The sequence below is a fragment of the Nicotiana tabacum genome, chromosome 8 (genome assembly GCF_000715075.1).
Source record: "Nicotiana tabacum cultivar K326 chromosome 8, ASM71507v2, whole genome shotgun sequence".
Taxonomy (NCBI): Eukaryota; Viridiplantae; Streptophyta; class Magnoliopsida; order Solanales; family Solanaceae; genus Nicotiana; species Nicotiana tabacum.
The window spans coordinates 52,624,563-52,696,651 of NC_134087.1; the positions used below are offsets into that span (position 1 = coordinate 52,624,563).

At 38.5% G+C, this 72,089-nt stretch overlaps 3 protein-coding genes and 3 pseudogenes across 7 annotated transcripts; 3 read left to right on the forward strand and 3 right to left on the reverse strand.

Moving 5' to 3' along the window:
- Window positions 1–10,791: 10,791 nt before the first annotated feature.
- On the forward strand, window positions 10,792–15,564 carry LOC107805509 (uncharacterized). 5 transcript variants are annotated; one of them, XM_075219261.1, is made up of 9 exons: window positions 10,792–10,977; window positions 11,072–11,111; window positions 12,768–12,880; window positions 13,183–13,221; window positions 13,364–13,450; window positions 13,559–13,619; window positions 14,139–14,263; window positions 15,190–15,281; window positions 15,398–15,564. In XM_075219261.1, exons 2-9 carry the CDS (start codon window positions 11,075–11,077, stop codon window positions 15,510–15,512), a joined length of 669 nt encoding a protein of 222 aa, XP_075075362.1. In that variant the 5' UTR covers window positions 10,792–10,977; window positions 11,072–11,074; the 3' UTR covers window positions 15,513–15,564. The 5 variants fall into 5 exon arrangements, with proteins under 5 accessions (XP_075075362.1, XP_016485052.2, XP_075075360.1 ...); XM_016629566.2 differs by having other exon boundaries at window positions 10,793–10,977; window positions 12,702–12,880; XM_075219259.1 differs by lacking the exon at window positions 11,072–11,111 and having other exon boundaries at window positions 10,794–10,977; window positions 12,702–12,880.
- Window positions 15,565–21,476: 5,912 nt separating this feature from the next.
- On the forward strand, window positions 21,477–23,171 carry LOC107788824 (3-isopropylmalate dehydratase small subunit 1-like; annotated as a pseudogene).
- A 363-nt stretch (window positions 23,172–23,534) lies between these two features.
- On the reverse strand, window positions 23,535–23,669 carry LOC142163690 (U6atac minor spliceosomal RNA; annotated as a pseudogene).
- Window positions 23,670–24,933: 1,264 nt separating this feature from the next.
- On the reverse strand, window positions 24,934–26,567 carry LOC107788823 (non-functional pseudokinase ZED1-like; annotated as a pseudogene).
- A 6,285-nt stretch (window positions 26,568–32,852) lies between these two features.
- On the reverse strand, window positions 32,853–34,281 carry LOC107788826 (serine/threonine-protein kinase ZRK4-like). The gene has a single exon (XM_016610554.2). It carries the CDS (start codon window positions 34,206–34,208, stop codon window positions 33,132–33,134), a length of 1,077 nt encoding a protein of 358 aa, XP_016466040.1. The 5' UTR covers window positions 34,209–34,281; the 3' UTR covers window positions 32,853–33,131.
- An 839-nt stretch (window positions 34,282–35,120) lies between these two features.
- On the forward strand, window positions 35,121–35,609 carry LOC142163094 (uncharacterized). The gene has a single exon (XM_075220348.1). The coding sequence runs from the start codon at window positions 35,121–35,123 to the stop codon at window positions 35,607–35,609; it is 489 nt and encodes a 162-aa protein (XP_075076449.1).
- The last annotated feature ends 36,480 nt before the right edge of the window (window positions 35,610–72,089 follow it).

Genomic DNA, 72,089 nt, shown 5'->3' on the forward strand with positions numbered 1-72,089 from the left:
TTCAATAGCATCGGGTCTATTAGTAGCCCCAATTACTAGGACATAACCAGGTCCATTACGAGATCCTTCTGATTTTGCTTCACTATTTCTTTTACCAATACGTACAATAGTTCCTTTTGCATCATCAAAATTTTCAAGTTCTGAATTTTTGAGCAGATGTCTCAATTACATATAGTAATTTCTTTCTTCTTACCTTGTTTTTGTTTCTTTTGAGTTCAAAGATTAAAAGTTAAGGACATGAGTCTTTAAGTTTGACATGCAGGTTTAAAAGTTAAGGACACGCAGTCCTTAAATTTGATATGCAGGTTCAAAAGATAAGGACAGACAATCCTTAACTTATAGTTTCAAGTTCAAAACTTAAGGACAATCAGTATTTAAGTTATTGTTTCAAGTTCAACACTTAAGGACTTGTTGTCCTTAACTTTGAGTTTCAGGTTCAAAAGTTAAGGACAAACAGTCCTTAACTTATAGTTTCAAGTTCAAAACTTAAGGACAGGCAGTCCTTAAGTTATTATTTCAAGTTCAAAACTTAAGGACTGTATGTCCTTAACTTTGAGTTTAAAGTTCAAAAGTTAAGGACAGACAGTCCTTAACTTACATTTACACGTTCAAAAGTTAAGGACAAGCAGTACTTAACTTATAGTTACAAGTTCAAAAGTTAAGGACAATAGGTCCTTAACTTTGACTTACAAGTTCAAAAGTTAAGGACGCTTGGTCTTGAAGTTTGAGTTCCAAGTTCAAAAGTTAAGGACATGTAACCTTGAAGTCCTGAACTTAGAGTTCCAAGTTCAAAAGTTAAGGACATGTAGTCCTGAAGTCCTGAACTTAGAGTTTGAAGTTCAAAAGTTAAGGACATGTAGTCCTGAAGTCCTTAAGTTAAGAACATGAGCAGAAGGGTAATTTCGTCCGAGCAGTTAAAGTTTGTTAAACCAGTGGCTAAAGACTAAAGACATTTAAAACGCTGGCTTTAAAATAAAGACATGAGCGGTTAGTGGCTATCTGTGCAGATCGCCCTGTCAAAATGGCGTGTAGTAGCCACTAATTAAGGGTGTCTCTAATTTTTATCCACTAATTATAATGCTCAGCAAAAATAGCCACTACTAATAGAAAAAAGATAATTTTACCCTTTCTTCCTCTCTTTCGCGTTGCATTTTCATTTGGAATACCCAAGGTGATTTCACGGTCGGCCTCCTCCATGCTTGGTCAATAGCATCGGGTCTATTAGTAGCCCCAATTACTAGGACATAACCAGGTCCATCACGAGATCCTTCTGATTTTGCTTCACTATTTCTTTTACCAATACGTACAGTAGTTCCTTTTGCATCATCAAAATTTTCATGTTCTGAATTTTTGAGCAGATGTCTCAATTACGTACAGTAATTTCTTTCTTCTTACCTTGTTTTTGTTTCTTTTGAGTTCAAAGATTAAAATTTAGGACATGAGACTTTAAGTTTGACATGCAGGTTTAAAAGTTAAGGACATGCAGTCCTTAAATTTGACATGCATGTTCAAAAGATAAGGACAGACAGTCCTTAACTTATAGTTTCAAGTTCAAAACTTAAGGACAGTCAGTATTTAAGTTATTGTTTCAAGTTCAAAACTTAAGGACTTGTTGTCCTTAACTTTGAGTTTCAGGTTCAAAAGTTAAGGACAGACAATCCTTAACTTATAGTTTTAAGTTCAAAACTTAAGGACAGACAGTCCTTAAGTTATTGTTTCAAGTTCAAAACTTAAGGACTGTCTGTCCTTAACTTTGAGTTTAAAGTTCAAAAGTTAAGGACAAACAGTCCTTAACTTACAGTTACACGTTCAAAAGTTAAGGACAATCAGTACTTAACTTACAGTTACAAGTTCAAAAGTTAAGGACAATAGGTCCTTAACTTTGACTTACAAGTTCAAAAGTTAAGGACGTTTGGCCTTGAAGTTTGAATTCCAAGTTCAAAAGTTAAGGACATGTAACCTTGAAGTCCTGAACTTAGAGTTCCAAGTTCAAAAGTTAAGGACATGTAGTCCTGAAGTCCTGAACTTAGAGTTTGAAGTTCAAAAGTTAAGGACATGTAGTCCTGAAGTCCTTAAGTTAAGGACATGAGCAGAAGGGTATTTTCGTCCGAGTAGTTAAAGTTTATTAAACCAGTGGCTAAAGACTAAAGACATTTAAAATGCTGGCTTTAAAATAAAGACATGAGCGATTAGTGGTTATCTGTGCAGATCGCCCTAAGAAATATATCACGATTGTGGTGTAAACCGCAAAAAATCTTATATCAAAATTAAAAATTCAATCACATTATTTTCACATTTTATTCCCACTTTATTTTCGATTAACGACCCCTTATTATTTTGCATTTGCAGTAAGCCAGAAATATGAATAGCACATAAATGAAAAGTTTACATTAATCGATTCAATAGAAAGTCGAAACAAATGTAGAGCGCAAACGAGGGGAAATTTGTTTTGCGGATGATCTGAAACTCCAAAATTCGAATTGTTCTCTGTAATGGTGTCTTAAAATCCTTTTTGTTAAGTCTTTGTTATATGTTCAATATCAATGGCGGCTCTGCGTATTTTAGTCGCTTATTACGCTCTAATTTACTGCATTTTAATTGAGTTTGAGCTTTAATCGCTAGTGTTTTGCACTAAATATATGTTTTATGTCTTGTAGGAGTGGTTCCGATGTATGTAGGTGTTATGGAATGAATTCAAGTGATTTGGAGCTTTGAAGTCTGAGTAAAAGCCCAAGACATTAAGTCGGGATCGTGTTCAGAGGTCGTGTACCAAATCCGGATGTTAAAAGAGGACGAAATATGTTCACCCTGAGAAAATTACACTGCCGCGCTGCATAGGCCGCCCCAAGGCGCGACGCAGCAGTGTAAAATGCTGCCTGATGCGAAAAGTTGAGGCTGCTGATAATTTCCATTAGCGCGGCGCATGGTGCGGCGCGACTGTACAAAATTTATAGAGCCAGAGTCCTATTTCGCGCAGGAGAAGATGTTTTCGTCTGGACCCGACCCTACTTGGTATATATACATGGAAAAACGTTACTTTGAAGATATCTAACAGACTTTTGACACATCTTAGACCTAAGGACACACTTTAGACGTGGAGGAAGACAAACCACACTTGGAGGAGACTTCTAACTAGTTTTTCTTCTCTTTTCTTCTTTTAGTTTCATAGCTTATTAGTTCTAGAGTTTTGGGTGCTACATGAACGTTGTAGTTTGAAGCTTAGATTGTTCTTATTATTTTATCATATTGGTTTATTTATTCAATCTTGTGCTTAATTATTTAATTGCTTGATCACCAATTGAATACTATCTACGAGTCTAGGATTGAACTCGGGAGAGGGAATTCTAGATTGCATATAAGATTGGGTAGAGCAAGATCTTAACTCTTAGGGAGGGCAGATTTACGGTTAGGATAGGAATATACCTAATCGCGTTGCTTGGTTACTATACAGGAATTATTAATGTGTTCTTGTTAATTCTAATTCTATAGGAATATAGGCGTTAGGTTAGCTTGAATAGGCGAGTTGTACTTCGGGAGAAGGCTACGAGCAATATTAACACTGTCAACCAATAAACTAGATAAATTAATTAGACGATTTAAGTGGAAAACTCAACGGGATTTTTAGCTAACCCATAGCTCTAGAATATTCACTCACATTGAATTCGCCGTTAAGCTTGTCGTTGTTTTCTTTGATCTCTTAATTTGTTACTTTATATTAATTTTAGTAAAATATTCATACTTTAGGATTCGCTTGAATAGATTAATTGTTTGGTTTAATTTAGTTGATAGTTAATCACAAGTCCTTGTGGGTACGATATCTGGACTTACAATCCTATATTACTTGTCGACCATGTATACTTGCGTGTGCGTTTGGGAGCTACAGGCTCCATTCTTTTCAACGCCTATTCAACCTTTCGTTTATCAGGTATTCTGTGTATGTGTAGTTCGGCTTTTCCTTAATCAGAGTAGTATTGGGTTTTGTTTTTTTTTTGCTGACCAACTTCAGTTACTAACGAGTATATTTACCGAGTATCCGTGCAATAAAGGTATTAAATCTTTTCTATCTGGTTTCTGAATCTTACCTGGGAAGTGAATTTGTTACCTCGTGTTCCGTAGTCTTTACTTCAATTTTAGATAGCTAGTTGCAAATTTATTGATGGTAATTTCTGTGAGATCAGAATTTACTGGGACATAAAGTAAAAAGGGCTTTGGCAGAGAGGGTAACAAAGATGTTGTAAAAAGGAAAAACGAAACTGTAATTTTCTGCTTGTGTATTTGATGAATGAAGAAAAACTTGTTCTTCTCAAATGTACAATGCTAAACATATATACAGAAGAAAAGCTTTAGGGTAACCTCCTGCATTGGCAAGTGGCCAAGTTGTACATTAAAGGAATACAAAGATGGAACAAATAATTAAATAAAATAAGTATGGGAAAACTACCTAAAATATAGTGTAGCATGTGTTGTACACTAGATTGTGTATTCTGAACAAGGCAGTGGCACAAGTGAGCCGGTTGAGCAGGCCTAATTGTGTAGACCACAATTAGGCCCAAAAATATTAAACTATCCAAATGCCAATTAGGCCCAATGCCCCTCAACCCGTCCAAAATCCTCAAATCCGTCCAACATACCAAACACCACTCAAATCAAAACTTTCTGCCTCAAACTCTCAAACCCTTCGAGAACTTTCGATTCCAACACCCCCTTCAAGCTGGAGGGGGTAGACGACACACCCAGCTTGCCCAAATGATCACGATGAAGAGGTCCGGCGAGTGGTTTGGTGAAGAGATCTGCTAACTGGGCAGAAGATCTAACAAATGTTAACGAAATCAGCCCAGCTAGGTATTGGTCGCGTACAAAATGACAATCAATTTCAACGTGCTTCATCCGTTCGTGAAACACAAGATTTTTTGCTATGTGAATTGCTGCTTGGCTATCGGAGTAAAGAGGGACTGGAAGAGAGATAGGAATTGACAAATCCTCAAAAAGACGGACCAACCAAGTGAGCTCTGCAACTACTCGCCGCATAGATCTGTATTCTGCTTCGGCGGAACTGAGCGAGATGGAAGTTTGCTTCTTTGACTTCCAAGAGATCGGAGAGGTACCAAGAGAAATATAAAAACCACTGACCGACTTCCTCGAATCCGGGCAAGTGGCCCAATCGGAGTCACAAAAAGCTAGGAGCTTGAAGGAGGAGGAAGCAGACATAAAAAGCCCTAGCCCAGGATCTTTGAGCAGATACCGAAGAACACGGAGTGCTGCATCTAGGTGGGGTTGTCGAGGGTCCTGCATGTACTGACTGAGGTGCTGGACAGTGAAGGATAAGTCTGGGCGGGTGTGAGTGAGGTAGTTAAGTTTACCAAGGAGATGACGATACAAGGTGGGATCTTTCACTTGTTCCCCTATGTGAATAGACAAACGAGTAGACGAATCGAGTGGAGAAGAAACAGGGGACAAGTGCAGAGAGTCAAATTCTCGGAGAAGATCTAAAGTGAATTTGCGCTGAGAAAGGAGAAGTCCATCTGTTTCTCGGACAATTTCCATGCCTAGAAAGAAATGTAAGTCCCCGAGATCTTTAATTTTGAACTCTTGATTGAGAAAGTTTTTCAAAGCATGTAGTTCTTTGGTGTCATTACCTGTCAAGAGTATATCATCCACATAGACAGCCACTATAGAAACGGAAGAATCTGGCCTTTTAAAGAACAAAGAATAGTCGTTGAATGAGTGAGTGAATCCCTTAAAGTTCAAAGCAGTTGTAAGTTTAGCATACCACTGACGAGATGCCTGTCGTAGCCCATAAATTGATTTCTTTAGCTTGCATGCATGAGTAGGTGAAGTAGGTATAACTCCAGGTGGGAATTTCATGTACACTTCTTCATTTAGATCTCCATGTAGGAAAGCGTTATTCACATCTAGTTGATATAGACCCCATCCTTTCTTTACGACAGTGGCTAGTATGCATCTGATTGTGGTCATCTTAACCACCGGTGAAAAGGTTTCATTGAAGTCTATTCCCTCTTTTTGTATGTCTCCTCTAATGACCAATCTTGCCTTTAGTCTTTCCACACTCCCATCTGAATGGTGTTTAACCTTATAGACCCATTTGCATGGTAAAGCTTTCCTCCCTGGTGGTAATTCAACCACTTCCCAAGTCATATTAAGTTCAAGTGCCTCAATCTCTTTATTCATTGCTTCTTGCCACCCTGGGTGATGTGTTGCCTGTAAATAGTCAGTAGGTTCTTGTATATTGGACAATGTGTTTAGCATATGTTGATTGGTAGAAGATAGTCCACTGAAAGATATATATGTAGGTTTAACTGGTGCGAGAAAGCAGGAGTTGCTAACATCTGTGAGTTGGAGTGCATTACAGATAAAATCTTTGAGATAAGATGGAGTTGTGTGTGGTCTGGTAGACTTCCTAATAAGAACATCCATCGTAGAATCAGAATCCAAAGCAGGAAAAACTGGTGTAGATGTATGTGGTTGATTAGATGTAACTGGAGAATTTGGAGAGAAACTAGAAACAGAGATAGAGGGAATAGGTGAACTAGGATGGCTTGAATAAATGGGGGAAGAACAGGAGTCACTTGATGCAGTAGCCTCTTTGGAGAGTTGAGAATCTGTTTTAGTGTGGGGTCTGATAGGAAAGGATAGAGGTTCAGGAATCTGATGATTTGCAGAAAATGGAGCAGTGGGTAAAGAAATTTCAGAAAAAGAATTAGACTTAACAGAAGCAAAAGGAAAGAATTCTTCATGAAATATAACATCTCTAGAAACGAAAGGCTTCAAATTCTTAAGGTTCAACACCTTGTAACCCTTCTTTCCATGAGGATAACCTAAGAACACACAAGGTATAGCTCTAGGTTCAAACTTAGTTCTTTGATTTGAGACAGTAGAAGCAAAACACAAACACCCAAAGCATCTAAGGTTAGAGTAATTTGGCTTGCTTGAAGAAAAGACTTCATAAGGAGTCTTAAGCTTTAAGACACTTGAAGGAAATCTGTTGATCAAATAGGTTGCTGTAAGAAGGCAGTCACCCCAGTATGATGTAGGCAGGTGTGATTGGCATAACAAGGCTCTAGATGTCTCTAAAAGATGCCTGTGCTTTCTCTCCACCACTCCATTTTGTTGTGGTGTGGATACACAAGTGGTTTGATGAATAATACCTAGTGACTCAAAAAATTCTGATTGAATTTTACCACTTCCCAATTCAAAAACATTATCCGACCTTATGATTTTCACCTTGCTATTAAACTGTCTTTCTACCATAGCTATAAAACCTCGTAGAATAGTGAATGCATTGGATTTGTTGGTTAGTAGGTAGGTCCATGTGCCTCTACTGAAATCATCAATAATTGTAAGGAAGTATTTAAAAACATCATATGTAGCACTATTGTATGGTCCCCAGGTATCCACATGAATTAATTCAAACACTTTCTTAGTGAAAATAGAACTAGAGGGAAATGGAAGTTTGGACTGTCTTGCCATAGGACAAATAAGACATGGACTAGAGAATTTGGAACACTTGGATATAGAAATTGATGAAACATTTTTCATATTGCTAAGGGGCATATGGCCTAATCTGTAGTGCCATAGCTTGTCTTTTACAGTTGAATCAGAAAAGCTAAAACATGAATGCAAACTAAGATTGGAAATAGAATTCCTTCTTGGAATAAAAACACTTCTAAATTTGAGTCCACTCTTAGACACTGGTGTTGTATGTCTGGATCTGAAAATGTAGAGGCCCCCTTCCTCTTTACCAATTTTCAGTGGGCTCTTCACTGAAGGGCCCTGTAGAAGAAAACATGAAAAAGGTGTGAATAAAACATATTGGTTGAGTTGTCTGCACAACTTGTGCACAGACAACAGATTATATTTGAAGGATGGAACGTAAAGAACATTTCGAAGAATTAGATTAGGCAAAAGAGAAATGGTTCCTGAATGAGTGACCTGAACTCTGTAAGAGTTTGGGAGTTTTACCATGAGAGGTTTAGCCAAAGTTTTGAATTCTGTAAAAAAATCTTTGTTGAAAGACATATGTTCTATTGCTCCACTATCCAATATCCAAGACTCATCATTGATTTGAATTAAACAGGCCAATTTTTCACATAAATTTGTCATACCAGCATGGCTCACATTTGCTGCAACATCAGGGGTTTCTGCACTGGAATGTCCCACTCTCACTTGCTGAAGAAGCTGCAGCAGCTCAGCCACATTTTCTTTGGTGAGATTCTGAACTCCTGATGCACTTCCCTCTTCATTTTCTTGATTTGAGAAGGAAGCTTTATTTGCCTGGGCACTTCCTTAAAATCTTCTCCCTTGTGAACTTGAAATCAGCTGGAAACCCATGAATTCTATAGCATTTCTGGATGCTATGTCCAGGTCTTTTGCAATAGGAACAAATTCCCAAATACTTCTTAGATTCAAAACTTGTTTTCTGCATCCTGTTCTCATTAAATCTTCTGAAACTTCCTTGTTGGTTGGTAGCAATGAATGAGGCAGATTCCCCTGAGTATGCAGGGGTAGCATGTATCTCCCTTTGCTTCTCGTCTTGAATCACAAGAGAGTATGCCTGTCCAATGGAGGGTAAAGGTGATGACAATAGAATGTTACTCCTTACCCCAATAAAAATATCATTTAGTCCCATTAGGAACTGCAAAAGTCTTTCATCTTGGTGTGCTTTCAAGCTTTTGACTTTTGCACCACACTCACACTCACATACACAAACATAAAATGTATTGAGTGTATCTAGTTCATCCCATAGGCTTTTGATTTTGGTGAAGTAAGTTGATACACTTGAATTACCTTGCACTACTGAACTTAATTCCTTTTGTAATTGGAATAACTTTGCTCCATTTGCCTGTCCAAATCTGTCTTCCAGGTCCCTCCACAAATCTTTTGCACTTTGTGAATAGAGCACATTTTCAACTATCTCTTTGGACAAAGAGTTGAGAAGCCATGAAAGTACCATGTTATTACATCTACCCCATGTCTGCTGGACAGCAGAATTTGTCTTAGGGATGATAAGAGTACCATCGATGAATCCCAGCTTGTTCTTTGCAGACAAGGCAATGATAACTGCCCTTCTCCAACCTCCATATCCTTTGCCATCAAAAACTGAGGATACAAGGTTCATCTCTGGGTAGTCAGAAGGATGAAGGTAATAAGGGTGAGTGGAGTCAATTACTCCTGAAGCAAAGGTCACTGCAGGTGCAGGAACATTAGTGGTGACAGCAGAAGCAGAAGCTAGAGTGTCGGATGATTCTGGTGAAGTACCCATATAAGATAGTGACAAGATGAAGATGAAAGAAGAAAAAAAAGGAGCTGGTTTAGTGACTGAGAAAGCAGAAAAATACCAGAATTAAACCTGCTCTGATACCATGTAAAAAGGAAAAACGAAACTGTAATTTTCTGCTTGTGTATTTGATGAATGAAGAAAAACTTGTTCTTCTCAAATGTACAATGCTAAACATATATACAAAAGAAAAGCTTTAGGGTAACCTCCTGCATTGGCAAGTGGCCAAGTTGTACATTAAAGGAATACAAAGATGGAACAAATAATTAAATAAAATAAGTATGGGAAAACTACCTAAAATATAGTGTAGCATGTGCTGTACACTAGATTGTGTATTCTGAACAAGGCAATGGCACAAGTGGGCCGGTTGAGCAGGCCTAATTGTGTAGACCACAATTAGGCCCAAAAATATTAAACTGTCCAAATGCCAATTAGGCCCAATGCCCCTCAACCCGTCCAAAATCCTCAAATCCGTCCAACATACCAAACACCACTCAAATCAAAACTTTCTGCCTCAAACTCTCAAACCCTTCGAGAACTTTCGATTCCAACAGATGTAAAGGTGCTAGTTTAGCATGTTTTTGCGCGGACCCAGGATTTGAGCATGACGGGGCACCATTGCCTTGAGGATATTTACCCAAATAGTCGGTCATATTTATTATTTACCTTTTTAGCCATATATATAAATTATACACATATAATACATAATTTATCATATATAATACGTCTACCAGCTATTTCTAGTTTAAAAGGTTAGGTGAGCAGCTATTTGGGTTAATTCTTCAAAATTACTCAAATAAAATTAAAATTTACTCAAATAAACTTATTGTTTCGGTTGAAGAAGAGTCTCAAAGTCAGTAGTCGTCGACGATTGGGATGTCAAAGTCGAGCTCGAGCAAACGCAGAATAAGATTAAAACAATCGCTTGAAAAAGTATTTTTGTTTTTGAGAAGAAGGGATGATGGGAGGGTTTTACCTTTGTTTGAAAAAGAGAGGTGAGAGGCAGAAGGGTTACTTTTGTTTTTGACTTTGAAAAAGGTTAAAACTTTAGGTTGACTATTGTGTAAGAGTATTGAGAATTCAAAATAAATAAAATAAAAAATCAGTAGACAACTAAGGCCAAAGGAGATTTAAAAACAAAACTAAAAGAAAATAAAATAGAAGTGCAGGAGCTGCGTTTCGAACCAGGGTGCATCAATCAACTGAAGCACTCAAGCAGGCTACAAAAACCACTTCTTCTGTCCTGCATTTGTTGTTGAGGGGGCCAGGAAAATTATTTAAAGGGTCTTCAGTGTATATACCAATATATATAAAATATATTTACAATATTTTTCCGAGGATAACGGGTTCCGGTGACCCCCTACCCAAGGTAGGCCCGCCTCTGTAATCTTGCCCATGTAATTAAATTCAAGTTATGAACTATATATTAAAAAAACATTTAAGTGCATCTAACATGTAGGTGCATCTGCTACAGAGGGGATTGGTAGGAAATAGAAAAACAAAAAGAAAAATGATAATGTTGACTGCTGTTGGATAAATCCTAACAATTTAACATTTGACTACCATTCTTTGTCTGTATATGGCTAGTATCATGACATTTGTCTCATATCTATGCTCTGTAGAGTCCACAAGATGCTGTGACACCTTTCCAGATTCCGGGTAATGAAGCCCAGATTGTTCAGGTACTCATTTACCTATTTTGGTTTCGCTGTAAATGACAAGTTTATATGATTGATTTCTTTATTGTTGTACACCTTTTCTTCATCTATGTTTCAGATTATGTTGAAGCCGCAAGAAAAGATTATTGCTAAGCATGGTAATTTGCTCATTGTGTTATTTGTAGAAGACATCTCCTGCATGGTATAACAACCATTTAGGGAAGCATTTGCTCATAAGAAGTTTCAGTTGTTACCATTAGTTAATGGCATGCCTAACACATTAAAATCTCTTCGTTGTCCATGGTGTTTGATTCAGATATTGGAGAATGAGCCAGTTCTGACAGGCTTTTATAAAATCTACAAACTTGAAAATCTAATTGACTGGATATTTCCTCAAGGATGAATTAGAATATGTTGAACGCATTAGAAGTTGTTCTCGCAGCATACTAGCTTATTACTTTTTGGGGATAGAAGCACATTGCCTTATGAAAATAGGAGGTTTTCTTACCTGTCGGCCACATGATATGCAAGAAAGACAAGCAATGAAATCATGATAAACAATAATGATCAAATGGTGATGTCCCAGTAGGTATTGGTTTTCCTTGTAGAAGGTTGAGCAGCCGAAGCATCGAAATGCTCCCCACCTAAAAAATAAGGAAAAATAATGTAGATCTATGTATTAAAGCTTATAGTTGGTTTATCACTATTCTAATTTGGTGGGATTTAGAATGGAATCGAATAGCGAATTCGTGTGCGGTTAAGACAACTCCTGCATCTCCTACCTAATGCAATTGAGGGACCTACCATTTCTTTCCTTCAATAATGCCTTCGCTTCAATTCAAGACGCTATTTACCAAAGAAACGCTACCTTTTTCTTTTAACGGAAGAAGCCAAAGGGCTGAATGAACATTGCAGTAACGAGCTGTAAGAAAGATGAACAGGGGGAGCGTGGTGAGATAGATAGACGTCCAATCCTGCAGCAGCTAGTTGCTCGGCCTTAGTCTTAGACTGATCTCAGACTTCAATCAACACTACCATTAGTTGTCGTACTTGTGTCATCTCAATATATTATTCTTTTCTATTGACAAACAACCACTCTAAGATTTGGTTGCATCAATGAATTGTTCTCAATGCTTGCAGTTTTCTGAATCTCATTTGACATCCTTGAAGGAATAACGTGCTCTTATTTGATTCCTGTAAATATCTTTTTTACACTACTTAGAAGTAAAATCAGTAGCTCTGACGTGTGTCAAAGAAAAGCAAATAATTTTTTTTTTTTTTTTTTTGCATTTCTATCCTCTCCTCAAAGGTTTTTGTTGTTGGGGATTGGGGGGGAGGGGACAGGGTCTTTGCTGTCAAAGAAGGGAGGTTCATTTTCTCAATTATATATAGTCAGTTGCCACTGTTTATATGGATAGTATCTTGTTTACACTAACAGATATTTCATTTCACCCTGCCCGACATCGTCACGAGTAAGCCCCCCCCCCCCCCCTTCCTTTTTTTTTTTTTTTTTTTAATGTTTTTCAATCGCCTTTGTTCATTGTGAATCCGTTCGACATATATGCCTTCACTGTGGTTCAACTCCACAGCGTGGTTAGAGAAGCACAACAAGCCAATCAACCAACAAATAGATACACTTCACAGAAGGAAGAGATAGAATCCAGCTTTTATGTCTTAATCCAATTATCATAAAATTACAAAAAGAATTCATCATTTTTATTACACTCTTAAGTGACAATACTTTGCAGGGTCCATGTGCTACACGTCTTCTTCGACTCACTTGGAAAATGTCTTCGCCACTGAAAATGATACAGGTGTCTGGCAGTGGCTTTTTGGAAAGAGTATTTCGAGTGTGGTTCTCCAGAATACAGGTTCAACTGATGGATTTGTTGGAATTTCTGCGCCTTCTTTGGCAAGAATCCTACCGGTTTGTTCTCATCTCAACTACGTTCCTTGTTTGGTACTTTGGTTGGTTATATTATGTTAGATGGACAATTTTTTTGCCTTTGCGTACCTATCTTGAACGGGTATGACACGGACATGGTACATCATATGGTCCTTCATGGCGTGTTGTATTTGCACCTGTACCTAATACTTGTATCTGATTCCATCATTCCATGTAATGTAGGGTCTTATAATTCTTATTTCCTTATAGATCTAATTTAATTTCTAGTATTACTAGATCAATTGTTTTTTTCTTTTTTTATCTGATGCACCGACACTGTACAGATTGATCTAGCAATGTTTGGCGGTGAAATCTTATGCCAGGTAAAGATTTCTCATTCTCTCTTTTGTTCCATCCTTGTGCTAAGGATATTATTCTAGCTTCTTCTTACAATCATCCCTGTTTTCTTTGTGGTTTATTTAAGTTTTCTAACTGGATCATCTCTTTTATTGATATATTTTGTAGCCAGATGCATTTCTATGCTCTATCAATGATGTCAAAGTCAGTAATAGCTTTGACCAAAGGGCACGTAACATGATTGCCAGTGCAGAGGTGAGATGACAGAATTATTTTGTGGTTATGTGTTGCATGATTATCTGCCTTTGTAATTTTATCACAGACAGATCAAACCTTTGTTTGATATGCTAGTAATATTTCCAGGGATCTTTGAGGCATAAGATATCTGGACAAGGGCTTGCTTTTATAGTCGGAGGCGGTTCTGGTATGAAGCTGAATCTCAGTTACTGTGAAAAAACCTTTTTCACTTTTTAGGCATGGCTATAATTTAAGTGTTTGATTCATGTTGTATGTTTAAACCGGCAAAAGAGAGAAAATGTGGGTCGTCCTAGAAACTTTAAAACTATCTTAGATACAGGCAATGAGATGCTATCGTCATGTTTTTCTGATTTCCGACAAACGTTATTTTAATTTTGGACACCGATTATTGTAATATATTCTTAATCTTAATGTGAAGATCTACAGTGTACTTAGATGTTGGTTATAGTCAGAAAGATGATCCTTCTCAGTGAATACAAAGCATTATGTGTTCATTGGGATGCTATTGGTGTTTCTCATGAGAATTGGATGGTTAAGATTTCTAACGTATTTGTTGCCAAATACGAAATACTTGGCCCATTAAATTTTTTCTGTTTTATGATATTAAGGAATCTTAAGTGTATTGAACATCACAAGTTTTATCATCTGATCCCTTTATTCCTGCCCAATGTTTTTCATCATTCAGTTGTACAGAAAAATCTTGAAGTGGGAGAGGTACTTGTTGTAGATGTGGCAAGCATAGTTGCATTATCAGGAACTATCAATTTTCAAGCCAAATACAATGGACAGATGAGAAGGGCGGTATTTGGGGTATTTGACTTGTCAGCTTCTTTTGGCTTCTGCCTTTTTCACTATTCTTAATATATATATATATATATATATATATATATATATATATATATATATATATATATATATTGTTCCTTTGCAGTATTATTTTAGATTCTCTCTCATGTTTGCCCTCCTGGCGAAAATTCCTCATGTTAAAAATTTAAAAGTAGCTTAGGACGGAAATTAAGATTAACAGCTAACAACAGGAACGCATGAAGTTAACAAGGTATATACTTTAGCCTGATCCTTCTCTTACACATGACTGATCTCTCCCTCACTGCTCCCTACCTGGTGCTTACATGCAAGATGTTCCAGGGGTATTTATGTGAATTATCATTAGAAACTTGCAGTCAAACTTGGGAAATTAAGAGAGGTGAATGAAATTGAGGTGCTTCTGGAAATGTTTGTTTGGTGGTGGAGTTAGTTTGTAATATATGTTATCATGAAACTTGTATATGCCATCCTTGCTTTTCTTTGATATTCCCTTTTTGTGATACATGTACTGATTTCGTGGAATGATAGTAGCGACATAAGCAAAGTGCGACTGATCCAACATAAGGGAACAGTTTTCTAAAGAAAAAACTGAAAGTCAGATATACTGGTCATGATCTTTTGGAACTTCAGTTATACTGCAGGTTTCTGGTGCTTTCTTCCATTAGAATGTCTCAGATCCAAGTTGCATTCAATAACCAATGTATATAGTGTCTACATTGCTGCTAATAGCATAATTACTTTGGCACTCTACTAATGATTGAAACATTATCCAATAGGAAATGTGATTTATTATCTACGATCCTCTGGCTTTGAGTTCTTCTTTTAAGCAAGTAATCCAACTTGAGTCCTTTGTCATCTCTATAATTTGGTTTCCGAGGCATGTTGTTCTGACCATGTTTATGCAATTACAGAATGATAATATGATAACGGCTGTTCTAACGGGGCCAGGTATTGTCTTCATCCAAAGCATGCCTTTTCATAGGCTTTCTCAATGCATTGCTAGGTAAATCTCCGAGCAGCACCAGCAAGTGGAACTAGTTGAATTATTGGACAGTCTTCCCGTCAGTTAAACTCTAGCTTTGGAGAAAATTGATCAGTTGTTTTGTTTCTCTGTTGCAGGGCGGTAACATCTCCAAACATGAGGGACAATCCAAAATTCTTCCTTCAGATAGCAATTTTTTTCTTTATAGCATATGTTGTCATTGTATCATCTTTAATCTTAACTTATGTTTGAGCCTTCTTATTTCCTTTTTGTTTATGTTAATATTCTATATCATTCTTTGTCACCTTTATTTTCTTTTGGGTTGACCAGCATTTAAATCTTAGTTGCAAATATAGAGTAAATATAAGTAGGGATTTTAGCGTGGCAATGATGGAGTCATGTATGACGTTGGAATTGTAAATCAATTGACCTTGCTAACTTCTACAGTATCTGCATCAAAATTTCACATCATAGCAGTGGCTTTTCTTGTCTTAGAACTGCATGATTTGTTCCTGTATTAAATTCAGTATGATATGGATCATTGAATAAGGTTCAATACTTGATGTCTTTTGCTAGTTGCTACAAGTGAAACGCCGAGAAAAGAAGAATCTATTATTTTTTCTAAAAATTTAAAAACTTCACATGAAAAACAAAAATGGAGTTTATAATCACTAAAATTCAACAATTTCAAACTTTTAGTAGCTTAAGCAGTTAAGTGAGAAGTTGAGGGGGACCGGACATATTACATGTTTGTTCCTGCACAATAAATACAGTTTTAATCAGACAAAGAAAGAAATATACTGCATATACAGCTTCAACACTATTGCCAGCCGATGGACCAAAAGCATTTAGTGCCTCCCAATGTCTACACTAGTGTTTGGTTATGCTAGCATTGCTAGGGTGTTTATTTGGTTTTAGAAAAATGTACCTAACAATGCTATTTAAACAAGATTTTGAAATATTTGGCTACCTATATTGATTTATTGAAACATGAGTTCTTGTGATTAAATACTCTTATGTCCTACTACTTGACACATTCTCAAAAAAGAGAGGAGAAAATGAAATAAATATAGGGTTAGAGAGAGTAGGGTTAGGTGGACTCTAAAAATGGCGTCACTGGTCCATTAAACTGGCGGCTCGCCTGCTTTTCTAATCCATAATAATAAGGAGTACGGAACCCAATTGTGGTTTTTTTGGACTCAAAATACATAAATAGGTGAGAAAAAAAAGGTGATATTTTTATGTATAGCGCCACAATACTTGGCGCTATACAGTAACGTTAACTGTATCGTTACTGTATAGCGCCAAGTATTGTGGCGTTATACTGAAAAAGGTGACACGCCCATGTATAGCGCCACAATACCTCACGCTATACATAAGTTTTATAATTCGAACCGTCTTCTTCATCTCCTCTGGTTCTCCTCTTCCTCAATTTTTTACTCCCTTGGTCCCCCATACCCGCTGCCCCCAATTTTTTTAATTTTTTTTTTGGGTCCCCCCGTTACATAATAGTTGAAGAACGTAGGTCCCACATTCGAGTAGAGCTTCATATTATTGTTGATTCACACTTCCGGAGTCAAAATTTCATTCTATTTGCTTTCCGAAAATTCTAAATCGAGGTATTTCAGTTTATTTTAAGTTGAAACTTTGATAATAATGCATATTATTTGATTTGTATGTGTTCTATTTCGGTTTGTGTTTTTTTTTCGAAACTAGCATGTTAAATTTATCCGGATTTAATATTAGTGTTTTATAAAAAAAAATATAAATTTGTGTGTTAATATCCTGATTTATATATATGTGTTTTCATGCATTTTTGTGTTTTATTTGTAATTAAATTTATTTGTTGTTTATGTTTAGTTTAGATTATTTTTTAGCGTAGTAAAATCTAGACCTTTTTAGCGTAGTAAAATGTAGACCCTTTTACAACAACAACAACAACAACAACATCCCAGTATAATCCCACAGTAAAACGTAGACCCTTTTAGCGTAGTAAAATTTAGAGCCTTGTATCGTAGTGATGTGTAGTATTTCCCGGGCCTCAAAATATCGAGCCCGGAACCCATAGGTATATATATATATATATATATATATATATATATTTTAGTGTAGTAAAATTTAGAGCCTTGTAGCGTAGTAATGTGTAGTATTTTAGCTTAGAATTACTTTTGTTTAAGTATCTTATACTGGTTGTTGAAAATGCAAACTTTGTACAATTAAGTTAATAATTGTATCAACACACATAATTAGTAATTTGTACAATTAAATTATTAAAAAATATGAATTTAAATTATAAAAAAACACATAATTATTAATGATAGTTTGGTATAACTAAGTTAATAATTGTATCAACACACATAATTAGTAATTTGTACAATTAAGTTATTAAAAAATATGAATTTAAATTATAAAAAAAATACATAATTATTAATGATAGTTTTGTGCCACTGGGCCTCAAAATATCGAGTCCTGAACCCAAATATATATATATATATATATATATATATATATATATATATATATATATATATATATATATATATATATATATATATATATATATATATATATATATATAATTTGTACAATTAAGTTATTAAAAAATATGAATTTAAATTATAAAAAAATACATAATTATTAATGATAGTTTGGTGCCACTGGGCCTCAAAATATCGAGCTCGGAACCCATAGGTACATATATATATATAATTTGTACAATTAAGTTATTTAAAAATATGAATTTAAATTATAAAAAACACAACAATTGTATCAACACACATAATTACTAATGTTAATTTGGTGCCACTGAGCCTCAAAATATCGAGCCCGGAACCCATAGGTATATATATTTATATATATAATTTGTACAATATATATATATATATATATATATAATTTGTACAATTAAGTTATTAAAAAATATGAATTTAAATTATAAACATATACCACATTTGCGCGCATAAATGGTGTCACTAACATCCATTTGGTTCCGTATACGCGTTCTCTTCTGCACCTGTCTTTTACGCAAATAGGACTTGTTACACACCATTTTAAATGGTTCCGGAGGCCAATAATGCTCAGCACCCACTGGCTGCAACTGACCACTATATGTGTTTAGGTACTTGGCACTATATTGTTGATCAACATAGTTGGTCTCCGCATAACCAACACGTTGAAAACACTTGATGGCATGTGAGCAAGGCATGTGGTAGATGGACCATTTCCCACAGGAGCATAACTTTGCAGATTCATTTAGGGCATGTACATTATTACCCCGATTATTATGGATAGCGGTGCGAACTTCAAAAACACATATTTCGTTATCATACTGCAAAAATGAATGTCAATGTGCTCGCAGTCTGTATTTCTCAAATCTCTTCATAGGCACTGGCATAAATTCAACCCCCCTCTCCATCAATTCCGTTGCAGCTGCAGACCGTTCAACAAACCTCTCCGCCATCTGCTTGAACGACATCCACACCATGGCTGTGACAGGCAATCCTATTGCCGACTTCAATAACCCATTGAATGACTCTGACACGTTTGTAGTAAGAATTCCCCATCCTCTACCACCATCCGCATGCAACATCCACTTTTTAGGGTCATGTCGCATTAACCAACGATAGGCTGCCTCGTCTTCTTGCCTGATAGAATCCATATGCCTCCGGAATTTATGTTGTTGGTGGTCTGTTGCTGCCATCCACATTAAATCATATAGATACTTGTTGGGATGTGCCTTCTGGAAATTGGCCTTAAAGTGCCTCACATAGTAACGATGGTATGCATAAGGTTCTTGCCATGCATGCAAGTTATCCACAGAACTTAATATACCACTGTGCCGATCAGATATTAGACAAATACTTGAACTCTGTTTGACAACGTGCTCTTTCAAGTGGTTCAAAAACAGCATCCACGTCTCTATGCTTTCATTGGCACAAACAACAAAAGCTAGAGGAACTATCTGTCTATTAGCATCCACTGCCACGACTATCAATAGCTTGATATCGTACTTTCCATAGACATGAGTTCCGTCTATGGATATTACGGGCCGGCAATGCGAAAAACCATCAATTGCTGGCTTAAACTCCCAGAACACGTAATTGAATATGTATTCTGGTGTTCCCGGACTCTGCTCAAGCTTCCATTCAACAACTGTCCCGGGGTTAAAGTGCTGCAGTGCATCCATGTACTTTGGCAGAGATGCAAATGACTTATCCCAATTACCGTAGACAATTTCAAACGCTCGTTTGCGCCCGAGAAATGCCTTTCTTTTCGTAATGGTATAGCCATATTCCTGGTGGACTGATGTAATGCACTCTTTGATTGTATACCTTATGGACGCTTCGAGGTGCGGAATAAGTACAAGAGAAATCAAGTCAATATCCAAGTTGAAGTGATTCCCGTTGAATGTGTCCATTTCGCATGTGTGGGTGGGAATGCATTTACCCACTTTCCACATACCTGTCTTCTTCTTGGTCGCACACAACATGCAATTACATGGCCAAAACCACATGCGGCAAACAACCTTGTATACCATCGGACTTGACTCCCATACCTGCATCTTACGACACTCTTTTACGTTGTGCATTTTACAAGCCCTGCTTAAGCGTGCTTTATCAGGAAAAAGCATCCCCTTTGCAAGCACCGTTGGTCTAGACTCATCCCACATTGCTGTCCGGATTTCATCAAAATCCCTTGTGAGAGCTTCCACATCCGGCACGGTTGGCAAGTTATCAATGTAAGGAATCTCCCTTGAATGAAACGACACTTCAGACTCGTACACTCTTCGTCTAGGGGGGTCTCTCTTCAAATAAGGTCCTTCCTCCTCATCCTGCTCATCACCATCCTCACGAAAAAGGGTGTCTCATCTCCGGATTCATCGGCATTGTTATCATAATCACTGTTCTGTTCCTCACTCTTTGCATCTGCCAAATCCCGATGTAATACATCGTTTTCGGTCAATTAAGTGAGTACGGGTGGTTCAACTTGCTCGTTTTCACTGCACAACCAACAAAAATATAAGCTACTAAAATTAATAAATGCTTTCCATATGGCTATATCACTTCACTTACAAGTCGTAATGTGATGAAATTCCATGATGGACGTTTTCAATTAGGTGATAACTACCGGATGAGCCACTTGTAAAATTCATATCCGGCCGGTACCCCCTATTAAATATATGAGCGTGAATACAAATTCAATAAGCCAAAAATATACATAATTAACACAAATGAAAATTGAAGTTTACCACTCGTCTTGTGAATTAAGGAAAGCAGGGTATAAATTATTTTCTCGCTACTCATTCGCCGGCGGTGATAAGTTTAAATCAAGGAAAACTCTTTAATCCGGAACCTGTCTGGCAAAAACTTCTCCAGAATAACCACCTGATGACTGGGGGTTATCTCTACTACGCACAACCTTGTTTTTTGGAACGTCTTCGACCTTCACGTACATCTCCAACATTGTGATTACAAGAAATTCCCGGTATTCGTCCGGAGTCCTCAGAAAATCACTCAAAGTTTCATCATCGTCGATGTTAAACTCCAAGCAACCCCTTGCAGAGTAACAAAATACGGATATATTCCGATTACTTTAAGTATCACTGAACGTTTCTTCACACTCATTTTTTTTGCATAACAACGATATCAATTTATCGTACTCTATTGTAAGTGGCAATTTAACATGACACTGAGCAGGTAAACTGTAGCCCACAGAGTTATTCTCCATCACAACCTCACCCCCCTCCCTCCCAATATAATGAAACTCTTATTCTACGCTCTTCAGACATAATGAAAAAATGTTGGAGAATTTAACAACAATAAACGTTTCAACAAGAGTTAAATTGTTTTTTGAATGAATTTCTATACAATCCTAACCTCTTTATATAGGAAAAGGATAGCCGGGAATTTTTTTTATATATATGTAGCGCCCAAAAAGTTGGCACTATACACTTTTGAATTATTGAAGTCAGGAATTGTTGGTGGGGCCAGGAAAAAGGAGTATAATGCCAAAATACCAGGCACTATATATAAAACTATGTATAGCACCAGGTATTGTGGCGCTATATCTGGGCGTATTAGCTTTTTCAGTATAGCGCCACAATACTTGGCGCTATACAGTAACGACACAGTTAACGTTATTGTATAGCGCCAAGTATTGTTGCGCTATATATAAAAATATCACCTTTTTCCCACCTATTATGTATTTTGAGTCCAAAAGAACCACAATTGGGTTCCGTCTAATAATAAGGCCCAATTTCAAATAAGTACTGCCCACATTTTTAACACACTCCACTCTCTCAGCAAAAATTAGCAATCTCTGAAGCTTTCAGCAATGGCGGCTTCATCAACTCTTTCCAGTTCCATCACCACCTTCAAACTGTCTCCGTGCCAACCACGCGCCTCCTCTACTACCGCCTCCGTCAAAATCCCTTCAATTCCTCCAATAACCCTTTCAATCCTTTAATTTCTCATTTTGGCCCAACTCCCAAAAACCCTACCGTCGCACCACTCCGTTGTTCCGCTACCTCCACCACACCAGAAACTACCACAACGACTTCCACACCATTCCACGACCTTTGCTACGTCGTCGGGGACAACATCGACAATGACCAAATCATCCCTGCAAAATACCTAACCCTAGTTTCGTCAAACCCAGACGAGTACAAAAAACTCGGGTCCTACGCGCTGTGCGGACTCCCTTTATCATACCAAACCCGTTTCGTCGACCCAGATGAATTCATCCAAGTACTCCATCATCATAGGCGGTGAAAACTTCGGGTGCGGGTCGTCGCGGGAGCACGCGCCGGTTGCTTTAGGAGCTGCGGGTGTGGCGGAGTCGTACGCGAGGATATTCTTCAGGAACTCGGTTGCGACTGGCGAAGTTTATCCCCTTGAATCAGAAGTGAGGATTTGTGAGGAGTGTAAGACGGGTGATGTGGTGGCTGTTGAACTAGCAGAGAGTAGGTTGATTAATCATATGACTGGGAAAGAGTATAAATTGAAGTCAATTGGTGATGTTGGTCCTGTCATTGAAGCTGGTGGCATTTTTGCTTATGCAAGAAAGGCTGGAATGATTCCTTCCCGAGAAGCTTAGTTTTTCAAAGTGGTAATTGATGCGGTTCACATATTTTCTTTTAAATTTTTGTACTTTAGGCTTGCTGAAAACAGATGATTGCATAATAAATATGTTGTTTGTTGTATGATTTGGAGAAAAAAATCAGCACCTTTAAAAAGGGGTCTTGTGTTCTGTTATGCCTATTTCAGTATAAATCAATGGATAAACAACATCTGAATTCCAAAATAGTTGGGTTGATTGTATGATCCTGAGAGGATACGTTTAATTAATTAAAATTAGATTGTTTTTATGTTTACTGCCAGCTCAGCATTGTTGCATCTTTGTCCGAGCTTGAGACGGCTTTGCTTTGTGACATAGGCTATGTTATGTTTTATCAGGAGAACAAAAGGAAAGATGTAGACTCTAGGCTGTGTTATGGTTGTTGCTGTATGATTTGGGAAAGATGATTCGGTTATCCTGAAAGGGTATGTTACTAATATTTTCTTATGCCTATATCAAGAATCATACTTGAAATATGCTTATCACTATGGCAATTTGTACTTTGAAGAGACCCGGAGAGCTTTACTTTGCTAGATCTTTCATGTTACTAAATTTCAAGGGTTCAACTAATTTTTGGGTTTATGCATATCTCACATAATTCCCTCCCCGCCTTCCATAAATTGTCTCAACAAAGAAACCTTTTTATAAAGGCCTCAAAATTACAACTTGGTCCTATAGGAACTTAGAGTATGGTTCCTCAATAATATAAGAAGAAAAATGAATCTAACTTTAACTCAATGGTTCCTCAATAATCTAACAAGAAAAATGAAACTAACTTTAACTATCTGTCGGTGATTATATTTAGGTGACAATCAGGCAAACACACCAAAAAGTAATTGTGTCTTCTGAGGAAATTAGTGACTTCCTGATGATTAATAAGGTTTGAGCTTCATCGAGGATCGTCCTTGACTAGTAAGCAAGTTTAGATGAAACTAGAGTTCATATGAGGATCTGCCAAGTAAAATAACTACTGACATATTATATCAAATAAAAGTCAAGTTCTGTTGGCAATAGATTCTCTAGAGTAGAGCAGCATTACTTGAGATGGTTTGAAAGGGGTTGGAAAATTGACTAGGATATGATTAGTGGATTTTCGTAGGGATGAGCAACAACAATCATCGATATAGTTTGCTATGTTCCAAATATATTCTTTCATTAATAAAATTAGGGTAAGATCCACCGAAATGGGTAGCCTTAAGCCCTTAACCGGATATATGTGGTAACAGGTAAAGCCCGAAGGCTATTCCTGTCCCTATGGGGGAGATGCCAACTGTCTCTCCTTTCTACGAACACATGTTCCAAATATAATGCTTGAATCTTCTACATTCAATTACTAGAAAATAGCAAGATCATTTTGTTCTAGGAGACATGACAGCATGAAGATTTTGATTCAGGAGTTTCTACGATATGTAATTTTATCCCCTTAGATATGAACTTACATAGCTTGCCTAGCAATGATCGATGGACCTACATGATGCACATTGTTTGTTCGTTGATTCCGGAAGGTGATTTTTCTGCTTATCCCAGGTTCGAAGTTGAAAATTTTGTGTCACTTGTCCTGCACTTATTCACTCGGTTGCACCTCACAAATTGAAGAATCTAAATTGCTCGTTCCTGGTGTACTCTCTTAGGTAGTTGTTTTTTCACCTTATGTCATATGGACTTTCCTCTTTTTGGTTGTCAATTAAAGCAAGTTTCGTGGACCTATAAGCATACCCTCCTCTTTTTAGACTTTATCCTCATCTGGATGAACGGGCTATAAGTAAGTTACATCATTCGAGTATTGACTTGTCTCCAGCTATAAACGAGGCAATTTCCCAAAAGTTTGCTTGTTATCATTCCAGAGACAAAATTGGCTCATCTCCCCTTTTTGTTCATTTCAGTGGATGTGCCAAAAGTTTACTCATCTATATATGTTTATTGTAAAAGCTTATTCTCCTTTTTTTTAGTGGTGGTGGGGGGGGTGGTACATTTATTCAAAAACCTTAGCAGTATTTGCAGCAGTAGCAGACTAGCGTTACAGCATGCAAAATCTCCCTTCGATTGGTGGAAATGGTGCTTTGTATTTTTTGTATAGATGCTAAAGCTTGTCTATAATGTGCTCATATTTTACTCTTGATAGAGTCACTGTGACTTCTATACTTTTGCTTTCTCCAATGACAATAGTTTATTCTTATTTGCGTGGCTACTATGACAAATCACTGTTGCACCAACTTACTTGAGATTGTGTGCTTGTGATGACAAATTGGTTTCTCCTAACTCCTAAGAATCAAGAGAACTCAACCCCGCTTCTGTTTTGATTTTTGTCTTAAATTTTGTATTGCCTTATAGTGTGTTTTGCAAGTGGGTTAGTCAGTAGTCACAACTATAGTTGCATAATGGCAGGGATTAAAGTTGTGGCTTCCTAGCCATACTCATTTTAAATTCTCCAGCTTTACTATGCAAATCTATCAATATGTTAAAGCTCTAGAATTTATCTGTTTTCCTCGTCCTCGTATAGAAACTTTTGCTTGAGCTAAAGTTAGAGTCTGTCCTCCAGGAATATCCAGGAACCTTTATCCTGAATATTTTTTTTGTTTCATAGAGAAATTAATTTTATTACCAAAGCAGGAGGTTACAGCTAAAGAAAAAGAAAAAAAAACAGCACTCTGGACAACCCCAGATGTGCACTACATAAACTCATTGCACCATAACTCATTGTACCAGGAATACATTCAGCAACATTCCAAGAAGGGTAATACTTCAAACTGTGTAATCTCCTCTCCAGCATCTTGTTCATGCTGCCTCTTACAAATATCTCTTGAATGATCACTCTGATTATTGCATCTGCTTGTCTCCTTTTGTTTTGAAATACCACCATATTTTTTTCTTGCCATATGTAGTAGACAGTGGCAGCCAAGGCAATCCTATAAATAGTAGCTGATGCATTCTTTCCTCTTACATTGTCTCTGCAGTCCATCCCATAGCCCTTCGTGCAATCCCCTGCCATTGTAGCTAATTCTGACCAAGAGTGAGGCCATGGTAACATTTCTCAATTTTGCGTAATTCCTTTGCAACATGAATCATGTATGGTTTCTCTTCTCCCTTGTAAGCGGTGCATTTCTTAACAAGATCCAAGTAGTCCTCCAGTTGTTGTCGAATCTCTACTCCATGCTCTTCCAAAATGGTAGGATCCGCTATGTCCATTACACTGCCCTCTTCAACATTGGTTTCGACGTGGGGAAACTCTGTAAAATCTGTCATTTTACCATCAAGTATACTCATTTTCTTTCCAGTTAATAGCTGAAAGAGAACAACTCCGAAGCTATAGGCGTCAGTTTTTTGACTAGTAATACCCGATTGCATATATTCAGGATCTAAATACCCAAAATATCCGCACACAACACATGCTACTTCCAGTTCCCCTTGAGGCAATGATATGGACAATGAGAAGTCCATTATTTTGGCAACGCCGCTGTTCTGATCTATTATTACATTTGATGCACTTAGGTTTCTGTAGATGATGGGCATACTGAATTCGGTATGGAGAAAAGCAATTACTGAAGCGATCTCATTGGCAATCCGTAATCTACTTCCCCAAGATAATGATTTTCTATTTTGATCGTGATTACCCTCTATGAAAAGTAGCTCATAAAGCCTTATAGCCTCAACATATTCATATACCATAACTGGGTTTTCCAATTCTAGACAGCAACCGACAAGTCTCATTACATTCTTGAGATGACTCATTTGAGCAGTAATTGCTATATCTCGGAAAATATTACGGTGATAATCTCCACCATAGCCTGGAGCAAAAATCTATTTAAAACAAGGTGTTTGTCGAACTTAACCATACAGCTTCCAAAGAGTATTATTCTCTTTTCAGGGTTCTTTATTGCCTTCTCGATTTCATAGGCGCTGAAGTAACGGAGAGGAATTCGACAATTTCCGTCGCATAAAGCAAGAAGTTCCTCTAGCACTGCACTTCCATTCTTTAGATAATACTGCTTTTTCTTCAGTCTTTCTGCAATGGCATAGGATAACAGTCTCCTTATGATTCCGCTGATAATGTGAGGCATTTGTCTTGCCAAGAACTCTTGCGAAAGTTATGAATAAATTTAGAAGTTTGTTTTCTCTTCTAACACTTGATCTCTCTCGTATCCACTACTAGTCTTAATGCAGTGGGCTTAAATTCAATAAGGTACCAATTACATCATCACTAGTGGATCTTATAAGTAAATTGGAAGCTTCCTGCTGGTCTTTTTCTACTCTAGCGCGTGCATTGAATTCACGCAAAATGCCAACAAATCGCTGTCATATGACTATTGACTTGACTCTCATCTGAATTGCTGCGTAGTTTCATTGCCAATTGGTTAGTGTCTCTCTCTTGAATTTCCATGCACTTTCATTGCCACTGTAGACAATTAAAATTTTATTAAATTCATATCCACAAGTAATTTGGATTTTTATCATATATTAAATATATATTAGTCCAAAAAATACTATGGGCTACTATAATCGGGCCGATTGTTTAAATCTAAAATAAATTGATTTAAATAAAAGTCTAATATATTATTGGGCTAGTCCGTCAATTGGTCTTCTATCAAATGGGTCGGCCCATAAGCCTCAAACCCAATGACCTACTAGGGTTTTCTTGGAGCCTACTCCATCCTATACATATATAAAGGGTTTAAAGGAGAAGGCTAGAGGAACAAGCAAGTAAGCGGAAGGAAAGGCTAAAGAAGCTCTAAAGAATAGCATCAAGGTCTCCATCCATATCTGCAATCATCGTCTGTGGTCAAATTCCAAAGGCGAACTCAAATCATAGGCGGGCGGCTTAAAATCTTCCGTTCGTGATAACCCAACACCAAATCTTGGTTCGTGACGGCCTTCAAATTGTTCGTGACATACTACAAATATGAAATCTGTGAAGTTCAAGATCAAGCTCTCAAGCCCTTGAACCATCGTCTGTGAGGAGAAGAATCAGAGGACTGCATCTCTTTAGATCTAGAGATATTTTAGAGATTGTAATCCCATCACTTGAAATCGAATATAATATTTGTCGCTATATTTCTTGTCTTGATTATTATTTTTCAGGAACGAAATTTAGTTGTTACAAATTTTGGCACGCTCAGTGGGACCATCTCTACCTCTCATCTCTTCTCTTCGAAGTTCAAGAACACCAAGATAACCTTAATAAAAATCAACTCTAGATCTGACTCCAAAAGTGGATTGGAAGTTGGCAGGGAGATTGTTGGCCAAATCAAAATAAGCAAAGCCGAGATGCTAAGACAACAAATGCTTGAAGTGTCGTCCACAACTCATATTTTTGGTTCATCTTCTCCAAAAGAAGTAAGATCCTCTTCGTACATGCTAGAAGAAGGGAACAACATCACTGAGGCGGTCGAACGAACTTTGGCACGATTCAGCCTTTCAAAAAGAATGCCACCACCAGTCCCACAATCCCTTCGTGCAGAAAGATGATAATGTCTTGAGCAACAAATTTTCTCCAATCTCTCCTCATGTCACTCCACAATCTGCTCTGTATCCAAGTGATGTTCCATACCATTCTTCATCCTCTACGTTGGTCATGCAAATGATGATGGTTGAAGCGTCTACAATAAAATAACAACTTGCAAATTTGACAAAAGTAGTTGAAGGCCTGACAAAGTACATGAAATATCAAGATGATAAACTTTCGAAGTTGATGAATAAGGTGGAGAGTATAACGGAGGAAGAATCAAGCCAAGCACCTATGAAGCTTCCAGAAATTCATGAGAAAGGAGAGTCCGCTGCAAAGCTAGCAACAATGACCAAAGAGCTCTAAGTCTCTTCTGATGGACAAATTCATGTTGAGCAATTGAAGGACTTCATCATAGAGGCCATCAAAGATAAAATTAAGCCTTCGCCTAAATCTTTCCTTACATACGCAAAGCCGTACACACAAAGGATTGATAACTTGAAGATGCCAAGCGGATATCAACACCCTAAGCTTCAACAATTTGACGGTAAATGGAATCCCAAGCAACATGTTGCACACTTCGTCGAGACGTGCAATGATACTGGAACTTATGATGATCACCTTGTCAAGCAGCTTGTTTGATCTCTCAAAGGAAATGCTTTCGATTGGTACACAGATCTTGAACCTGGTTTCATTGATAGTTGGGAGCAACTCGAGCAAATATTCCTCAATCGCTTCTATAGCACGAGACACATTGTGACCATGATTGAACTTACAAATGCCCGCCAACGGGAGGAGGAGCCAGTTATCAAATTCATCAATCGTTGGAGGAGTTTAAGCCTCAACTGCAAAGACCGCCTTAGCGAAACTTCTGGTATCGAAATGTGCATTCAATGTACGCATTGGGGCCTTCGCTACATCTTGCAAGGAACAAAGCCTAAAACTTTTGAAGAGTTAGCCACCCGTGCACGCGATATGGAATTGAGTATGGCTACATATTAAGATCAAAGGTTGTCTGTCTTTGAGACTCAAGACGAAAAAGAAGTAGACGATGCCAAAAATGGGGGCAAGTATTCATTTGAAACTGAAATCGAAAAGTCCATGCATGTCACTATACTCCTTAACGCATGAGCCTAAACTGTAAGTCGCAATGCTCCTTGACGCATGAGCCTAAACTGCAAGTCGCAATGCTCCTCAACGCATGAGCCTAAACTGTATGTTGTAATGCTCCTTGATACACGAGCCTAAATTATATGTCATAAAATTCCTCAAAATCGAGTCAAATCTTCAAGTTGTAAAGCTCCCCAAATTTGAGCCAAATCTTCAACTTGAAAAGCTCTTCAAAATTCGAGCAAAGTCTTCAAGATGTCAAGTTCTTCAAATTTGAGCAAAGACTTCAATTTGCAAGCTCTTCAAATTTGAGCAAGTCTCCAAGACGTAAAGCTCTTCAAATTTGAGCAAATTTTTCAAGTTAATATACTCCATGTCCACACGAGTATAAACTGCATACAAAAAAAAGAACTTTTACTTTTTTTTGAACTATGTAATGACTTGATCCTCTTTGCTGGGTACGTAGGAAACTTAGATTTCATTATAAGTTCAGTCATTTAAACGAAAAAAATAGCCAATTCTTTTTCACGATAGCCAAAAGAGGGTGCTAGCTCTTTTTATGCGACATGCGCTTCTTTGGTAAGTTAAGAGATGTCGTTATTCCACGTCAAAGCTTAAAGGATTACGCGCCATATTTTCTTTTATCCAGCCGCATGAAAAAAAATGTGTCATGTGCTTCTTTCAATAAAGGTAGAAGGACGAGATGCTCTCCTCCATAGCTCGAAATATGGAGCACTACATGTATCTTTTCGTCAAGTGATGAGAAGGACGTTCTATGCAATTCTTTTCTAAATTGCAAGAAGATGTTGTTCTACTCCAAATCTTGAAGTTTAGGACACCCCATGCACTTCTTCGACAAGTTGAAAGAAGATGTGGTTTCGCGCCAAAGATTGCAGGATGGCTACTCCACATACTTTCTCACAAAAAATGCAAGAGTAGTACTCCTAGTGTCTAGCCAAGCTACAAAAGGGGAGATATGCCACGTACTTACTCGCCTAGTTGGAAAAGGATACTCTAAGTGTCAATCTCGCCCAACCGCAATAAAGAGACAAACGGTTCATCCACAATCATGCGGACCTCTAGTGAATCTTCTTAGGGATATTATGACTGCTCTTGAAAATCTGCAAAAGAGAAAGATTTTGGAGCACCCCGGTGCCAATGGCACAAAGCTTTTGGTATTGCTTAGTAGATCGGTGCCAACGACACAGAGCTTTAGCTCAACAACAAGTACCAGTGTCAACAACACGACGCTTTAATGTGGATGTAGGACTTGCCATGGACTTCTTCGCCAAATTGCAAGAAGAGGACACCATGAAACTCCTTCTAAGGCAGGGAAGGAATGCGAGCCGTAATCATGGCGGTGAAAGACGGACATACTCGAGTGATTATGTGTTTGCCAAAGCTTGACCGAAAAGGTGGATGCACCAAACTGTTGTCCGCCAAAGCCTCTGCCGAAAAGGTAGATGCGCCAAATTTTCATCCTCCAATTCCACGAATATGAGGATGCGCCAAGTTTTCCCTCGCCAAACCTGCAAAAAAAAAAAGTATGCTGCCCAAAAAAATAATCCTCCTAATTTCGGTGCTTGATTAAAAAAACTTATTGTGGCCGGATAGAAAAGGGAAGGGCTTCGAGTTTTATGTATGTTGTAGCTCTCTTATTCTTCTTTTCAACGGTGCAAACGGCTCATGATTTGGACCCTCCTACCTCGAGATATGAATTATTTGGCGAGAGTGCACAAAGCTGAAAGAGCCGGCACGTCGGAACTCATCGTGTAACTTCTAAATAGTATCTGGAACGATCTAGAAGCAATCTGATTGTGATCTTTACAGAAGTCGAAGTTTGAGGAGTATAGTTTTCATAACTTCAAACCGTTTGTGATTCCGATATTTCTGCACCCAGGTATGAATCTTTCAGTGAAGGCGCGCAAAGCTGAAAAGTCGAGCACGGCAGAATCTGAAGCGAAGTTTAGAAACACTCCTGAGACAGTTCAGAACAAATTTGGCTTCGTATTTTTGATATGTTGTAGCGCTCCGTGTTTAGTGTAAATAAAATCAAGCGGAATGCAATTCGCACGCTCATACACCAGGTTATGAACTTTTTTGTAAAGGCGCGTCAATCTGAAAGGTCAAACGTGGCAGCACCTGAAAAGAAAACTCAAAACATTTCCTGAGGTGGTATAAAAAGATTTTTGCTCCAATTCTTGGATATGTTTCAGTTCTTTGTGTCATGTTTTAGGAGAATCGAGTGGCTCGCGTTTTCGACGCTCCTATGGCAAGGTATGAATGTTTTCTCGTAGATGCGCATAGTTAATAACTCCAGGCAACTTCTGCTACCAAGGAAATGAAACGTGACTCACTGATTAAAAAAAAGGAAAACGAAGAAGCAAAAATTGTGGAGACGAGTTGATCAGTTTCACGGGTGAAAACAAAACCACACAACAAGGTTCTTATATAGACAATAAGTTGGTGGTGCTTTTCCCCTGGCACAAAGAAATTCCCTTATAAGAAAATGAAATTACCATGTCTAATAAGGAATTATGGAATCGTACCTTTTGTACTCCAAGAAAGAATCCATAAAAAAGGAAAAGAGTATTAGTGAAACCTTTGGTTCTCGTAATTGATCATCTCAAATAAGGAAAGCTCTACCGTTAAAGATAATATTCAAGATAGAATCAAATTAAGAGTTTCCGAGACGTCAAATTGAAGGCATATTTAGCTAGTTCAAAACATTAAAATTTCGGACTGTGTTTGACTAGTTAACTGCAATTAGCTCTTAAGTGGGCTAAAATAAAGGAAAAAATAACGTCTCCTTTGCTATTTCAAGTCTCGTCTTCAAGTTTCGTCAAGTATACACCTCGACAAGCCTTGAAGCAGGGGCATTTATAGACAATTAAAATTTTATTAAATTCAAATCCACAAGTAATTTGGATTTTTATCATATATTAAATACATATTAGTCCAAATAATACTATGGGCTAGTATAATCGGGTTGATTATTTAAATCTAATATAAATTAATTTAAATAAAAGTCCAATATATTATTGGGCTAGCCCATCAATTGGTCTTCTATCAAATGGGTCGGCCCATAAGCCTCAAGCCCAATGAGCTACTAGGGTTTTCTTGGAGCCTACTCCATCCCATACTTATATAAAGGGGTTAAAGGAGAAGGCTAGAGGGACAAGCAAGTAAGCAGAAGGGAAGGCTAAAGAAGCTCTAAAGAATAGCATTAAGGTCTCCATCCATATCTGCAATCATCGTCTGTGGTCAAATTCCAAAGGTGAACTCAAATCATAGGCGGGCGGCTTCAAATCTTCCGTTCGTGATAACCCAACACCAAATCCTGGTTCGTGATGACCTTCAAATTGTTCGTGACGTACTACAAATCTGAAATCCGTCAAGTTCAAGATCAAGCTCTCAAGCCCTTGAACCATCGTCCGTGAGGAGAAGAATCAAAGGACTACATCTCTTTAGATCTAGAGATATTTTAGAGATTGTAACTCAATCACTTGAAATCGAATATAATATTTATTGCTATATTTTGTTGTCTTGATTATTATTGTTCAGGAACGAAATTTAGTTGTTACAGCCACATTCCATCTTTCTTTTCTAGTTTAAATGCATTTAACAAACATATTACTTAACATTATGATTTATGACCTAACAAGAGCTCATTTGTGACAAAGAAATTACGAATTGTCCTAAAGCTATGATAATAGAGAGTAGAAATTCAACAGATAAATCACTTGGAACTTTACGCAAGTAGCAATCATTAACATTGTATGCAGACCACTCATCCTGCTTAAATACATTTCGAGTGCTACTTCTCTAACTGCTCATTATCATAGTACCATTAGCCATAACTTAATCCAGAGTAGTAGATTTATAGTCCTAAAAATACTCTCATTATTGACTGTATGATGCATACCTTAAGATACTCTGCTCTCATAGCAAGGGTGAACTATAAACAATGACATATTCTGAAACTACTAAAAATAATTAGGTGCCAAATAAAAAGCTAACATGGTCTCACCTTTTTATTATATAAACCAAAAAAAAAAAATAAGGTAGATTTGAATCCAAATAGAGCAAAAGAAAGCATTTAATAATGATTTTTTTGCAAGTTAAAAACCCTAAATAGATTTCATTGTCTGCACTTGAACGAGGTGCACGCAAATTTTTTTCACCTCATGTATTACAATAAACATTTAAATTTGACTGATGGTGAGGGCACGGAAGCAGTTCCCAATTCGACGTAATTCCTTTGCAACTTTAATCATATATGGCCGATCTTCTCCCTTTGACTCAGTACATTGCTTAACAAGATCCAAATAGTCTTCCAAGTGTTGTCGAATCTCAATTCCGTGCTTTTCTAGAATGGCAGGATCCGCCATATCTATTGCACTGCCCTCTTTAATATAACGTTGGACGCTGGTGGGAAGATTTGGATCTTCAAATTCGACGCTAGGTGGAATATCTCTAATATCTATCTCGTGCATGCTTGTTCCAGTTAATAGCTGAAAGAGAAGAACCCCTAAGCCGTAGACGTCAGTTTTTTGAGTGACAATACCCGAGCGGACATATTCAGGATCTATATACAGGACTAATGTTCCGCGCACACAATCTTTTACTTCCAATTTTCCTGGAGGCAATGATATGGACAATGAGAAGTCGACCATTTTGACAGCGCCACTATTCCGATCTATTATCACTTTGAATGGGTTTATATCTCTGTGGATGATAGGTGTAGTAAATTCGGTATGGAGATAAACTACTGTTGAAGCGACCTCATTCACAATCCGTAACCTATTTTCCCAAGATACTGGTCTTGTGACACGCTCACGATTACCCTCATTAAAAAGTAAATCATGAAGACTTATAGCCTCAACATATTCATATACCAGAACTGGTTTTGCGAATTCAAGGCAGCAGCCGAAAAGTCTAAGCACATTCTTGAGATGGCTCATTTGAGCAGTAATTGCTATATCTCGGTGGATACTACCGAAGCTCTGATAATTGAACCTAACTAAAACGAGCTGGTTGTCAAGCAAGCCCGTAACCATATCCACACCGGAGAGCTCTATTTTACTCTTAGAGTGCTCAATTGCATTCTCGATCTCTGTGGCACTTAGGTAACGGAGGGGAATTCGGCAATTTCCGTCACATAAAGCAAGAAGCTCCTTTAGCACTGCACTTCCATTATTTAGATAATATTGCTTTTTCTTCAGCCTTTCTGCAATGGCATAGGATAACAGTTTCCTCGCGAGTCTGCCAAAGTGATGCATTTGTTCTTTTCCAAATCCGAGTAATGGATAAATTTAAGACTAGAAGTCTCTTTTCTCTTCAACTTAGTCTTAATGCAGTGGCCTTATATACACTTGTGGAATGTTTCCAATTTGTCTTTCTACTATAGCGTGAGCTTAAAATTCCACACAAAATGACAAATTGCGTCAGATGGCTATTGATTGAACTTTCTTCTAAACTATTCACTGGGTAGTTTCATTGCAATTACTTTATAGTGTGTCTCTCTTGAACTTCCGTGCACTTTACCAGTTGCAACTGTATAGCTCGTCCAAAAACAAAGTTTGAAACATTTAACGAAAGGATCATAATTCATAAGGACACACACGCGGAGTGTGCCTTGGATTCCACACAAAAGTTGAAAGTACGTAAATTTGCTTTTAGAAAACATGTTTTAGAGCTATTCATATATTTGTCCTTATCAAATTATCTTCTTCTTTTTTTTCTTAACTTTATCGAGCTCCAACTTGTATTGGGTGAATTTCATGCGTCAAAATATTTGGGGAAAAATGTTTAAATTTATCCATTTATGTTTTACTATAATTTAAAGTTATCTTCATTATACTTTACTCGAGTTTTCCGAAGAGGGAAGAGCACCTGGTCACTTTCCGGAATTCAATGGACAAGACTCGAATTGATTATCTTCTCTGCAGAAAATGCGATAAAGATCTGTACACTGATTGCAAGGTCATTCCAAGTGAGCACCTCACGACCCTACATAGGCTCCTAGTTATGGACCTGGAGATCAAGAGGAATAGGAGGAAGAGGGCGGGGTGCAGGCAACCTAAGATCAAGTGGGGTAACTTGACCAAGGACAAAGATCAGGAGTTAGGGGAGAAGTTGTTGGCTATGAGGGCCTGGATGAGTAGGGGGATGCATCTAGTATGTGGTTCACGATGGCGAATTGCATTAGGGTAGCTGCTAGAGATGTCTTAGGGGTCATAAAAGGCTCTCCTGGGGGTCATAAAGGGGACTGGTGGTGGAATGGAGAGGTCCAAGGTAAAGTGGAAACTAAGAAAGCTGCTTATTTGAAGCTAGTGGATAGTACAAACGAGGAGGTAAAAAGGACTTATCGGGAGTGTTACAGAAAGGCAAAGAAAGAGGCAAAATTAGCAGTTACGACGGCTAAGAACGCGACATTTGCTCGTTTGTACGAGGAGCTCGGGGGCAAAGGCGGAGACAAGAAGTTGTACCGGTTGGCCAATGTGAGGGAGAGGAAAGCCCGCGACTTAGACCAAGTCAAGTGCATCAAGGACGAAGATGACAAAGTATTGATGGACGAGGCACTTATTAGGAGAAGATGGCAAACATGCTTCCATAAACTGTTGAACGAGGAGGGGGATAGACGCATTGTGCTGGGTAAGTTGGAGCACTCCGAGAGTTGATGGGATTTTGGGTACTGTAGGCGGATTACGGTAGAGGGGGTGGAAGGGGCGATGCAGAAGATGTGCAGGGGCAGAGCGGCGGGGCCAGACGAAATCCCAGTGGAATTCTGGAAGAGCACGGGGCGAGCAGTTTGGAGTGGCTCATTGGGTTGTTTAATGTTATTTTTAAGACGAAGAAGATGGCCGAAGAATGGAGGTGGAGTACGATGGTTCCGCTTTACAAGAACAAGGGTGATATCTAAAATTGCAACAATTATATGGGTATCAAGCTGTTGAGTCACACTATGGAGGTTTGGGAGAGGGTGGTGGAGGCCAGGGTGAAGAAGCATGTGACTATTTCCGAGAATTAGTTTGGATTCATGCCGGGGCATTCGACTATGGAAGTGATTCATCTAGTAAAGAGATTAGTGGAGTAGTACAGGGAGAGGAAGAATGACTTACATATCGTGTTTATTGACCTTGAGAAAGCGTACGATAAAGTTCTGAGGGAGGTCCTGTGGAGGTGTTTGGAGGTTAGCAGCGTTCCGGTAGCGTACATTAGGGTGATTAAGGATATGTATGATGATTCTAAGACTCGGGTGAAGATTGTGAGGGGTGACTCGGAGCATTTCCTTATGGCGATGGAGTTGCACCAGGAATCAGCTCTTAGCCAATTTTTATTTGCCTTGGCGATGGATATACTGTCACGACACATCCAAGGGGAGGTGCCTTAGTGCATGCTATTTTCCAAAGGGAGGTGCCTTGGTGCATGATATAGTGTTGATTGACGAGATGCAAAGCGGAGTTAACGCGAGGTTGAAGGTTTGGAGACAGACCTTGGAGTCTAAAGGTTTCAAACTGAGTAGAACCAAGACAGAATACTTGGAGTACAAATTCAGTGACGGGACCCATGAAGCAAACATAGAGGTAAAGCTTGATGCTCAAGTTATCCCCAAGAGAGAGAGTTTTAAGTATCTGGGGTCTATTATCCAAGGTTATGAGAAGATTGACGAAGATATTGCGCATCGTATCGGAACGGGATGGATGAAGTGTAGGCTCACTTTCGGTGTTTTATATGATAAGAATGTGCCACCAAAACTTAAGGGTAAGTTTTATAAGGTGGTGGTTCGACCGGCTATGTTGTATGGGGCTGAGTGTTGGCAAGTCAAGAACTCTCACGTGCAGAATATAAAAGTAGCAGAGATGAGGATATTGAGATGGATGTGTGGGTGTACCAGGAGAGATAAGATTAAGAATGAAGCTATCCGGGACAGAGTTGGAGTAGCCTCCGTAGAGGACAAGATGTGGGAGTCGAGACTGAGATGGTTCAGACATGTTAAGAGAATAAACATTGATGCTCCTCTTAGGAGGTGTGAGAGGTTGGCCATGGAGAGTTTGAGAAGATGTTGAGGTAGGCCTAAGAAGTACTTGGGAGAGGTGATTAGACAGGACATGGCGCTGCTTTAGCTCACTGAGGACATGACCCTGGATAGGAGGTGTGGAGGTCGAGGATTATGGTAGAAGGTTAGTGGGTAGTTTTTAGTTATTCACCGATAGTCTTAGTAACACGCATATCCCTTCATATTCTTAGATATTTAGTACGTTATGTGGTTCTGTTCGCATCAGGTATTATATTTTCTGTTGCTATTATTTGGTATTACTTATCCTTTATCTCGCCCTTTTTCTTTTCTCTTCCTTCTTTCCCCCTTCCTTGCTTTCCTCTTCTTCTTCTTCTTCTTACCCTTTCTGGGCTGAGGGTCTATTGGAAACAACCTCTCTACCTGAATTAGGCAGGGGTAAGGTCTGCGTACAGGCTACCCTCCCCATACCCCACCTATTGGGAACATACTGAGTTTGTTGTTGTATCTTCGTTATACTTTAAGCTGAAGCACTATGAAATGATTTCCTAACAGTAAGAATATAAACAATCTTAAAAGAGAACGAATGATAAAATTAAGATATCTCATACTATAAAGAGATATTTCAATTCTTTCTCTTTTAAATAATAGGTGTAGAATATATATTTATCTGTATCTATCTATTTATATCTATATCTTTTATGCTAAATGTTGAATGACTAAAATATTTTCGAGATATTGATAACCTTTTATAACCTTAAATAGTTGTATAATTTAAGGATATAATTGTAAATCACCTAAGGCTAAAATTCTTTTTTCGATTTAAACTACACATATACCAAGCCTACTAAGTTGAATTTGGGTCAAATTCTTTTGCATCTTTATCTGCGTCTATGTAATAGTAGCCTACTTCTTCTTGGACAACATAAAATTTCAATGTTGTCATACCAATCCTACTTGGACTATAACACGGGACAAACAAGGTTAGATTCAAATATTTATCTAGGCGGCAAACATAAAGCGCAAAGGAATTAAAACTCGAGTGATTCAAAAAAGAAACAATATAACAGAATTGCGAAGAAACTAACATAAATACTTTTCCTTCTTAATCTATTATTTGGAATATGTAACAAAACTTACTCATAATTTTTTGAAAGCAATATGACTCACTATCACACGACTGAATGAGCATCCTCTTCAAATGATTTAATTGTTTAATGCAGGAAAATTATAATAAAATTCAGGAATAATTTTAGAAAGGCTTTACAAAAAAAAAGTAGAAAACAAAGAGTAAAATTAGAAATAAGGTAACTGGTTGATTCACTATAAGAAAATGTAGTGGAGAGATTAAGGCAATTACTCCAAATTAGTAACTAATATAATTCTTCTTTAAAACGATATCCCACAGTTTTGAGTCCGAATACTAAATTATTAAAAGCATCAATGTTCACAACATTATTCTAACTTCAAACAGTAAGAAATAATTTTGTTATTATTTTAAAATTTGTAGCTCCAATATGATGTAGTTACAAAATTCACGCACCCAACTAATTCGCATTTGTGTCAATGTGATGATCCAAAAGATCATCTCTTGTTTTAGAAGTCAAATCTGTGTTTTGAGGCCTTAAAAACCTCCTTTTGTCTCACTTTGATTTGCGTGTGCAATCCGAACGCGTTTCCGGAAAGCTTTTATGTGAACTTTAAGAGAAATATAGAATTTAGCCTTTAAAATTGATTAGAGTTGACTTGGATCAATATTTTTGGTAAACGGATCCATACTCGTGATTTGACGGCCTCGTAGGATCCGTAGTAAAATATGGGAATTGGGTGTATGCCCAGAATCGAATTCTGAGGTCCCTAGCCCGAGAAAAGAATTTTTAAAGAAAATTATTTGCTGGAAAATATAAAAGCTTTTGGAAATAAAATGGTGTGTGTTCTTGATGGTATCAGGCCCGTATTTTGGTTCCGGAGCCCGGTATAGGTTTAAAATAATATTTAAGTCAATCTGTGAAATTTGGTAAGAAGCAAAGTTGATTTGGTATAAATCGGACCTTAGGTTGAGAAAATGAAAATTTTGAACTATCTTGAGAAATTCATGAGTTTTGGTATTAAATTTGTTGTTTAAAATATTATTTTGGCGATTTGATTGCACGGACAAGTTCGTATGATATTTTTAGACTTGTGTGCATGTTTGGTTTGAAGCCCCGAGGGCTCAGATGAGTTTTGGGTAGGCTACAGAGTGTTTTGGACTTAGGTAAAATTGTTGCAGCTTTCAGTTCTGGTGTTGGCCTCTGGTCTCGCAATTGCGAGATCAGGGTTCGCAATTGCGAGGTCTGTCAGTTGGTAACTGCGAGTAACTCATCACAATTGCGAAGAGTAACTGGGCCAACAGTGTTCGCATTTGCGAAGAAATCTTTGCAATTGCGAAGTACAAGCTGGGAGGGGACTGATCGCATTTGCGATCTTTTTGCCGCAATTGCGGAGGATGGTGTTCGCAATTGCGAAGGCAACAGTGGTGTGATGGTTCTCGCATTTGCGATGTTCCTTCATATTTGCGAGCTTCGCTGTGCAGCCTGTTAAGTTAGATTTCAGACGGGATTTCAACTTCATTCTTCAATATTTCGAACCCTAAACATCTTTAGGCGATTTTTCAAAGACCCAAATTTCTCCAAATAATAGATAAGTGATTTCTAACTCATTTTCTTCAATCTAATTTATCTTTTTACATGACTTCATCTCAAAATCAAGGGCTTTTCATGGGAAATTGGGTATTTTTGGATAGAAGTTAGGATTTTCAAATTTTGGGGATTTGGATCTCAATTTGAGGTCGGATTTTGAAACTAATTGCATATTTGAAATCGTGGGCGAATGGGTAATCGGATTTTGGATCGAACTTCGAGTTTTGACCAAGCGGTCCCGGGTTCGATTTTTGACTTTTTGGAGAAAATATTGGAAAATCTATATTCATGCATTAGAATTGGTTTATTTAGCATTCGTTGATGTTATTAAGTAAATTATGATTAGATACGAGCGGATTGGTGATGGAATCGAGGGGTATAGAAGTGATTGAGTGTTGAATTACCCGTTGGCTTGAGGTAAGTGTTTGGTCTAACCTTGACTTGAGGGAATATGAATCCCCGACTTATTTGCTATGTGAAATTCCATGTGTATGGTGTATATGTGTGATAACGAATACCTATGTGCCACCAGATGACCATGTTTGGCTGTTTCCCTTCCCCGTTTCCTATTATACTAATTCCTATCTTAATTGTTACCTGCTTAATTGTTTCCATGCCTTAACTGCTACTTGCTCATAAATGTATCCATGCCTAATTGCTTCATATTAACTCCTGCTCTCTTATTTGAAGTATCTAATTATTTCATGGTTTCGCTTTATTACACTGTTGGCTTATATTGGCTTGTTGGTGCCTTATGGTGCACCTTGGTTGGTCCCACTGAGTAGTTTACACTGGTGAATTTGCATAATCGTAGTGATATCCCATTGTATGAATTGAGGTATAAGTACATTAGAGGATTGGGTTTAACCTGTGAAACACTTGTCTTTATTTTTGTGGTTAGTGTTGATTTATACAATGGGATCGAGTTGCACGCCGCAACAATATTGTCTGGTGGGATCGGGTTGCACGCCGCAACAAGGAGTAATAAGGGTGGACATATGGGATCGGGTTGCGCACCGCAACATGAGGAATAAGGGTGATATGTGTTGAGGAGTAATAAGGGTAGACAGGTAGGATCAGGTTACACGCCGCAACAGGGAGGAATAAGGGAGAATATTGATACTGTTGTTGTTGTTGTATATATGATGGGATCGGGATGCACGCCGCATCAATTGTTGTTATGTGTTCATATCTTTGAGGTCCATTATCGTGATATGGAAAACACTCTTAAGGATTGGTTATAGCTGGATACTAGTAGAACGGTTGGGTTCCAGATTTACTTAATGCCAGTTACTGCTTTACTATATTTTGTATTTCCTTTCTGTTTAGTATAAATTGTTGCAGGTTGTATATATTGTATGCCCCGCCGTAGCCTCGTCACTACTTCGTTGAGGTTAGGCTCGGCACTTACCAGTACATGGGGTCGATTGTACTAATACTACACTCTGCACTTCCTGTGCAGATTACAAAGCTAGTGGCTGACCAGAGTTCGAGGTTGCTGCATTCAGTCCATAGGAGACCCGACGTAGTCCTGCAGACGTCCGCATGCCCTGACGTCTCATTCTCTCCTAGTTTATTTCTATTTTATCTATTTCTGAGACATATGTGTATTCCTTCTTTCAGACTATTATTTGTAGTATTCGTAGACAGTCCGTGAGATTGTGACACCAGTTCTGGGTAAAGTTTTATTATTGTTTCTTAACTGTGTACTTACGCATTTATTTCCGCTAATTTACTGTTGTTAAGCTTAAATTGTTAAAGGATAAAATAAAAAGGTAATGTATTATAACAACCCGGCCGGTCGTCTTATGAATTGCAACCCCATTTCTCCCATTTCTGCTTCTTTATATCTTGTTCAACTATATTATGTGGTATCGGGTCGGTTGGTTCGGGTTTGGAGTCGTTTTGGAGTGTTATGAGACACTTAGTCTCTTAAGTTGTCCATTTAGTTGGAAAAAGTCAATCGGAAGTTAACTTGTGAGTGAACGACCTCGGAATTTAGTTTTTATGATTTGGGTAGCTCCGTTAGGTAATTTTGGATTTGGGAGATATTTGGAGGTCCGTGGAAGATTTAAGCTTGAATTGACGAAGTTTGAAATTTGGCGTTTTTCGGTCGGCAGTGGAAATCTTGATATCGGGGTTGGAATAGAATTCCTGAAATTGGAGTAGGTCCGTAGTGTCATTTGTGACGTGTGTGCAAAATTTTAAGTCATTCGGAGGTGATTTGATAGGTTCCGACGTCGTTTGTGGAATTTGAAAGTTTATAAGTTCTTAGGCTTGAATTCGAGGTTGATTTGGTATTTTGGCGTTGTTTTGAGTGATTCGAAGGCTCGACTAAGTTTGAATGATGTTATGTGACTTGTCGGTATATTTGGTTGCGGTCCCGAGGGCCTCGGGATGGTTTTGAGTGGTTGATAGGAAGTTTGGAATTTGAGTTGTGCTGCAAATTTTGCTGTTCCTGTTATTTCCACACCTGCGAATTGGGGACCGCAGGTGCGAGGTCCGCAGAAAAGGTTATGTCGCAAGTGCGCAGCAGGGGTCGCAGATGTGGTTTGGTCCCCGCCTCTGCGATAACCGCAGGTGCGGTCAGGCAACCGCAGAAGCGGAAAATGCCTTTTAATAAAATTCCGCAGAAGCGAAGGATTTTGCGCAGATGCGGCCCTGTAAATGCGTAATGGGGATAGCAGATGCGGAAGTGCTGGGGAGAGTGTATATAAAGTCTCCTTCGCGAATTTTTGGTCATTCATCACCATTTTTGGCCGGGATTTGAGCTTTGGGCAGTGATTTTCAAGAGGAATCAAGGATTTTCAATAGGGTAAGTTACTTGGGCCTTATTATTTGTGTTTATGATGATTTTTCCATATTTTAATCATGAAATTAGTAGGATTTAAAGCCTAAAAATGGAGGATTAGTGCTTGAGTTTTGGAGAATTTTGAGTGGTGATTTGAGGGACCATTTGAGGTCCGATTTTGATGTTCTTGGTATGTATAGACTCGTGGGAGGATAAAGCTTTTAGTGATGTAATTTTTATCGAAATCCGAGGAGTGGGCTCGGGGGTCGGGTTTGACCTCAGGTTTTTTGATGTAATTTGATTATTTCACGTGGGCTTTGTTCACTTAGCATATATTGATGTTATGGTTTTGATTTTGGTTAGAGATGGATCATTTGTAGGCCGAATCGAGAGACAAGGGCGTCACAGGCTAAATTTTTGCTTGGCTTGAGGCTTCCAAACTTGGTTCTGAGGGTTCGAAACCCCGAACTATGTGTTCTATGATTACTATTGAGGTGACACAAATGGCAAGTGACAGGCGTGTGGGCGTGCACCGTGGGAACCACGGCCTAGATCATTCCATGCCACCGCTTAGTGAACCTTTCTTACTGATATTTGTGTTGTAACTATGTGATTAAGTTAATGAGCTGTAAATCATGCTAATAATCATGTTAAGGTTTCACGTCAATACTATTGAGACCCGAGAGGTCGTTTCTTGCTGTCATATTATTATCTTCATTAATATTCTATACTCAATCTTGTTTATGCATATTATATCATGCCTCAGTCTCGATTATTTTTATTTGACACATCATACCATTGTTCGGGCTAGTATCATGACATTTTGAGCCCGTGTGTGTGAGACTGGAGAGTAATGACTGAGTGAGTCTAAGAGCCTGATATTGAGTTACAGTATGGGATCGAGCTGCACGTCGCAACAAGATATTAATCATGCCTTCCTTGGTTAGATATAGTGCTTGGGCTAAGAGAATCCATCCGGAGTCTTTACACCCAAAGTGAGCACAGTTAAACAACATCAAAACACCAAATTTGCATCTGATTCAAGCCTAAGAATTCCAAAAACTTCCAAATTCTGCTTTCGATCAAAAATTCTATCAAACCACGTCCGAATGACCTGAAATTTTGTACACACATCCAAAATGACACAACAAACCTACTGAAACTCCCGGAACTCCATTCTGACTCCTATATCAAAATCTCACCTAACAACCGGAAAATGCCAAAATTCCAATTTCGCCAATTCAAGCCTAAATCTACTCCAGACCTCCAAAACACATTCTGATCACACTCCTAAGTCCCAAATCACCTCCCGAAGCTATCCAAACTATCGAAACTCACATCCGATCCCTCTACCACATAAGTCAATAGCCAGTTGACTTTTCTAACTTAATCTTACTTAAAAGAGACTAAGTATCTCAAACCTTACCAAAAACCTTTCCGAACCCAAGCTAACCAACCCGATAACACATAATACCACTGAACAAGACAATAAGAAGCAGAAATGAGGAAAATGGAGAGGTAACTCATGAAACGACCGGCTGGGTCGTTACTTCCTCCGCTCTTTAACAAACATTCGTCCTCGAACGGGTCACGAAACATACCTGAAGCCTCAAATAGGTGATGATATCTGCTCCGAATCTCCCGCTTGGTCTCCCAGGTAGCCTCCTGCACGGACCGACCTCTCCACTATACTTTAACTGAAGTTATATCCTTTGACCTCAACTTTCGAACATGACGCTCCAAAATAGCTACTGGCTCCACTTCATAAGTCAAATCATCATCTAACTGAACCATGCTGAAGTCCAAAACATGAGACAGATCGCCAATATACTTCCGGAGCATATAAACATGAAATATCAGATGCACACTCGATAAGCTGGGTGGCAAAGCCAGCTCATAAGCCACCTCCCCAATCCTCTGAAGCACCTCAAAAGGCTCAATGAACCGAGGACTCAATTTTCCCTTCTTCCCAAATCTCATAACACCCTCATGGGTGAAACATTCAACAAGACCTTCTCACTAACCATGTAGGACACATCTCGAACCTTCCTGTCAGCATAACTCTTTTGTCTCGACTGAGCTGTACAAAACCTCTCCTGAATAACCTTTACCTTTCCTAAAGCATCCTACACCAAGTCTGTATCCAATAGCCTAGCCTCACCTGGCTCAAACCAACCAACTGGAGATCTACACCGCGTCCCATACAAAGCCTCATATGGAGCCATCTGAATACTCGACTGGTAACTGTTGTTATAAGCAAACTCCACGAGCGGTAGAAACTGATCCCATGACCCTCCAAAAACAATGACACAAGCGCACAACATGTCCTCCAATATCTAAATAGTGCGCTCGGATTGCCCGTCCGTCTGAGGGTGAAAAGTTGTGCTCGACTTAACCTAAGTACCCAACTCTCGCTGCACCGACCTCCAAAATTGTGAAGTAAACTGAGTGCCCCTATCTGAAATGATAGAAACTGGGACACCATGTAAACGATCAATCTCCTGGATATATATCTCTACCAACCGCTTTGAAGAATAGGTAGTACACACAGGAATGAAGTGCGCGAACTTGGTCAGTAGATCCACAATCACCCAAATAGCATCGAACTTCTTCAAAGTCCATGGGAGCCCAACTATAAAGTCAATGGTGATCCGCTCCCACTTCCACTCTAGAAAATCTATCTGCTGAAGCAAGCTACCCAGTCTCTGATGATCATATTTCACCTGCTGACAATTGAGACACCGAGCTACAAATCCCACAATGTCCTTCTTCATTCTCCTCCACCAATAATATTGTTTCAGATCCTGATACATCTTCGCGGCACCCGGATGAATGGAATATCGCGAGCTATGGGCCTTCTCTAGAATCAACTCCCGAATCCCATCTACATTGGGCACACATATCTGGCCCTGCATCCTCAACACCCCATCAACACCAATAGTCACATCTCTAGCATCATCGTGCTGAACCCTATCCTTAAGGACAAGCAAATGAGGATCATCATACTGGCACTCTCTGATGCGATGAAATAAGGAACACCGAGAAATCACACAAGCCAATACCCGACTGGGCTACGAAACATCCAACCTCACGAACCAATTGGCCAAGGCCTGAACATCAACTGCAAGAGGTCTCTCCCCCACTGGAATATATTCCAAACTCCCCATATTCACCTCCTTCATACTCAAGGTATCGGCCAGTACATAGCCTTCCCCGAATGGTACAAAATAGTGATATCATAATTCTTTAGCAACTCCAACCATCTCCGCTGCCTCAAATTGAGATCCGTCTGCTTGAACAAATGTTGGAGGCTACGATGATCAGTAAACACCTCATAGGACATGCCATACAAATAATGCCTCCAAATCTTCAACACATGAACAATGGCAGCCAACTCCAAATCATGAACATGGTAGTTTTTCTCATGGGGCTTGAACTGACGAGAAGCATAAGCAATAACTCTACCCTCCTGCATTAATACACACCCAATACCAACTCTCAAAGCATCACAATACACGATATATGAACATGAAGCTGATGGCAAAACTAACACTAGAGTTGTGGTCAAGGCAGTCTTGAGCTTCTGAAAGCTCTCCTCACACTCATCCGACCACTTGAATGGAGCACCCTTTTGAGTCAACTTGGTCAAGGGAGATGTGATAGATGAGAATCCCTGAATAAATCGGTGGTAATAACCTGCGAAACCAAGAAAGCTGCGAATCTCTATGGCTGAGGACGGTCTAGGCCTGAACCGCCTCTATCTTCTTTGGATCAACTTGAATACCCTCACTGTACACCACGTGCCCCAAGAAAGCCACCGAACTAAGCCAAAACTCACACTTGGAGAACTTTGCATAAAGCTTCTCCTCTCTCAATCTCTACAACACAACTCTCAAATGCTCCGCGTGCTCCTCCTAACTACGTGAGTACACCAGAATATCATCAATGAAGATGATGAAAAACGAGTTGAGATAAGACTGAAACACGCTGTTCATCAAATGCATAAACGATGCTGGGGCATTGGTCAGCCCAAAAGGCATCACCAAGAACTCATAATGACCATATCAGGTCCTAAAAGCTGTCTTAAGAATATCCGAGTCCCTGATCTTTAACTGGTGATAACCTGAATGGAGATCAATCTTGGAGAACACTCTCACTCCTTGAAGCTGGTCAAACAAATCATCGATACGAGGCAAAGGATACTTATTCTTGATTGTTACTTTGTTCAACTGCATGTAATCAATGCACATCCTCATCGTGCCATCCTTCTTCTTCACAAATAGAACAGGCGCACCCCAAGGCGACACACTAGGCCGAATAAACCCCTTATCAAAGAGTTCCTGAAGCTGCTTCTTTAACTCCTTTAAATCCGCTAGTACCATACGATACAGTGGAATAGAGATGGGCTGAGTGCCCAGTACCAGATCAATACCAAAATCAATATCCTTGTCCAGCAGCATGCCCAACAAGTCTGCAGGAAACACATCGGGAAATTCCCTCACAACAGGAACAGAATCAATACTAGGAGTCTATGCACCGACATCCCTTACAAAGGCTAAGTATGAAAGACAACCTTTCCTAACCATACGCTGGGCCTTCAAGAATGAAATCACCCTACTGGGAACATAATCGGTCGAACCTCGCCCCTCAATCTGTGGCACACCCGGCATAGGCAAAGTCACTGTCTTAACATGACAGTCCAAAATAGCATGACATGGAGATAGCCAATTCATGCCTAATATAACATCAAAGTCTACCATGCATAACAACAAATGATCCACTCGGGTCTCCAGACCCCCAATAGTCACAACACATGACCGGTACACACGGTCTACAATAACAGTATCGCCCACCGGAGTAGATACACGAACAGATAAAATAAGAGACTCACGGGGTGTATCCAAATAACGAGCAAATTATGATGACATATAAGAATAAGTGGAACCGAGATCTAATAATACAGAGGCATCTTTGTGGCATATTGAGACAATACTTGTGATCACAACATCTGAAGCAATAGCATCGGGTCTAGCTAGGAGTGCATAGAAATGGACCTGACCACCACCTAATCGACCTCCCCCTCTAGGGCGAGCCCTATCTGGGTGGGTGGTAGTGAAGTGACTGGCACTGAAGTCAATGACTGACTCCTCTGTTGAGATAAACCCTCAAGACAATAAGGACACTGCCTCCATATATGACCCAACTCTCCACACTCATAGCAACTCCCTGGATTTGGAGACGGGGACTGAAGGGAACCCCTAGCACCGGAATGACTAGCGGATACACCTGGCATAGAAGAGCCCTAAACTGATGGAGCACGAGATGAATAATGGGCTGGAAGGGCACTGAATGATGACTGGCACTGATGAGAACTGTGAGAACCATGATCTGATGACACCCCATGATAACCTGAACGAGCTGACTAAGCATGTCTGAATGGATGGCCTCTGTCGTGCTGAAACTGACCTCTCGAAGGAGCTTTACCATAACTACTATATCCTCGAGGCCTCTTGGCCTCCCTCTCATCTCGCTCCTAGCAATGAACTGACTCAATCTCATGAGCAATGTCAACAACCTCCTCAAAAGTAGCACCAGACACCCTCTCCTTGGTCATGATAATATGAAGCTGATATGTGAGGCCATCAACGAACCTCCTAATCCTCTCTCTCTCTGTGGGAACCAACCAACATCTCATACTGCATCACAGTCATATTTCCCCGATGCAACCACTCAAACTACCTAGGCAGCTACTCTCTGCAAGACTGTGGCACATACTTCTCCAAAAAGAGAACAGAGAACTACTTCTAGGTAAGGGGTGCTGCACCAACATGCCTACGTCTCTCATAAGCCTCCCACCAAGTGAAGGCAGCTCCAGAAAACTGAAAAGTAGTGAAAGCGACCCTGATGGTCTCCAGAATACCTATTTTACGAAGAATCCTCTGACACTTGTCCAAGCAACCCTGGGCATCCTCGCCCTCTGCACCACTGAAAGTCAGAGGCTGAAGTCTACCAAACCTTTCCAGCCTGCGTTGCTCGTCCTCTGGCATAGCAGGAGCTATATAGTCCTGAGAAGCTACAACCGGTTGGGCTGGATGTGCCCCCGATGTCTGAAGTCCCAGCAAAACCTGCTCAGGTGTGCAAGCGGCGGGAGTCTGAGTGCCTCCCCCGGCCTGAGAAGTAGCTGCGGATGTAGTAAATGAGACCGCCTGAGCTTGGCCAGTGCGTACTAATAGAATCTGAGCCAGGGCCTCCTAAAAACCTGGAATCATAATAGGCATAACGGGTGCCTGAGCTGGTGCTGCTGGAGCGTCCACAACTGGGACCTGATCATGAACTGGGGCGGTTGGTGGATCTATAGGTGTTGCCTTAGCTGCTGTAGGGGCTACACCCCTGCCCCTACCACGGCCTCAACTGCATCCTCGGCCTCTAGTGGCCACAGCTGGTGGTACTGGTGGTCGTCCATCCTGACCGGGCGCACGTGTCCTCACCATCTGTGAGAGAATAGAATAACAAAAGTTTAGTACTCGGATCAACAGATTCGCACGACAAGAATTTCAAGAATATGAAGTTTTCCTAAAGGTTCTACATCCTCCCGAGGATAAATACAGACGTCTCCGTACCGATCCGCGAGACTCTACTAAACCTGCTCATGACTTGTGAGACCTATGTAACCTAGGCTCTGATACCAACTTGTCACGACCTAAACCGGACCCGGTCGTGAGCCTACCGTAAAACAAGGCCAGCCGACACAAACCCTCAAACCAATTAAATAGTTATAACAATTCATTTTAAGTCATTAATAAACTATAAATCCCAAAATAAAGAGTGAAATAGAACAATAGCGGAAACAACATAGCCCGACATCGAGGTGTCACCAGTCATGAGCATCTAAACATCTGTCTAAGAGTATGAAAAATACTATACAGTCTATTACAGAACTAGTACAAAGGAAAGAAAAGATAGGAAGGAGAAGCACTGGGCTACGAACGCCGAGCAGCTACCTAGTAAACTCCGAACAGCTTGCTGGAAAGCAATCAGCCCTCGTTAGCATGACTTGAGACTCCTCAATCTACACATAGGATGCAGGGAGTAATGTGAGTATGCCAACTCAGTAAGTAATAAAAGTAACGACAGTTGAGCGATAAGAAAATACGTAAAACACAGCAAAATGCTACAAAGAGGCGGTGTAAAACCAACATAATGCAATAAAATAGTGAAAACTTATAAAAACACCTTAGTTCAGCAAAAACCTCTTTGAAACATCTTTTAATAGTTCAAATGAGTAAATGAAAACAGGAAGAAAGATAGATACATAAAGAAGCCCCTCAGGCTAAATATCAACAGAATCAGCCCCTCGGGCAATAACATGGAACAACATCAGCCACTCAGGCTATATCACATATCACACTGGGTATCCGCGCTTACTGGAGGTGTACAGACTCCGGGAGGGGCCCCTTACGGCCCTATTGCAATAACTTGCCATCTCGTGGCATAACAACTTAGGCCATCGGCCTCATAATTATGAATCCATTTAATACTGTTGCGTCACGCAGCCCGATCCCATAATAACTGTCAACGCCCCCTTTTTTTCTGTAACCATGGGGTTAGAAATCGGGTATACGACATTGGGAGGAAAACTCTATTCCCTTTCGAGAATAGGGTTTAGAAGTTGAAGAGTCGCCACCTAATGGTTATAGTGCATTATGACACTTTTTTAGAAGAGTTTCAGTTGGAAAACCAGAGTTCGGGTAAGGGCTAGAAATTATCTCGAGGGGAAGGTGTTAGGCACCCCTCAAGATCCACTAGTGTGGTTCCCGACCATGTTTCATGTGTGACTTTACAAGTAAACAATCAAAGCACAAATAAGGACTCGCATATAACATCACAATTAGGTTGAAAACTTTTGAAAGTATATAGAGAGGGCAGAAATAAAAAGAGATTTGAATAATTTTACAAGAAAAGATGAAAGCAAATAAAGGGAGGGGGGTCCTAAGTTTATAATTAATATGGATCACTTCAATGCAATACCCAGCGATCACTCCTCAGAAGAGGGGTCGCACGTGATATTAGCGCACCGGTCATCATATCCATATCTACCCTTCCCACCCCGTTAAGGTATTAAAGCGCGAAATGGTATCGTTACTTATTGCATGCTAGTACCCGTCCCACAATCCTATCAGTCTCGGAGGTGTTGAGACTACTAATCCTAAAGGGGAGGGAGTTGGGGCTTTTTAGGGAGTTTCAAAGGAAAAAATACTAAGGCGTCGATCAAAACACATAATGCAATAAATGGGAGGGCAAATAAGCAAGTAAGGCTCAAGTAAACCTCCTTAAATCAGATAAGCCATAGAGTTTAGCATGTCTTGCACATACTGGTTTGGTCTGTATTAAACTTAAACGTTAAGGCAGGCTGATTTATCACATATTTTCAGATAAGAAGTCCGAATTAGGCCTGCCTGCTGGTTGTAATTATCAAAGACTGATGCAGTTATAAAATTTTACCCTAAGGCTTACCTAGGCGTTAAACAGAACCTATAGGCATGATATCTATCAATTTCAGGAAAAACAAAGAGAGTAAACTGATTGCAGAAAAGATTTGTTAGTTACAAAAACATAAGTTCTGCAGGTGCTTACACGTTATTGCTACTGATTTTAGACGAATTGGCGATTCAAGTTAGTTAACAGCTCCTATAGGCATGCTTTCTAAGTGTCACTGATTTTAAACACTGTTTTTTAAGCACTGTTATTATTATACAGAAATCCTATAGGCAGGTCATCTATATGCAATTGGTTAGTTGTTTAAATCCTATAACAAGTTTACCTAATGACGGATGCACATGCAAAATTGCAGAAAATCCTATAGACATGGTATCTATATGAAAGTGTAGAAAATCCTATAGGCATAGTATGAAAATGCAGAGTTCCTATGGCATCTATATGAAAATGCAGAGTTTCAGTGATTTGTATAAGATGCAGAACTTTTAGAGATAGTAATTCCTACAAGCATGATCTCTAGATGGGATACAGAATTTTAGAAATGATAAGCCCTATAGGCATGATGTCTACCCCTTGCATGCATAGTTCCCCACCCCTTTTTTACTAGCCGACCCCAAATGTTATTACAAAATTATTACAGACTAGAATTAATCAAAAAATAAATAAAATACATCCGAAATCAGAATTCCAACCAAAGAGGGCCTAATTCAGACTCCCAGTCTGACATATGTAGTAAACCAACTTCCAAGGATCCAGGTTTCCAAAGCCTTCTCTTATTTGGGATGTGTCAAAGTTCCAAGGAACTTCAAGATCTCCAGGCAGTGCTTACACCCCAAACATCATTCCAGAATTGTAGTAAAGTGCAGTGTGGAAAAGCCAGCCCTCAAATATCCAAGTTCAGAGGGAACTCAAGGTCCCAAGGCAAGGCACATATGAGAGGGGCAACACTTAAAGTCTAAGAATAAGTGCAAGTGTAGGGGAGGGGAAATAATAAGCTAGTGGTCATGCCAAGCAATTTGAAGTGCTGGCACACCCCTGACCAATTTGTCATTTTCAAATTGAGGAGTTATGACTTATTGAAAGCCAAGTTCAGGCCTGGATAGCCATTTAAAGGCTACCAGACCATAAACTTTAACTCAGCATACATAGGGGGTAATGATAGGGAATTCATAACAGAAATAGTAAACAAAGGAAGAGGGGGAAAAGGGCATGATCAACAATGAAACATACTGACACACTCTTTACTTGGGGTCAAAATTTAGTTCATGGACAACAATTCATGTTGCAATGCCATGAATCCCCATTTATAAACACATAGAGGGTAAGGGAGTAGGGATCAAGCATTTGCAGGAAAGTAAAGCGAACAGTAGCATATGAACATGTCAAACTCTGCAGGTAATAGGCATAGATATAAAGACTATAAGTAAACACATTAGGATGATTGCTGGGAACTGAGTTAAGACATACCAGTAAAAGAGTAAGAGTAGGATGCAAAGATAAAGCAATAGTAGTATATTAGCCTTAGCTTTTAGCCGACTAATAATAAGAAGGAGCAGAGAACAGCAGTAGAGCAAAAGAGCAAAAGGGAATGCAGTTTTTGAAAGTATTCAGTGGTGTGTGTAAGTCAGAAGACTGTTGTGTTTTTTTTTTTGTAAAAACTTAGGGTATTTATAGTCAAAAGTAGGGGGTAAAATAAGGTAAAAATCACGGAAATATGTTAATTGAAGAATTCAGAATCAATTAATAAAGAATCAAGGAAGTAATCCCATTAATTAAGGGAATCAAAATCAAACGAAAAGATTCAGCACCATATAAGGCAAATAGGAAAAATCAGCGTAGGATTAAATAAGGAAAGAGTCAAGGTTCAGTATTGTATATAGTAGTCAAGTAATACCAAATTCAGGAAAATTCCAATTAAGGAAAGGCATAAAAGAATAGAGTACTATAAAAAATGAGGTAACAAAACCAATTAATTCAAACGGGCGGGTAGAATGTTAGTTTTTTTTTAAGAAAGTTTTTGAATTACCAATCAATCAAGGAAAATCAGAATCAATCATGTGAAGTAATGATTGTGCATTTTTAACATATAAATAGAGGTAAATGAACAAAAGTAGCGAGCAAAGTTAACTAGAAAGGAACAAGGGGTGAACAAACATAACCACTCAGAGATAGTGAAAACAAGTTAAGATTCAGCAAGACATATTCAAAGCATGGTGTTACATCCCGCATTTTCGTATGTTAATGTTTCGTCGTAAGTTAATCGATGTAAGTTCGGGGATGGGATTATTTTGAGATTTTAAGTATTATGCTATTTTAAACAAGTGATAAGTAAATTCATGAAGGTGAGAAGGGAAGCAAGTCAAAGAAAATAAATTTTCGTCCAAGTTGGCATGTTGGAATAAAATACGGCCCGAGCTAAAATACTCGGTATTTATGGACTAGTGTCATACGAGGTACCACATGACCATGATAGTAAGGTGTATGAGGTATGTAAAAAGTGAGTAGTATTTTAAGTAAGTGGAAATAATTCTCAATTATGCGGGTAATAGATTAATTACCGGGTAACGAAACATTACCCGGTTACCTAATAAGTGGATAAATTTAATTAATTATCCAAAAGAGTAATGTGGCAGAAACACATGGCCATTTAAGTGACTCTTAAGTCACATTGAAAGGTGGCAAAATGGGAGGAATTATTGGTGGCCAAGTCTTACATAAGTGGGGCCCACAACCTACAAAATTTGGTAAAAGGCAAAACAATTATTGATGTCAACATTCTGTTTCAACTAAATACATTCATGGGCAAGGGAATCAAGAACTTGACTACAGAATGACCAAACATGCAATCCTAAGATGGTTCAAACAAATGAAACACAAAACAATTCATGTCAACGTTCTGCTTCATCTGATCGTATCATCATCTTTGGTGGAAGTTCTCTTTTATTTCCTTGTCCAAGACCTATGCGATGGAGGTATTGAAAGGGATATAGAACCGGCTTAGGTATGTTAAGGCTATCCCTTCTTTCTTTTGGCATGATCCATACGATACGAACGGAACATGCAAATGCACAAATTCCACGAATGACTCTATTCATAGAAGTATTAGAGATATCCGTGTTCTTGAATTTCCGTGTGTTATAATGTCTTATCATCTGTTCATGGGTCTCAGAAAATTACGAAAGTTGAAAAGAGTTTACTTTATGATATTACTCAGAGACAAAATGTTCTTATGACATTCCGAATAATTTAATTGACGTACTTTTTATGCACTGCATTCATGTGCACTGACACATGACCAGATGACGTTATATACGCATATATATGTAAATATATGTATATGGGATATGGGAAAAGGTTACGGCGTTATATACGCATCACCACCTGATCAGCTGGTATATGATGATGATGTTGCCCATAATGGCTGAAATATGATTCAAATGGCGTTATATACGCATATATATGTATGTACTCAAATGGCGTTATATACGCGTATACATGTATGTACTCAAACGGCGTTATATACGCGTATATATGTAAATATATGTATATGGGATATGGGAAAGGCTATGGCGTTATATACACACTACCACCTGATCAGCTCGTATACGATGATGATTTTGCCCACAGTGGCCGGTATGAAATAATGGAATGCCCTCAGAGGCTGATGATGTTATGAAACAAGTACCTATGCACGACATGACGTTCACACGCACATGCATGACGCTAAAAGTAATCTATGATCTACAAAGTTATTCATACTTACAGGCTGAGTCATGTACTCTATATGTCTTCCATGTCTCTTATGTATTTATTTATGTGTCGTACATACTCGGTACATTATTCATACTGACGTCCCTTTTGCCTGGGGATGCTGCATTTCATGCCTGCAGGTCCCGATAGACAGGTCGAGAGCCCTCCAAGAAGGCTATCAGCTCAGCGGAAGATGTTGGTGCGCTCCATTTGCTTCGGAGTTCCGCGTTTGGTTAGTATGATTTAGATGTGTATTGTTTGGTATGGCGGGACTCTGTACCGTCCTATATGATATTTATGTATTCTTAGAGGCTTGTAGACATATGTCTTGTACGCAAAAGATTGTACGACCTTGTCGACCTATGTTTTGAGTTTATAAATGATTATGTTGCCCTATTAGGCCCGTATGTCACGTGTATATAATGATGTAATAAGAAAGATACGTTACATTGGTATTCGGTTGAGTAAGGTACTGGGTGCCCGTCGCGGCCCATCGGTTTGGGTTGTGACAAAAGTGGTATCAGAGCAGTTCTGTCCTAGGGAGTCTACAAGCTGTGTCTAGTAGAGTCTTGTTTATGGGTGTGTCGTGCACCACACTTATAAGTAGGAGGCTACAGGGCATTTAGGATTGTCACTCTTTCTTCTTACTCTAGATCGTGTGGTAGAGCTCACTTATAAGAATTCAAGTTCCAAAATTCTATGTTATTCATAATAACACGATGCCTACATCCGGAAAGAATGTTGGAAAGAGAGATAGTTGTGAAAGAGCTGAGTAAGAGGAATTGGATTTTTGTATGATGCCTACGATAAGTAAATATGAGGTCTTTAGCAGATCGTGGGTGTACTGAAAGGTGTAAGCTTCCTGATAAGAAGCCTTAAGACAAGAATGTCTATCCATCTTTATGGTGAAGGATAATGAGAGATTAAGAAGATAAGTACAAGTTTCAGCAAGTAAAAGGAGCAAGGTGAAAAAGGGTACGAGGTACCTAGTTAATGAAGGTTAACAGCGGTTATAATTGAGGTAGAGGAACATAAGCTTTTTGAGTTATATTCAATGGTAACAAAGGTATATACAATTGGTCGCACCCATTTCAGATATGACCTATTGGGATTAACAGAAGTAGTACAAGAAGATATGATGGATGAATTGTTTGCGTCAGTTGATATTTCTGAAGGATATTGCAAATATGCTAATAGATCTCTTTATGAGACACCAGATGGTGCACTCTGAAATAGTGCAGCCAAATATGAGTATTACAAAGACATGCACCATAAGCCCTGATGGGATAAATATTACCTTAGTGTGGCTCGCGCCCCTAGTAAAGCGAGAACGTTAAGCAACTTGAAGAGCCATTGGATAGAGCAAAGGGAAGCTAAGAGCAAAAGAATGTCGTATTGAAGTTTTCGCAAGAAAAGGGATGTGCAGAAACATTAGCAAAATTATAAGAAGAGAGATAAGGAAGCATTTTGAATAAGGTTTGATACATGGATGAAACCAGTAGAGTGTTATAGAACCTATAGTTAAGAGAAGGAAGAAACGAGAAGTGGCGAGCCTTAAGACAACAAAAGTGTATAGGCCATAAGGTTATATCCTCATTTCGAAAAATAAGTTCGTGACTCCAAGGTGACTACAAGAGGGGAGAGTTAATCCCCAGAGTAATGTAAATCAGTATGGACTGGTAAACAAGATAAACCAAATATGAATTAGGGACTGAATGACTGGAAAATACTCGGCATCATTGAAATTTCATATTTCGTTCTGGCAGTAATAGAATGGACCAAATAAGAGGATTCATGATGAATTTAGAGAATGGGCATTCAAGGAGACGCTTTCCTAGAGCAAGAAATGTGAGCAAAGTTAAGCTTAAGGAACTGTATGTGCCAGTTACGCTAAATGTTACCCTCACAAGTAATGGAATTTGTCATCCTTGGTACAAAAGGATTGCCGCAAGGCGAGTAAGGATCATTGATGTTGAGATACAACGCCAAAGATGAAGAGGTAAAACATCTATAGGTATATCCTCGTGGCTTCGGCTTTTAGTACACCCCTAAAGGGGGGAATATGGAGTGATGTGACATTAAGTCAGAATTAAGTGGTTCTGGTAATTATGGAATGATAAGGAAAGAACGCGATAAGAATGAGAAAGGAATGAGATTGTACTTATTCAAATCTTACAAATACACTACGATTCATGAATATTGTGCAAGCACGACGTCAAGGAGAGGAAGTAAAGGTTCTTGCCCGAGCTATTATTAATAAATAAGGAGCCAGTGCGAGACGTAATTTAAGACCAAGGAAATAACCCAAGAAAGATTTCATGGAATATTGACATGAGGATGGGCCAACGAGTAGTTAGTAATTAGTCAGGAAGATCTCAGTTATGGCTAAACAGGAGGTTATACATGAGTCATCAGATCGTGTAAGATAAACATAGTAGGACCCAACATGGAGAATTCAGCCTCGGAGAATATTATTATAATACTTGAGATATATTCAAACAAGAGTCGGGGTAGTTAAAGGTACCATATGAGTGTTACGGGGATAAAAGAAAGTGCCATTGGGAAGGTAGTCAAAATATCAGTTTAAAAGCAACCATACAAGTACAAGGGCATGGAAATAAGCAATTACAGATGATTATATGCAAGTAAGGACATTAAAAAGGTCCGTAATAAGCTCACATATTTATAGGAGTCAGAGGATCCTCCCTACGTACTACAGTGAAGGACTAGCTGAGGAAATGAGGTAGAAGGCTTCAACCTAAGCACAGTGACCTAAAGAGGAAATGGTCGTGTAACAACAGTCCCGCAACAACATTGTAAGCATTCCAAAGGAAAGTGGCACCTACCGTGACTAATGATACGGGAAGTAAGAATTATAAATAATATTCAAGATCATATGAGTTGTATGAAAACTCTGGCAAGTGTAGGCACTAAGATAAGCTAAGTATGGATGCAACAAGGGGCAGAAAGACCAGGAGAAGTAATAGCTTACGTTGAAAGAAATCCAAGACGGAACGAAAGAATTATTTGATCAATGATCCAGAGTTAGTACGTTATGGATACACTCAAGATTTTGGAACATTATCCAGGCAGCATATTTGCTGACAATCATACAGCCATAGAAGACTCCGGTATAAGTTAAGAGAAAGAATTGAGCCCAGGGCATAGACAAAAGATTGAATTGTTAGAAGATTGTATCATGGATATTCCATAATGCCCATGAAAGGCTAAGGTAATAACTGATACCATGAGCCACAGATCGGAAGATAGCTTAAGCCTACGTAAGGGCTGATCAGAAGGAAGAGGAAGCTAAAGAATTACATCATCGAAGTAAATCAGGAGTCTGATTATTGGACCTAGAAAAATTATAGAAGTTGTGCTGGAGAAGATGACATAATAGCTCTTAATACAGACGTTCAAGATAAACAACACAACGACTATAATCTATAATGGCTCTACAAGGAAGCCAGTTAGAAGAAGTACTAGCCTCATAAGAAGTTAGTATGAAGCTCCCACCGGATTGTGTATATACCAGAGGTGCAAGTATTATAATAGAACTTCAAATTATGGACGTGAATTACACCTAGGTGGAAGGGAGGTTATGAAAGAGATAGAAGATATGATACGAAATTTTAAGTAAGTAAGGTAAAAGTGAACAACGTACGAGGTACTAAAATGCAAAAAGTTGTGAATAGTCCATACTTCGGATAGAAGGTTATAAGCATTGGGATTCAATATCCAGGAATGATAGCGGCATCGTTAGTGGAATATCTTCCAGCCTATGGTTTCTACGTATCGAGAGGTGTAGTTAAAAGAGTATAGAAGAGTTAGAGACGATGTGTCATCTCGCTTGATATTCCAGGATAACATAAGAAAATCTATGGTGCAAGTAAGGTGAAGAAAAGTTGCAAGTAGCATAAATGGATATGTGTAGTTTGCAAGATAAAGTATGGTAGAGCGACAAGGTTTTAGGAAGACATGAGTAAGGATAAGAAAAAAGCGAGTGAGAAGGTGACGAGAATGGATATGTCCTCGGGATTAAACCCATGAAAACAAGAAGAGCTGATGGATTCTCTAAAGTTATAGAAAGCTCAGTTTAGCTTGAATGAACTCAAAGGAGTCTAAGACTAGTAGCATTTCGAAAAGGTGGAATGTTGCCCTGATAGTACAATAAGGGTATAACTGTGATGGATAGAGGATGACGTTTAGGTTTTCGAATGAGCAATGATTTTAAGAGGATTTCATGGATTGTACGAGATTAGAATACCCACATAAGTGAATCACATTGGGATGCTATAAAATACGGTCATTGAAGTATAGTATTACCCCTAAGTGGATAAGGAAAATCACTTCAAATATTCCTCGATGGAACGTAAGCCCTAGTGGCAAGGTATGACGTAAGAAGTTTCAAATTATCAATGGTATATTGTAGATTAATATTGAGGTGAATCAACAATGGATGGACAAAAGTCACAAAGTATGAGATGAGATTAGGCCTCCATTCTTAAGACGAACGGTAATGAAGGAGCATTAAAGGACTGAGATTTATACCTAAAGGATAGGCCACAAAAGTAACTGGGAGCTTGGTAAGCATACCTCAGTAAAGGTAGATTGAAGCAAAAATTACGGTATAGTATAACCCATGTAAATGCAGTAAATTCGTATGAATGGGTAACCAGATCTATGAAATGAGATATGTCCATATTCGCAAGTTCTACAAAGTATCGAGCAAAGGACTTCAACACACCTATAGAGGCCCAGAGAGGCATCCTATTAAGCTTTGTATATACAAAGTAAGGCCTAGATATTGACTAAAAGATAAAAGGAAAAAGGAAAGATGAATCTCATAAGTGCACTTACAAAGTCAGGATCATACAAGTTGTATGACAGGAGGTAACAGAAGTTGCAAGATTAGGAAGATTTCGACCACATGTCATGATATGAGCAAAAAGGCTAAAGGGGGGAATACCCTAGACTTTGGATTTATTCATAGAGCAACTGGTGGAATGGCAAGATTAGTATTAATGTATTCACAAGATCTATAAGTTATGAAAATTATAAGAGCACCAGTCAACATTCGTGGACGAATGTTACAAAGAGGGGAATGATGTTACATCCCGCATTTTCGTTTGTTAATGTTTCGTCGTAAGTTAATCGATGTAAGCTCGGGGATGGGATTATTTTGAGATTTTAAGTATTATGCTATTTTAAACAAGTGATAAGTAAATTCATGAAGGTGAGAAGAGAAGCAGGTCAAAGAAAATAAATTTTCGTCCAAGTTGGCATGTTGGAATAAAATACGGTCTGAGCTAAAATACTCGGTATTTATGGACTAGTGCCATACGAGGTACCACATGACCATGATAGTAAGGTGTATGAGGTATGTAAAAAGTGAGTAGTATTTTAAGTAAGTGGAAATAATTCTCAATTATGCGGGTAATAGATTAATTACCGGGTAACGAAACATTACCCGGTTACCTAATAAGTGGATAAATTTAATTAATTATCCAAAAGAGTAATGTGGCAGAAACACATGGCCATTTAAGTGACTCTTAAGTCACATTGAAAGGTGGCAAAATGGGAGGAATTATTGGTGGCCAAGTCTTACATAAGTGGGGCCCACAACCTACAAAATTTGGTAAAAGGCAAAACAATTATTGATGTCAACATTCTGTTTCAACTAAATACATTCATGGGCAAGGGAATCAAGAACTTGACCACAGAATGACCAAACATGCAATCCTAAGATGGTTCAAACAAATGAAACACAAAACAATTCATGTCAACGTTCTGCTTCATCTGATCGTATCATCATCTTTGGTGGAAGTTCTCTTTTGTTTCCTTGTCCAAGACCTATGCGATGGAGGTATTGAAAGGGATATAGAACCGGCTCAGTTATGTTAAGGCTATCCCTTCTTTCTTTTGGCATGATCCATACGATACGAACGGAACGTGCAAATGCACAAATTCCACGAATGACTCTATAAGTATTAGAGATATCTGTGTTCTTGAATTTCCGTGTGTTATAATGTCTTATCATCTGTTCATGGGTCTCAGAAAATTACGAAAGTTGAAAAGAGTTTTTTATGATATTACTCAGAGGCAAAATGGTCTTATGACATTCCGAATAATTTTATTGACGTACTTTTTATGCACTGCATTCATGTGCACTGACCCATGACCAGATGGTGTTATATACGCATATATATGTAAATATATGTATATGGGATATGGGAAAAAGTTACGGCGTTATATACGCATCACCACCTGATCAGCTGGTATATGATGATGATGTTGCCCATAGTGGCTAAAATATGATTCAAACGGCATTATATACACATATATATGTATGTACTCAAACGGCGTTATATACGCGTATATATGTAAATATATGTATATGGGATATGGGAAAGGCTATGGCGTTATATACGCACCACCACCTGATCAGCTGGTATACGATGATGATTTTGCCCACAGTGGCCGGTATGATATAATGGAATGTCCTTAGAGGCTGATGATGTTATGAAACAAGTACATATGCACGACATGACGTTCACGCGCACATGCATGACGCTAAAAGTAATCTATGATCTACAAAGTTATTCATACTTACAGGCTGAGTCATGTACTCTATATGTCTTCCATGTCTCTTTTGTATTTATTTATGTGCCGTACATACTCGGTACATTATTCGTACTCACGTCCCTTTTGCCTGGGGACGCTGAGTTTCATTCCCGCAGGTCCCGATAGACAGGTCGAGAGCCCTCCAAGTAGGCTATCAGTTCAGCGAAAGATGTTGGTGCGCTCCATTTGCTTCGGAGTTGCGCGTTTGGTTAGTATGATTTAGATGTGTATTGTTTGGTATGGCGGGTCTCTGCCCTGACCTATATGACATTTATGTATTCTTAGAGGCTTGTAGACATATGTCTTGTACGTAAAAGATTGTACGGCCTTGTCGGCCTATGTTTTGAGTTTATAAATGATTATGTTGGCCTATTAGGCCCGTATATCACGTGTATATGATGATGTAATAAGAAAGATACATTACATTGGTATTCGGTTGAGTAAGGTACCGGGTGCCCGTCGCGGCCCATCGGTTTGGGTTGTGACAAAGGTGGTATCAGAGCAGTTCTGTCCTAGGGAGTCTACAAGCTGTGTCTAGTAGAGTCTTGTTTATGGGTGTGTCGTGCACCACACTTATAAGCAGGAGGCTACAGGGCATTTAGGATTGTCACTCTTTCTTCTTACTCTAGATCGTGTGGTATAGCTCACTTATAAGAATTCAAGTTCCAAAATTCTATGTTATTCATAATAACATGATGCCTACATCCAGAAAGAAGGTTGGAAAGGGATATAGTTGTGGAAGAGCTGAGTAAGAGGAATTGGATTTTTGTATGATGCCTACGATAAGTAAATATGAGGTCTTTAGCAGATCGTGGGTGTACTGAAAGGTGTAAGCTTCCTGATAAGAAGCCTTAAGGCAAGAATGTCTATCCATCTTTATGGTGAAGGATAATGAGAGATTAAGAAGATAAGTACAAGTTTCAGCAAGTAAAAGGAGCAAGGTGAAAAAGGGTACGGGGTACCCAGTTAATGAAGGTTAACAGCGGTTATAATTGAGGCAGAGGAACATAAGCTTTTTGAGTTATATTCAATGGTAACAAAGGTATATACAATTGGTCGCACCCATTTCAGATATGACCTATTGGGATTAACAGAAGTAGTACAAGAAGATATGATGGATGAATTGTTTGCGTCAGTTGATATTTCTGAAGGATATTGCAAATATGCTAATAGATCTCTATATGAGACACCAGATGGTGTACTCTGAAATAGTGCAGCCAGATATGAGTACTACAAAGACATGCACCATAAGCCCTGATGGGATAAATATTACCTTAGTGTGGCTCGCTCCCCTAGAAAAGCGAGAATGTTAAGCAACTTGAAGAGCCATTGGATAGAGCAAAGGGAAGCTAAGAGCAAAAGAATGTCGTATTGAAATTTTTGCAAGAAAAGGGTTGTGCAGAAACATTAGCAAAATAATAAGAAGAGAGATAAGGAAGCATTTTGAATAAGGTTTGATACATGGATGAAAACAGTAGAGTGTTATAGAACCTATAGTCAAGAGAAGGAAGAAACGAGAAGTGGCGAGCCTTAAGATAACAAAAGAGTATAGGCCATAAGGTTATATCCTCATTTCGAAAAATAAGTTCGTGACTCCAAGGTGACTACAAGAGGGGAGAGTTAATCCCCAGAGTAACAGAAATTAGTATGGATTGGTAAACAAGATAAACCAAATATGAATTAGGGACTGAATGATTGGAAAATACTCGGCATCATGGAAATTTCAGATTTCGTTCCGGCAGTAATAGAATGGACCACATAAGAGGATTCATGATGAATTTAGAGAATGGTCATTCAGGGAGACGCTTCCCTAGAGCAAGAAATGTGAGCAAAGTTAAGCTTAAGGAACTGTATATTCCAGTTACGCTAAATGTCACCCTCATGAGTAATGGAATTTGTCATCCTTGGTACAAAAGGATTGCCGCAAGGCGAGTAAGGATCATTGATGTTGAGAAACAACGCCAAAGAAGAAGAGGTAAAACATCTATAGGTATATCCTCGTGGCTTCGACTTTTAGTGCACCCCTAAAGGGGGGAATATGGAGTGATGTGATATTAAGTCAGAATTAAGTGGTTCTGGTGATTATGGAATGATAAGGGAAGAACGCGATAAGAATGAGAAAGGGATGAGATTGTACTTATTCAAATCTTACAAATACACTATGATTCATGAATATTGTGCAAGCACGACGTCAAGGAGAGGATGTAAAGGTTCCTGCCTGAGCTATTATTAATAAATAAGGAGCCAGTGCGAGACGTAATTTAAGACCAAGGAAATAACCCAAGAAAGATTTCATGGAATATTGACATGAGGATGGGCCAACGAGTAGTTAGTAATTAGTCAGGAAGATCTCAGTTATGGCTAAACAGGAGGTTATACATGAGTCATCAGATCGTGTAAGATAAACATTGTAGGACCCAACATGGAGAATTCAGCCTCGGAGAATATTATTATAATACTTGAGATATATTCAAACAAGAGTCGGGGTAGTTAAAGGTACCATATGAGTGTTACGGGGATAAAAGAAAGTGCCACTGGGAAGGCAGTCAAAATATCAGTTCAAAAGCAACCATACAAGTACAAGGGCATGGAAATAAGCAATTACAGATGATTATAGGCAAGTAAGGACATTAAAATGGTCCGTAATAAGCTCGCATCTTTACAAGAGTCAGAGGATCCTCCCTAAGTACTACAGTAAAGGACTAGCTGAAAAAATAAGGAAGAAGGCTTCAACCTAAGCACAGTGACTTAAAGAGGAAATGGTCGTGTAACAACAGCCCCGCAACAACATTGTAAGCATTCCAAAGGAAAGTGGCACCTACTGTGGCTAATGATACGGGAAGTAAGAATTATAAGTAATATTAGAGATCATATGAGTTGTATGAAAACTCTAGCAAGTGTAGGCACTAAGATAAGCTAAGTATAGATGCAACAAGGGGCAGAAAGACCAGGAGAAGTAATAGCTTACATTGAAAGAAATCTAAGACGGAACGAAAGAATTATTTGATCAATGATCCAGAGTTAGTACGTTATGGATACACTCAAGATTTTGGAACATTATCCAGGCAGCATATTTGCTGACAATCATACAGCCATAGAAGACTCCGGTATAAGTTAAGAGAAAGAATTGAGCCCAGGGCATAGACAAAGGATTGAATTGTTAGAAGATTGTATCATGGATATTCCATAATGCCCATGAAAGGCTAAGGTAATAACTGATACCATGTGCCACATATCGGAAGATAGCTTAAGCCTACGTATAGGCTGATCAGAAGGAAGAGGAAACTAAAGAATTACATCACCAAAGTAAATCAGGAGTCTGATTATTGGACCTAGAAAAATTATAGAAGTTGTGCTGGAGAAGATGACAGAATAGCTCTTAATAGCAGATGTTCAAGAGAAACAACACAACGACTATAATCTTAATGGCTCTACAAGGAAGCCAGTTAGAAGAAGTACCAGCCTCATAAGAAGTTAGTACGAAGCTCCCACCAGATTGTGTATGTACCAGAGGTGCGAGTATTATAATAGAGATTCAAGTTATGGACGTGAATTACACCTAGGTGGAAGGGAGGTTATGAAAGAGATAGAAGATATGATACGAAATTTTAAGTAAGTAAGGTAAAAGTGAACAACGTACGAGGTACTAAAATGCAAAAAGTTGTGAATAGTCCATACTTCGGATAGAAGGTTATAAGCATTGGGATGCAATATCCAGGAATGATAGCGGCATCGCTAGTGGCATATCTTCCAGCCTATGGTTTCTACGTATCGAGAGGTGTAGTTAAAAGAGTATAGAAGAGTTAGAGATGATGTGACGTCTCGCTTGATATTCCAGGATAATATAAGAAAATCTATTGTGCAAGCAAGTTGAAGAAAAGTTGCAAGTAGCATAAATGGATATGTGTAGTTTGCAAGATAAAGTATGGTAGAGCGGCAAGGTTTTAGGAAGACAGGAGTAAGGATAAGAAAAAGGCGAGTGAGAAGGTGACGAGAATGGATATGTCTTCGGGATTAAGCCCATGAAAACAAGAAGAGCTGATGGTTTCTCTAAAGTTATAGAAGCTCAGTATAGCTTGAATGAACTTAAAGGAGTCTAAGACTAGTAGCATTTAGAAAAGGTGGAATGCTGCCCTGATAGTACAATAAGGGTATAACTGTGATGGATAGAGGATGACGTTTAGGTTTTCGAATGAGTAATGATTTGAAGATGACTTCATGGATTGTACGAGATTAGAATACCCACTTAAGTGAATCACATTGGGATGCTATAAAATACGGTCATTGAAGTATAGTATTACCCCTAAGTGGATAAGGAAAATCACTTCAAATATTCCTCGATGGAACGTAAGCCCTAGTGGCAAGGTATGACGTAAGAAGTTTCAAATTATCAATGGTATATTGTAGATTAATATTGAGGTGAATCAATAATGGATGGACAAAAGTCACAAAGTATGAGATGAGATTAGGCCTCCATTCTTAAGACGAGCGGTAATGAAGGAGCATTAAAGGACTGAGATTTATACCTAAAGGATAGGCCACAAAAGTAACTGGGAGCTTGGTAAGCATACCTCAGTAAAGGTAGATTGAAGCAAAAATTACGGTATAGTATAACCCATGTAAATGCAGTAAATTCGTATGAATGGGTAACCAGATCTATGAAATGAGATATGGCCATATTCGCAAAATCTACAAAGTATCGAGCAAAGGACTTCAACACACCTATAGAGGCCCAGAGAGGCATCCTATTAAGCCTTGTATATACAAAGTAAGGCCTAGATATTGACTAAAAGATAAAAGGAAAAAAGGAAAGATGAATCGCATAAGTGCACTTACAAAGTCAGGATCATATAGGTTGCATGACAGGAGGTAACAGAAGTTGCATGATTAGGAAGATTTCGACCACATGTCATGATATGAGCAAAAAGGCTAAAGGGGGGAATACCCTAGACTTTGGATTTATTCACAGAGAAACTGCTGGAATGGCAAGATTAGTATTAGTGTATTCACAAGAGCTATAAGTTATGAAAATGATAAGAGCACGAGTCAACATTCGAGGAGCATACGGACCATAGCTTTAGGTGGCTGCCTTCAGTCCATTTGGAGATCCGAGGTAGTCCTGCAGGCGTCCGCAGGCCCTGGCGTCTCCTCCTATCCTTTCATTCTATTTCTTTTTTGTATTTCAGAGACAGTGTTGTAATAAATCTTTCAGACCCTTATTTTTAGTAATCCTAGACAGTCTGTGGAATTTTGACACCAATCTTTGGGTAGTTTATGTATGGATTGGTATTGACATCTTAATTAATTTGTTACGTTTCAGTCTTCCGCTTTTAATTTCCGTTGTTTATATAACGTTGGCACTTAATTGTTAAAGGATTAAAAATGGGAAAAAGATAAATAGTTCAAATAGTTGGTTTGCCTAGTTTTTACTAGTAGGCATCATCACGACTCCCGAGGGTAAGAAATCCGGGTCGTGACACCTAAGCGCCAAGATGACCACCAAATGTACATGTCTCAGTACCTGCATAATTAATGTACAAGTAGTATGAATACATAAATCAACGTGTACCCAATAAGTATCTTGCCTAACCTCGAAGAAGTAGTGACGACTGGTCGACATCGAAAACAGATATATGTACATAACATGATCCTTAATAGAAGAGTGAACACAAAATCCTCTAATACCAATTACTACCTTGAATGGAATGTATGCTAGGTCAATAACCACCAAAATATCACGTCTCAAGTGAGATAAATTCATAAATTAGCTGACTCCTTATCAAATATTACGCAAAATTCTGCCGAGGTGCACGACCCGATCCTGTTAAAGTGATGGTGTGATATCATGTCGTGGCGTACGACTCGATTTCATAAGAATAATGTACTATGTCGATCTCCTAAGATCTGATCCCCTAAGAATATGTACTCTGCCGAGGCGAACGACTGGATCCCATACGAGTGTATTACATGATACTTCCGAGGCTAATGACCTGATCACATAAAAGTGCGTTACATGATACTGTCGAGGCGAACGGTAGTATCATGCCTCAGTTCTATATCTCTCAAAATTATCATACATTTATTATTTTTGCTATTTAAAAAAATGTTACATTTATCCATGAAGGAATAATATTTTAAATTACAGTATTAATAAATTTTATTGTGTATTTATTTTTAGGGAGGTAAAATATATAGTTTGATATATTTTCTAAGAAATTATAATTTTTAATTATTTGATAAAACGTTATAGTTGATTATTTCATAGTAATTTTAACAGTATTGCATTGTATACTTGTAAAACATCTAGATATTTTATTTTAATTTCTATGAGTTTTTTTAAAAAAAATAAATAGTTTTCTTGAATATTTAGTGTGTGTTTTAAAAAATAAATTGTGTTATAATCTTATCTTATTAGTTTATAAATTAAAATATAAAAATCTATACGTTAAAGTTTACATTTTTTTTAGTTTTCTTGAAATTGTGTATATAGTTTTCTTTTTAGTTTAAATATTTTTCTTGTAATATTACATGCATATTTGTGATACTTTAGTGGTCAAATAAAGACCTAATTAAGAATGATGTTATTTATTGTGTATAGGTAATATTGGTAGGACATAGCGCAGGAGGACTGTGTTACGGATGCAACTCATAAATTCCCAAAGAAAGTAAAGGTAGCAGTGTATATAGCAGCAACATGTTGAGAACTGGTTTTTGTGACTACAGAAGATGTTAAATATGTAAGTAGTCTCTTTCCTTATTAAACCATCATATATATGATGGAAAATGTGTTTGATATTATTAAGATCGTACTTACTTATTACATAGTAGTAACACAATTAAACTTCTCTATAATAGTCATATATAACAACTAAATTTTATTTGGAGCCAATATTTCATATTATGTTATAATTTTTTTTATAACAGCATTTCACTATAACAATCAAAAATATTTGAAACAAATAAGATGTTTATTGAAATATTTAACTATATTATACTCTCCGTGAAGAAGGGTACTTTTAATGGATTATCTTAGCTAAAGCCTAAAGGAGAATAGGAGTATAGGACATGTCTATTTAGTCTTCAAAGAGTAAAAACAAAGAAGATGGACAGGAGGATTGGCAGAGAGTAATAGGATAGGGAGTTGCAGTTGTTAGAACCAAAAAAATCAGGTGTAATGCGGAGGCTAGTAACGCAAATCTTGAACGACGATAAATCAGACAACAAAAGAGAAATATACCAAAGAGACACAAACATTAATATGGTTCGGTCAATTGACCTACGTCCACGACGGAAATGAGCAATCAACTATAATAAAAAAGAGTAATAAAAGAGAGTACAAAATATTGAAAGAATACCCATATTAAATGAAGCGCCACATAATTTAAAGTTCCATTTAGATTTCTCATCGATTTCCGATATAGGAAATGAAAAACAGTTGTTTTAGGCTTAATTAACATAGTTAGATCTAGACACTTCGACCAAGAAATAAGTAATTAAGTAGTATATTTCTCCAGGAGAGAACCTCCTCCTCACTAAAATGTATCAACTGCCTATCCATGCAACAATCAAAAATCTCTAATCTAATCCCTCCTAAACCATCCGATATTGATCCAATGTATTCCACAGTAACTACTACTCCTTCCAACCCTAGTTTTAAAGACAAACTAATCGATGGCTTACAAGATGGTCAGATTAACATGATCATCGATTCACATGACCAACCTCATCCAAACCATACTGATGATATGGGGAACTTCATCTCCCACTCAAATGGTGATCACCTAATTCAACTATCTCTAGAAGATCTCTAAAGAATTTACTCTCCCTGGAGGTACTCAACAATTATAAAACTACAAGGAATAAGGATTCAACACCAATTACTCAAATGAAAGATTCAAGACTTGTGAAAATTAAAGAAAAACTTCCCACTGATCGATCTAGGTCAGATTATTATATTACAAAATTTAGCAATGAAGATACCATGCTCAAAGTCCTCCACAATAGCCCTTGGTTCAACTTTGGTCACTTCTTATCCATTCAAAAATGGGTGCCTAATTTTATTGCCTTATAGGCTAAAATAACACAAGCCGCTATATGGATACGCTTACCACAATTACCAACGGAATTTTATGATGGACTAATACTAAAAAAAGTTGGCAACAAAATTGGCAAGCTACTAAAGATTGATGCATGCACTTCTTCCACTCTAAGGGGTTGTTATGCTAGGCTTTGCATAGAGGTTCCATTAGAGCTCCACGTTAAACTATTTATTTTCATTGGCCAGCATAAGTAGGAAATTCATTATGAAGGGGTTAATTTTCTATGCAAAAATTGCAGCAGATTAGGGCATTCAATGGCCTCATGCAACTACATAAAGCAAAGGAGCAAATCTACCCATCCAGAAGGAGACTGTGCTAGTAGCCAATCCAAGGCATTGGACACTTCTAATTCCAGCATGCAAATAGGATCTCTTCTGCCCAAGGAGGATGCCTGGCACACTATTGCTTTCCTCAAAAAAAGAAGGTCCATCTACAAGCCAAAAATGTCGCACCACAACGCTGGTAAGACAGTTGTTCCAATCCCTCCCACCCCAGGTAAGTCTAAACCCCCTCTACAAAATATTAACCTAGATGGCAAAGTACTGTTACTATTAATAAAGCTATTACTACTCCTTTTCTAAATGATGAAAAGTTTAACCACAGCAAAACTCATATTGTCACAAACAATAATTTTGATACTTTGGAATCTACGTCTAATCTCACCTATACAAACACAAATGGCCTAAGAAGTAACAACACTTCTTCCATGGCTATTGATGTGGCAGTCAGTGAGCCAATGGACATATATTTGGTAGCTTCTAAAACAAGCCAATTAACTAACATGCAATCAAAGAATTTCACTACTACGTCTAATGATTCCCTAACCCCCCTTAAAACAAAACGTATTTCACACACAAACAATACTCAACTATCTAATAGTTCCAATCACTCAATAATAAAGACTTACCTCTCTGCATGGAGAGTAATTCTCCACATCTAAACTCTCACCACGTGGCCAAATAATTATACATCAACCCCCAAATGGCCAATGGAATCAACCACGTTTCTCACACATAATCAAGTCCAAATCTTATTAATACCACTGCTCCAAGTAATCTCAAAGATATCTCTACAGATACAATCATTGATAGCCTCCCCAACATGGCTAATCACAACACAACCCTAGACAACACTTCTCCTAACGTTCATATAAACCCTACCTCTTCTCTTGGAAATGCCAAGAATCCTAATAACTCAGAGAAGAAGGTATCGTTTAGTACAAATCTTAATGCACCAACGAGCCTTAAACATGTCCAACCCACCTCTACCACAAAATTCACCAACGGGCAACCAGACCTTCTTCATCCAGTCACCACTACCACAAGATTATCAACCTCTTTGATGGGTGGTACAAGCCCTCATGGACCATGCAATAACATTCAGCATGGTTCTAAATTTCCAGGAAATGATTATTGTGCTCCAAAACTCCCACTTCCTAGCACAATTAGTATCAGAAGGCATGAACATGGCGATGAGTAAATATCTCAACCATGTGTGGATGAACAACATCCTCAACCCTCTAGCCCCATCATTGAACCTGAGTCAAGCTCAAGCAATGAGAAATCAATGGAGTATTCCCCCTCACCTAAACCAATCCAATCTCAGCAAGTTCCAATTGATCTCCCCTTCTTCCTACCAGGGGAGATCAACAATATGAACCCAATCTTCATTCCTTGGACAACCACATTCGACAGTGTAGATCCATAAAATAACTCCAACATGCAGACACCACCCCATGCACACCCTCCACCCCCCACAAGATCCCCAAGCTCTACCTCAGATCCCACAAATGATCCCTCATGCTCAGGGCCCTCCCAATGCACCAGAACCAGAAAACATAGAAATGGTGGAGGAAGAAGAAATAAATTTGTTTGGGTCAGGACCAGTCATAGAGTTTTCAAGAATTAATGAAGTAAAAGTGTATCTATTCAGGGACCAATGAGAGAAGAGGTATGTACTCAGTTTCCCAATAGCACTTTACAAATTCTCAATGGATGTGAGGCCTCCTCAGGACCCAATAGTGGAAAACCACGCAATGATCTTAGTTCCATCATTGAGGAGGAATCCAGTCCTTCAAGTCCAGAAGGAAAATGGGCCAACAAACAACCATGAAAACATGTTTAGACCAACCGATATCATAATTTGGAACATCCAGGGAGGTAACAATGAGAATTTCAGGATGAATTTTCGGAAAATGTTGGATACTCATAGGCCGTGCATGGTTACTCTTTTAGAAACTAGAATGGAAAGTCATATGTCCCTTCTAAGTGACTTTGATTTTTCTCAAATGATCGAGGTTCCTAGTGAAGGTCAATCCGGTGGCATAGTGCTCTTATGGGATGCTAGTATTGTCAAGGTGCATGATTTTGTTAGGAATAATCAAGAGATACATGCCACCATTTAGGTACTCCCTTCTAAAACTACTTGGCTTTTTTCTTCCATTTATGCTAGTACTAAGCTTTATAAACGTGTTGAAATGTGGAACAACATAGAAAATATTAGCAATAGTTTTAAGGGGCCTTGGTTACTTAGAGGTGATTTCAATGATGTCCTTACTTCTAATGATAAATTAGGTGGTAACTCTATAAAACGTAGATGTAGCAACACTATTTGGAATAGTATTAACCGGTGTAACCTTTTAGATCTAGGTTATAAGGGTTGTAAGTATACATGGTCTGACCATAGAAAAAAAATCTAAAGGGTTG

Excerpts from the sequence above, each read along its gene's own strand:
- LOC107805509 (XM_075219258.1), top strand. The coding sequence starts at position 11,063 with ATGTTTCAGATTATGTTGAAGCCGCAAGAAAAGATTATTGCTAAGCAT. Across the intron at positions 13,620-14,138 it reads TATAGTCGGAGGCGGTTCTG|TTGTACAGAAAAATCTTGAA; the intron begins GTATGAAGCTGA and ends TTCATCATTCAG. Across the intron at positions 14,264-15,189 it reads TGAGAAGGGCGGTATTTGGG|AATGATAATATGATAACGGC; the intron begins GTATTTGACTTG and ends ATGCAATTACAG.
- LOC107788826 (XM_016610554.2), bottom strand. The coding sequence starts at position 34,208 with ATGCATCACTTTGGCAGACTCGCGAGGAAACTGTTATCCTATGCCATT.
- LOC142163094 (XM_075220348.1), top strand. The coding sequence starts at position 35,121 with ATGGCGAATTGCATTAGGGTAGCTGCTAGAGATGTCTTAGGGGTCATA.